Source organism: Apteryx mantelli, chromosome 2 (genome assembly GCF_036417845.1).
Source record: "Apteryx mantelli isolate bAptMan1 chromosome 2, bAptMan1.hap1, whole genome shotgun sequence".
Lineage (NCBI taxonomy): Eukaryota > Metazoa > Chordata > Aves > Apterygiformes > Apterygidae > Apteryx > Apteryx mantelli.
Window position 1 is genome coordinate 23,436,111 of NC_089979.1, and position 60,948 is coordinate 23,497,058.

General features: G+C 38.1%; 1 protein-coding gene across 1 annotated transcript; it reads left to right on the forward strand.

Annotated features, from left to right (window-relative positions):
- The first annotated feature begins 35,326 nt into the window (after positions 1 to 35,326).
- CIBAR1 (CBY1 interacting BAR domain containing 1) lies at positions 35,327 to 58,711 on the forward strand. Its single transcript, XM_067290290.1, has 9 exons — positions 35,327 to 35,390; positions 37,369 to 37,603; positions 38,960 to 39,028; positions 43,797 to 43,898; positions 46,301 to 46,306; positions 48,057 to 48,161; positions 49,257 to 49,370; positions 51,126 to 51,245; positions 57,860 to 58,711. Exons 1-9 carry the CDS (start codon positions 35,359 to 35,361, stop codon positions 57,965 to 57,967), a joined length of 891 nt encoding a protein of 296 aa, XP_067146391.1. The 5' UTR covers positions 35,327 to 35,358; the 3' UTR covers positions 57,968 to 58,711.
- Positions 58,712 to 60,948: the final 2,237 nt, after the last annotated feature.

Sequence of the window (60,948 nt, forward strand, 5' to 3'; positions counted from 1 at the left end):
CATATATTTTATTTAAATATGTGCTGGACCATGACTGCTTTGTCAGAGTATCTTTTTAACTGTGAACTATTACCTTTTCCTCTAAACTTCTTACAAGGGCATAAGTTTAGTCAGGTGCATCCTATATTCAGTGCTATACACCTACCAGCAACCAAATTAAACCCTGAAACTGTAAATTTGAAAGTACTTCCCTCTACCAAAACAAGGCCAGGGATGCTGTGAGGTTTACATTTTTTCTTGATCCCAGTCAGGTTCCATTTTTGTTTTTCTCCAAAACATAAACAAGTCAAATCCTCAGCCCTATTTATATCCCTTCCATGCATTTAAATTTGAAAAATTGAACAATTTTTCTAGTCTTCCTTACCCTTTTCACGTCTATGTAGTAGGGATGGCCTACTTGATATTTCTAAGAGATCCCATACTCTGAGGTCTCAGCATGTCTTTTTTCCTTATGCTCTCAGACTCCAATATTTCATTCTAGTGGGTACAACAAGAATGCTACTTTATCCATCTTTTGAACATTTGCTTCTAATGTATGCCTGACTACCTGGTGGTGTGTAGCTGACACTGTCTTTAGCATGCCCTGAGTCCATCTGTCTGTTGTACCATATGGTTGTAATTTATCTGGCAGATGCCCTCCTAATCGCAAGTGGAGCATCCTCAAGTCTCTTCCATTTCATGATTTGCAGCAGCTCCTCATCACAGCATTAGGATTATTGGGAGATTCTGATCTCAGGCTTTCCCTTGCTGGTTTATTAGTTCCTTCAAGGCAGTCTTCAACATTCAATAGTCATCTCTGGGGATGTCCAGCAATATGGAGCACTTGCATAAACCTTCATGCCAGGCGCAACCATTTAAAATTTCTCCTGTGACATGCAGGCCTGGGTCATAGTTAGCTTCTATCAGAATCCCTTCAGTGCCCCAGCAGCTGTGCTGGCTCTCTTGCTTTAAGTTGGAAATACTTCTATCCATTTGGTGAAACTATCATAAGATGATCCTTGTTTCCTCACACAGTTTAGGACAAGGGTCCCTTTCACTACCTGCTCCATAGTCTAGAAATCCTCTAGTGAACTTTTTATTATTTTTGTATCTGGACTGCTGGCCAAATAAGTTATATACTTCTTAACATACTTCTCTACCTCTTTTCTTATCTTAGGCCATCATGTATCACTCTGTAATCTTGTCAAGGCTTTGTCTATTCCTGAATTTCCCTGAGGACGAGCTCATTATACCAACTTGATCTGCCTTTTGTACAAATCTAGACTAGATACCCTACCACACTTTTCATCTCAAACTTTCTGATTCTTCCACTAAATCAAACAGGTTTGGGTCTTTTGCTTGCAATGCTAGCTTGTCTAAGCCCTCTGTTCTTCCTCCTTGCTGGATGCTGGAGTGGGCCATCCCTTAGGGAGTCTTTGGCCTTCCATATTGAAGCTAAAGGATGTTTACTCTCTGCTGACTGCATACCCTTTTCCTTCCAGATCAGCAGCCAGTCCAGTGTTGCCCTCACTACACAGTTTGAAACAGGATCCTGATTTTGGCTGATCCTGTGGCATGTCTTGTAATGCTGCCACTGCAACTTTTCCTTGACCATTTTGCTAGTACTCATGCCCCATGTGAGATGCTGCCTTTTCATAGTAATTGGCCCACACACAAATCAACCAATCTTGCTTGCCTTTGTCACTTTAACATGGACATCAAAAAAGAATGGTTTCTGTGGTTTGGTTTGGGAAGGAAGTGTTCATGGTCTTCCAGTTCTCTTTCTTCACCCATTACCTAATCAAAGACTAGTCAGATTGATTCTGAATTTCTACTATGACCCCTGTTCAGCAGAGCCAGTGTCCACTTAGTTAGCCTACGGTTTGATACACTGCCTTTATTAGCCTTTCCTGACAACAGGTACATCACCAGGTATGCCTCAGGCTCCTGGCATGCCCTAGCTGACCAGATGGGAGGGATATACATTTGAAGCATGAATTGCTCTATCTTCCAGTTATTTCCAACTTCTTTTATAATAATGTAAGAGGAGATCAACTGCTCCTATTTCAAGACAAAGTTATCTTAATACTGGCACCTTTCTTATACCCAGAGAGGGAAAATGCAATCCTTCAACCTTCTAGTCCCAAAAGGTTATCTCTCTCAGTTCACTCACCTTCAAGCCCACCCAGAAATGCCAAATTCATTGCCAAAGCGATAAATGTGGGTAGCGGGCAGTCGACAACTGAGATGAAGAAAGCCTGTCCTCTAACAGACAAGCTTTACTGGAACATACACAACTATGCAAAGCCAAGCAGTGATAAGTGATACACAGTCTCTGTTAATAAAATCTCACCAGTCTGTTGGCCAGATGTCCTGTGAGTCTTGAGAATCTGGAGATGGTCTACAGCAGAGATCATGTAGATTCAGCTCCTTTAAGTTCAAAGCATTCACAAGTTCAAAGCTTTCACTCAAGTTCTCTGTTCTGGTCACCTTTTATAATTTTTTTTCCAGTTCTTTGTTTGAAGCTGGTAATGCCTCCGCTTACCTCAGCAGTCCTTTTTCCTCCCTCAGCTGTTGCATTCCTTTCTTTATCTTTCCAAGGAGGCTTTTCTTGGCTTTCCTTATCTCCTTCTGTTCTGTTTAGGAGTCTTAGATAACACAATGGCAGCAGCTACTCTTCTTCATTAGGAGAGGGGGAGGAAGGTTCAATCATAAATTACTTATGCTAGCTGTTGCTCATGCCAGCTACAGGCTACTTGGCCTATATCCTACTGACTTAAAATAAATCATAATTTAAATATAGCTTTTAATTGTTTAAATCTAGTTATACTTGATTCAAGGCTAATAATTCTTTACTTCCTCAGTACTTCAATGAATATCAACAGCTTTTAAAATCTAAGCAAATTATGACCATCAATTCTATTTATCTGTTTTTCTGTTGAAGTATTTGAAGGATTCCTGCTTTACAGATGAAGATTTTCCTTTACATAAGCATTGTTCATATTCTGTCATATCATGTCATCTGGCTGTTTTATAACTATTTGTAATTAGCATTTCACCCAGTTCATCTAATGTAAGTTTTACTAACTTTCAAAGGATTGTCCTAAAATTTGCTACCATTCACACCCTTTGTTTGATGGTTTTAATCAGTGGCAGTTTTAATCAGAGACATATATCTGTGTTAGAAGCTCTAAGCAGTATCTTCATTATTGGGTGTCTTTGGAATTCTTGGATGTTCTGTCACACAGTCCAGGAATTTTTTTACCTCTTTTTTTGAAAAATTGGTCTCTGACATTATTCTGTCTTTATTACTTGACACGAGTAAGAGCAATGTAACAAACTCCCACACATCTTCCGAGGGGAGGACCTATGCAAAAAATTATTCAGTTTTTGGCAGCATGTTCATCTGTTATAACTGTTTGTTTAATTCCATGATAGTCAGGAAAGCCATCACTTCCTTTATTGGCCTTCTGTTCTTAATATATTTAAAGGTTTCTTGGTTTTTGTGCTAATGCCTCTGGATAGTGATTCACCATATTCCACCTATTTTGGAAAAAAATAATGGGCTGTAATTAGTATGTACTCCATATAACACAAGGAAACAATTCAAATATGTAAACACATATTGAAAAACATGAAGAACAAGAACATGATGGAACAGCCAGGCAGCATGGATTTACCAAGGGCAAATTCTGGCTGACTAACTTGATAGTTTTTTTATGATGAAATGACAGGCACAGTGGACAAGGAGAGAGTGGTGGATTTCTACATGTACACTTTAGCAAGATTTCTGTGATGGTCTGCTATGGTATTCTTATGGCCAAACTGGTGAAATATAGACTGGATAAATGGATGACAAGGAGAATGGAAACATGCCTGAACTGCCAGGCTCAAAGGGTTGTGAGCAGTGATACAAAGTCCAAACCAGCATCAGGTTACTAGTGGCATCCCCCAAGGATCAATACTGGGGCCAATACTGTTTGATGTGTTTATTAAAGACCTGGAAGATGGGATGGAGTCCACTCTCAGTAAATTCCCAGATGATACCAAACTGGGTGGAGTGGTCAATATGGTACAGGTAGAGCTGCTATGCAGAGAGACATTGACAGGCTGGAGAAAAGGGCTTATAGGAATCTCATGAAGTTCAGTGAAGGCAAATGCGGAATCCTGCAACTAAGATGTAATAATCCCATGCAACAGTACAAGGAGCACCAATTGGAAAAGAGGAGCTTTGCTGAAAAGAACGTAGGTGTCCTGGTTGGCAGCAAGTTGAACGTAATCAGCAGTATGCCCTTGTGGCAAAGAAGGCCAACACATGCTAGCCTGAATTAGCAGTACAAAACAGACATGGACGTACTGGAGCAAAGGGCCATGAAGATGGTTAGGGGCTGGAGCACAGGATGTACAAGGAGAGGCTAACAGAGCTGAGTTTGTTCAGTCTGGAGAAGAGAAGGCTCAGGGAGGATCTCACTGCTGTCTTCAGCTATCTAAAGGGAGGGTAGAGAGATGTGGCCTGACTCTTCTCAGAGGTGAACAGTGATGGGACAAGAGGCAACAGACACAAGCTGGAACAGGGGAAATTCCAGTTAAATATTAGGAAAACCTTTCTCACCCTGAGGCTGGTCAAACATTGGACCAGATTGCACAGAGAGGCTGTGGAATCCCATCTATGGAAGTGTTCAAAACTTGCCTGGAGGTGTTAAAAACTTGACTGTTTGCAGCCCTGGAAACCTGATGTAACTGGACCTGCTTTAAGCCTCCATGCCAGCCTCCATCTGTCAATATTATACATCCACACTGACAAACTCAAATATCCCAAGCTGTTTCCACTTTCTCTGAGATTTTCCTTTGCAGTCCAAAGTTCCTGAATGACTCCCATTCATCTAAAAGGAAATGCTTTGCAATGGCAATTGTGCTAGGAAGAAACTGGAAGGGATGAAATGCTGTGAATAATGTTCAGTAACTTCTGACAAGCAGGTAACTTTTCTGAGTCAGAAGCTGAGTGCTTCTTAGCAGATGTTATATATAGTGTATATATAAATATATATATATAATATATAATACCTAAATCAAAATTGGCTCAGATATATCTTCTCCACAGCAATCACATGTTCCAGCTGGTATTTATGTTTAGTCTGCATCCTCTCCCACCACTCATGATGGGGAGCAGGAGGGTAGTGGCTTAGTGATAGGATTTCAGGAGCAGTTCTCCGTCTCACAGTTCAAATCTCCTCTCGTCTTTTCAAATTCTCCTCTCAGACAACTCAGCTGATTCCTAAGTTGCTCTGAATTTCCACCCTGGTAACTGAGAACACCGACACTTGTGTTACAACCATTCTCCCTCTGTTTTTATGGTCACTTTTGAGAGGAGACAAAGGCACCAGGTAGCTCCTATTATTTACATATGTTTTTGGGGGGAGGGGTGTATTTTTTTTCCCCCCAGAACAAATTATACACATACAAACCTGCTAACTCAGCTAATTCTGTTTTGAAGGGAGAAAAGTAGATTTGCCACTCTTACATTGTCCATCAACAACAACAACAAAAAAGCCAGTCATAACAAAACTCTCCAATTCTTTAATAGGCTCTTTATTCTGGTAGGGTCCTTGCTCCACAGACAGTAACTGAAACTGCAGGAACTGGCATTAAAATTAGCAAATCAATTTTGTCCCCTGACATGAAGAAGGGACAAAAGTTACCCAAAGTAAGTAGGTCATTTTCTCAGCAGTGGAGCTAATGATCCCCTACTGATTTACACCTCAAGGGGGAAACCTTCTGTGTGGATTCTTTGATGCTGTATAAGGACAGCAGCTTTTCCTTTGGTGAGTAACCTAAGAAGGTTTCTTTCACCTAGCAGGACTTCTATTTTTTTATAAAAGGCATAAGAATACAATATCTCTAAGACCTATATCACTTTATTAAATTTAGTTGACAGTGTTCACTGGATTCAAAAATTAACTGCTCAGACAAGCATAAAGGCACATGTATTCATGTGCCTTCACACATACATAGACACAAAGGCACACACACACACATGCCTGTTGGCACATGCCATGTCACGTAAGTCTCATTTCCTTAAGCAAGCAAGATAAAAATACATTCACAGAAATACATTTAAAAAGTCCAATGAGTAATACATAATCGCTATGCTTTCATTAGAGAAGATGATTTTTAACAAAACAATAATTTAGTAGCAATTATTAGTATTTCATATGAGCGGACTACCCACTGCCTACTAACAGAGACTTCACACAACTGTGCTATAAAACTCCAGGAAACAAGAAGAAAAGCAAGGTAAATCACCTCCTTTTATTTTTGTTGTTCATACTCTTCCAGTTATGAAAAACCATTTAAGGGATGACGATCCCAGCAGGATTACAAAGTCTGTGTCAGCATTTCCAGCTGTTCCAGCCCTCCCCAACAAACACACACAGTAGCTGCTCTCAATTACTCAACATTCATTACAATCACCCCCACTTCCAACTCCCCACCTAGTACTCCCCACCTAGTTGGAGAGGACTCCACGCAGTAATAGCCTCTTCTGCTCCCATGACCTAGGACAATATGGGATCAGCCACTGCACCACTTGTACCTGCTATCAAACTCATACTTCTAGCTGCGCCCGTGAGGCAAGCATTAAAAACAGTTGGCAACACTGACAGCTCTAAGTCAGAATTTCATGGGAGGCTGTTTAAGGTTGCTTGGCTGTGTTTTTGCTCAGTAATTTCCAATCTTTTCCGTGCCTGTGCAAGGAAGCAGCCCAGCATGCCCAGCCACCACCAGACCTTCCGCACTGCCTTCTTGCTGCCCTGACCTTTCTGCTGCTGGTACTCTGGGACCATCCACCTCAGTCAATGGAAACCATGGGTGCAACATCTGTAAGAACCAGGCCTACTGTCAACAACAGGCTGAAAGGTTAACTTCAGTGTATAAAACGAAAAAAGCTGAAGGTCTTGAAGCACGTTACAGCAGTAAAACAAACTAATGCAAAAACGGATACAGACAAATTACTGTGATTGTGTATTGTGGACCTAGCTTGCATCCTTTTTGTTTGTACCAGTATCTATCAATCTGAATCAAATTTTAGTCAATATAAAAGGATGCCCATAAATAAATTTCCACAGATTTATCTAACAGTGTGACTTAAATTTGGCTTGATTAAACTCATGTAGGTTTTGTGTCTAGAACAAGCATAAATTGCTACAATGATCTTTCCCACTGCCAGAGTAGAAAAATTATATATTCTAAAAGAATACTAATCATCTAAAAGAATTCTAAAATTATTCTAAGTGAAAATTATCATCTCTTTGGGAGATGAAAGTTATAGAGGAAAGCCTCATTAAAATGCATAATTATGTACAGGAAATACAAAAGACTGGTCATAAAGCAGTACAAACTAAAGCCCTGAACTACTGAAGGTATTCCTGAAGGATTATCCCAGAGTCTTAAAAAGGTGATTTGGAGTTGATCAAGAGGTTTTAAACCAGTGAAGAAAATGAGTAAAATTTCAGCTGCATTTATGCCAACAGGAGCTTGGTAACTTAAGTGTTGTAAGAACTTTGTTTTACATTTAAAATGTATAGTGAAATTTGCACACTGGCATTCAGGATGAAAGCAGTACATACACAACTTCAAGTTATATTTATCCATTTTTCTATAATGTCACAGTAGGAAGGGTGTTTTTCCCCAACCTTCCATTCAGCAGCTCCATCCTATTCAAGTCAATATCAGAAGTTCAGTTCCATTATTTTGCCTTTGAGAAGTCTAGGGCAAGAGAGGTAATCAAAAAAAGCTACGCTGCTGTATTTGTACCTCAGTGCCTACCCATGTTGCCATGTTATTATCCTTCTTCTTCTTCTCTCGCATTCCCTGTTGTCTAACTTCAAGCATATGATGCATATTTGTGCCACTTTGAATGCAGCTCTCAGGACAAGGATATCTTCTTGTTTTGTATGGCACCTACCATATTCTCAATGCTTGCAAAATTATGAATAATAATATTTCAGCCACATATGGCCCCCTTATCTTAAATCTTTATCAGCAATGGCCAATAGTGTAAGTTAAAGGGGGAGCAGGGAGCTTAGTGAGTAGAAGGATAGATAATTAAAATAATTTTCATAAGTTTCTCACAGAAATGAATTAGTCCGACAAACAACATAACACTTCCTCTGCTGGCCAACTAAAATAAGTATAGTCATTAGTTAAGCTGCTTACAAAGCTGTAACTTCATCCTGTGTTCAGCTGAAAACATCTCTGACCATTAGGCTAAAACAGAGTCTGCTAAAGTTAGTTCAGATGAGAACAGTTCCAGAAGAGAGTTTGCAATTAAAGGTCCAGATAGCATTTCCCAGGGTAAATGAAATACCTATAAATATACGTGGGACAGGCTAGGATACAACTATTTATTATTAATAACAGATTAGCATTTATTTCCATCAGCAGCTTTTACCTACTAGAATAACAATGGTACAGATAAACAGAGCACAGCCTACAGACTTTTTAGCCAAACCTATAGAATTGTTCAGTGGTAATATCACTATTACATTTTGTAATTTTTAGAATAATTTTTATGAAAATGCTATTGACTAGTTTGACCTTACTCATTTCATCTCTTGGATTAACTTCTGCAGGAGATTTCAGTATGGAAAGGCTTCCTTTTAAACAGTTAATGGTAAAGTCATTGTTGTCTCTATCACAAAAGTAAAAGTCACTGCGTATCTCTTAAAGCTCCCAGTATTGCGGAGAGAGCAATGTGGGTCTACTCCTATCCCAGGCTGTCCACATAGTATTACTCCCTTGAAAGTCTGCAGTAGATACCCGGAGCATGGAGACTCTGCACACATCCACAGCAAGATCCCCCCCACTCAGGGAGGACTGTTCAATGCCCACAGGCTTTAAACTCTTTCCAGTACTGATGATCCAGAATCACAGCCTGCACCACATCAGGGCACTCCAAGGTAACTTTAAATTCTCCATAGAAAGGTCATAGAATTCCTTTGTGACCTACAGTCCGTTACCATGGGAAAAATGTAAAGCAGTAGCACAACAAAATGAAAGTAAGAGTGGAACTGACCAATAATGGCAACTGTGGGGAGTGACATGCCTCCCTGTAAGGCATCTAGACATCTCTCCCTCCAAACAGGATTCAAGGAGAAAGGACTCTGTACTTGGACCAAGTCTGGTTCACTCTGAGCAGAAACTTCATGAAGCTACTGCTGCCTTAAAGCCTCACTAAGCTCCAGAGATCCTCTGCTGGTAGAGGAAAGTTGAAGATAAAGAGATTTAGGCTGTTCATGTACATGGAAATCAATTCTATTTTTGCTGAAGTTAGAAGTTTAGAATTGGATGATTATGCCTTTTGTTTAAATTCTCTCTACAGGACTGTCCTGCAAGATTTCCACACTCATGCATCTCTATCAACTGAAAAGGAACTGACCTAAGCTTATCTTTTCTTTCGTTCTTTATAACATGCAACTCAAAGATATGTTCAGAATTCAAAGCGTGATCTTCTCTGTACCAACTCTATAATATGGCAGCTTTTTACTATCCAAGTGCTACATATACATATCCCACTCTAATGTAGGTTTCTTTAAATGGCATTGTGCTGTCAGCTTCTGACAGGCCCTCTTCCCCACATGTGTCCCAGCCGGGACCAAGATCACAACAAGGTAGGACTGGGACGGCATCACGTGGTCAGTGGCTCTGGCACGTGTGATATTTTCAAAAACGTTCCATTGTCTCTGCCACAGTGTGCAAACCCTCACAGAGCACATACACATCTGCGCTGAGCTCTGGCATCGCGCATGGAGATGTTACAAGAGTGTCTTGCCAGAGTGTATTACACTGGAAATACAGACATTGCATTTGATTTAAATATCTTTTTCCTGTATCCTCACCCAAAGGATGTTTACTCTCTCTTTTGTTCCATATTCTGTCTTAATTAGACTATTTCTATTTTTCACTAAAAGTGAGCAATTTCATCCTGGTGCAGAGTTCTCTTTTTCTGTTGCATACATATGTTAAGACTAATTTGCAAGTATATATAAAAATTCCTTGGGGATGAAAATCAGTTTTGTCTTAAACTACACAGTATACTTTATATATAATATTTTTCCATGAATCAATGGGTACTTCCCTACCCATCATTTATTAATAGGCTTACCATCTGTATTCAGCTTTAAATTCCACCAATTAATAGACTCAAGCCTGGCAACATTGTGAGTACAGCTTTCATAATGTGCAAAATCTGATAAGCAATTCATTTTACACTAAAGAATTTAACCCAATACCAAAGAGATTGTAAGAACAGATTTATTGCAAAGACTTAAAATAAATTGATTTAGTTAGATGAGACAACTTTCACAGGCATTCATTTAAACACTAAACTTCACTAGCTGCAGAGAGTTAACAACTGTGCTACAAAGCTCTTCAACTCCCACACAAGCTGACTCACACAAGATAACAAAACTATTAGTTCTTGAAAGAACTCTATATTTTCCTTTATTGTTCCAAAGACTTCTTCAGTTCTGAGGGGGCACAATTTCAGAAGAGTACAGTACAGAGAAAGTGATGTTTGGAAATGGATGGGTGACCAGCTTATAAATCAAGGAAAAGAGTTCTAGTGACAAGTGGTTAATGTCACCATCCCAGCTGCAAAATTCATCTGAAACTCAGTAATTTATCCAGCTGCATCCCTTATTTTTACAACTAGCTAGCAGCCCATTCCAAAACAAGCACAGTCATTGTTGTTCAGTTCCTTCTTTTCACTGCATCTCTCTCATGTCATCTTTCTCTTATTGCTGCTGTCATTTCAAAACTTGTGTTGCATGTCCTCGGTTAATTTGCTCACATTATTCATTTGTAGGTCCAAAAGTCATTTTCTATGACTCCTACTTTCTTCTAATACTTTTTATCTAAGTTGTTCTACAATGAAAGGCTTTTTTTTCAGTTGGATCAATACGGACCTGCCAAACACAAGTCTGAAGTTTATGATTTGTACATGTCAAAATTAGATCAAACATTTCTTTCACTGTTTTTTATTTTGATTTGTTTTTATTTTTGTTGGTGTTCTTTCCCAAAAAGATCATCTGAGTCCTAACACCAATGAGAGGTCATACAGTTCTTTCTAGGAACATTATTTCTGTGCTTTGTGTAATACACCTGAATGTATTGTTACTAAAAGCAGAGACTTACAAAGCAGGTGATGCAAATGAAGCCATGAATTTTTCTTCTATTTTGTCTGACTTGGACCCCAATAGGTATAAATAACAAATAATACAAAATAACAAAATCCAAGGGTACTCTGGCCTTTTAGACTAGGTCCAAGCTGGGGCACCTTGGAGCACTTCCAACCTCTTCAGGCTGGAATATGCACTTCAGAGCTTTAGACTTGGGCAAGATCAGGCACACAACAGTAATTCCTTCATCCTGACATCCTCTGTTTCCCCTGGAGTGAAAGCCAGAACACAAGTCAGATCTAAACCAGTGATCTGAACCTACAGGGGACTATGACTGCTGCTGTACCACATGCACCATTAGCTTATACATAGCATTAGGAAAATAATACAAATTATTGAGCCATATGGGATGGATTAAGGCTTGTACAGATAGCTCATAGAGATAGCCAGGAACACCAAATAGCAGGCCAGAATGAAAATGCGTATATGAGAAAGCCTGATGTTTTAGTGAAAGTAAGGACAAAGATTTGCAGTTCTCAAGCAGAGGTTTGTGGGAAAGCAACAGAGAGAAGACTGGGAAGGGGGCTCCACAAAGGAGTTGGGAATAGGTACCCAGATGCCACCTTAAGAGAGAAGCAAGTGCAGAAATTCCTTAGTGAGCCATCAGGTACAGAAAGAGCTCATGCTATGTCTGAAATGTGAAAAGAAGGAAGGAACTGAAGAAAGGGGGAGAAGATTGAGTTTGGTTTAACACTGAATTTGAATTGAGAATGTAATCTGAATTGCATAAATCTGGATGTGTTTATGGAGAAACTGCAGAAAGGGAAAGAGATTATGTAGCAGGTCTGATACCTTTCTGGATCCATCCTGTCATCAAGTATGGCAATTCTTGGATCAGTCCTGAAGAGGCCAAAGAAAAACAAACAAAACTCTGTGCTGATCTGTACATGGATATGTAGAAATAAGATTAACTGCAACTAGCACATGATCTATTGATTAGATGCCACCAGATGATGAACTGCGAGCTAATGGTAAGCTATTACCCAGTCCAGGCTAGGAGCAGTGGAATAAATCAATACATAGCAGATATCTGACTTTTTTTTTGCTGCTTTTTAGGGGAGGAAAACCTGCAAGTTGCAACATTCTTTTAAGTATGTACAATGCAGATATACAACTTAGGAACTACATTTTGCTCTTAGATGTATTGGGATGAGTGTTTTTTTTTTCTCAGCTGACTTTAGCGAGCACTGGACCTTCATTATGAGGGCCTTAATCCTAGAAGCATACACAGCTTCATTGTTCAAGCTACACAATGCATTTCTGCCTGAGAGGTAAAAAGAGGGGTGAGGATAATAACTGGAGCTTTTTTTATAGCTGCAACAGTCAGATCAAGTCAACTGTGGAAGTTTGTTTAAAATTCTGGAGAATGTAGCTTTCATCCTGTTCCTTATTCAGAGATTAGACCTTGTTGCCCTTTAAATTTAATGAGTTTTGACAATGTTTATGACATTATTTCTAGGAGGTGAAAGAAGAATATTGTTGTAATTGTCACTAAATATTTGGGGAGTTAGCTCTCTAAAGTTGAAATTCCAAATTGTAGAATCAGCATCAGTGGCCAGACGTCATATACTTCAGTGTTGGGAATAAGTAATATCTTATTGCCTCTACAGATTTAAAAATTTATTCAGATGGCAAATAAGAAAGACATCAGTTCAAAACACTGTGGCTTCAAATTAACATCTTTCATTGTAATAAACTATTTTTCACCATAGGCAGCTATTTGATTTTCCTGCTTTATTAATATGGTGAACTACATTTTTAAAGATTTAGGTTAGGTTATGAATGATCAATAGAAAATTTTCGAACTGTCATTCAGTGACCAACTTGACTATGAGACTAAAACATGTATTTTAATCTATAGCTTACTTCTCTTTCCTTTCTCACATTAATTAAGAATTAACCTAAAAAGAGATATCTATCTTCTTCACACAGTATCTTTTCAAGAATGAAATGAACTTGTGGCTTTGTCTTAGAATGCATAGAAGCTGGAACAAAATAAATCTATTATTTGAGGGAATTTCTTTGTGAGAAAGCATGATTTGCATGATCCTTTTTCAACATTGCATTATCAAGAGTATCCTAAATCCAGACAATTCTCTCTTTACAACCATTAAAAAGCATCTAGAGGATTGTGTCCCATAGGGGATCCGCAGTAGAAGAAAGACATGAACATACTGAATCAAGTCCAATGGAAGCCCACCAAGATGACTGGAGGCTGGAGCACAGGTCACATGAGAAGATGGGCTGAGAGAGCTGGGTCCATTCAGTCTGGAGAAGAGAAGGCTCAGGGGGATCTTACTGCTGTCTTCAGCTACCTAGTGGGAGGGTATAGAGAAGATGAGTCCGACTCTTCCTGGAGGTGAACAGTGATGGGACAAGAGGCAATAGCCACAAACTGGAACAGGGGAAATTCCAATTAAATATTAGGAAAACTTTTTCACCACAAGGGTGATGAAGCACTGGACCAAGTTGTCCAGAGAGGTTGTGGATCCTCTGTTTTTGGAGCTGTTCAAAACACGACTGGATGCAGCCCTGAGTAACCTGCTCTAACTGGCCCTGCTTGGAATATGTGGTTGGACTAGATGACCCCCAGAGGTCCCTTCCCACCTCTAAAGATTTTAGAAATTACAACCCTGTATTGTATTATCCAGATACCTTTGTAACCACCTGTAGAAGATACTTCCCTTTAAGATCCCCCTTATGGACCTGCTGTCCACAAATTTGTTCAGCCTTTTTTGAACCTGCTGATACTTTCTCCACAAACTTCTGTAGCAAGAAATTCCAAAAGTTCCCTGCTGTCTAAGTTAAATGGTACTGTGTTTAATCAGTTTTAAACCAGCCTCCTATTGGCTTCACCATATTCTCTCTATTTCTAGTACTGAGGAATTTGGTAAAGAGCAGTTCTGTATTCAGCTTATTCAACATCTCCACAAACTCCTAAAGATTAATCATAGCCCTACAGCTTTCTTGTCTCCAATTTGAAGAATCTCACCCTTTACAGTTTCTCCTCATATGGCAACTACTCCATCCTCTTAACCATTTCAGCAGTCTTCTCTGCACCTTCTCTAAGAGAGTGGACTCTGTCCTTGACATACAGAGACCATAACTGCATTCAGAACTCAAGATGTGGATGCTACAAGATTTTATATAGTGATAAAATAACATCCTCTGCCTTATTCTCAATACCCTTTCTGATGAGTACCAAGTTTTGGAACAGCTTGGAAGCTTCTTTTTGCTGCTGCACATTGATCCAACAAATAAATGAAGTTTCTTGTTTTATTTTAGTCATTAAACAAAAATTTATTTATCCCATTATGCTATTCATTAGCCTTTCTGAGCTATACTGTAAGGTTATTGATTTATCTCAGCTTCAGTCTTGATAGCATCAAGCTGTGTCATGTTTTAAATAAGCTTGCAAATTCCTCATGACAATAAACATCTTCTTTTTATTGTGAAGTGCCCATGATAATCCTGATCATCCTTCAGGACTGACATAGTAGGAATGAGAATGTATAATATGATGTGTAAATTACTGTACTTTGGAGCTAACTTTTGCTATCAGTTAGTTTACTAATATCAGAAGGAGAGAAAAAATTGAGTTCTTTAATTGATTATATGATTGATCCTAATCAAGTGTGTCAACCCTGGAGGTGATTTTGGTATGAAATATGATGCAATTTAGGATTGATCAGATGATGTAGAAAGAAGTATTTATTGGCACTACTGCCGATACTAAATCCTGATTAGGAATGCTATGCATTAGGTTGGTACTCATTTTCATGAAAACTAGAAAAGATACTGGGAAGGACTAAAAGAACAATCGGGAAAGAATATAAAAGAGTCAAAGAGCTTGGATTATTAATCCAGTAAAATGTAGGTTTCAGAGGAGATACAATTTCTTTGTAGGGATATAGAAGCAGGTAACATCAGGGTTGGAAAGAACTATTTACATCAAAAGAAAACACTAAGACCAACAACCATGAATAAATGTAGATCAGGTTGAAAGTTTCTAACCAGAAGGAAGGAGGCAAGAGGTTGCTACAGGAATGCAACCAACAGGAAGATTTGATGTGTAGTGACTTAATAAAGATTGTCCTCTCTTCAAAACTGTGCAGATTCATATGGACAGCTCCCAAGAGCAGCAGTTTGCCAGCCACCTTTCTCTCAGCTTGGGATAACCTAGCACATTGATTCATCTATTTGCCAGAACAAGTTTAACAACTATACAGAAGTTTCTGCTGGGAGTACTGGTCTCACAAAGAGGCCTCCACAAACACTAGACCTCTAAAATTCCAGAAACTAGACAGTAAGAAAAAACTCTCCCATGAAAGATTACAAGAAGGTACAAAAGATTCAAAACAAGATGGATATGTTTAGTTTAAGAACTATGGATTTTGTCAATTTGCCAGGTTACTGCTATCTATATCTGCCCTGAACCTGACCCTCTCTCTCTCTCTTTCTAAAAGGGATGCTGCAGTAGAGGAATTCTGTTCAGCAACACACCGGTTAGGTCTCAGCTGGAGAACTGTGTTTAAATGCATTCAAATAAATGTTGAGAAAGCTCAGAGAGAAAGCAGAAACACAAACCAAAAGATTAGTTTTGGAAAGTATCATCTTCTGAAAGGATAGGGGTGCTAAGCCTGCCCACACTGGGGAGAAAAGTTGTGTTCATTCACAAATACCAGCAACCAGGATGTCATAAAGGGAAAAGCTCTCAGACAGTGAAATGACTTAAGTACTTCCTTGGTAGTGGAAAATGAAATGGTGAACTGCAGAATGGGACTTCACAGGAAGATGAGAGATCATTTACAGAGGAAGAATCAAGGATTTGGTTCTAACAGCTATAAAACTAGGGTTCAATACATGCCAAAAATAAAGGTACAGTCATGTTTTCCCTTTAATTATTTTCAGATTGTCTGCAAAGTCCATTTTTCGCTCAGATTTTCCAGAGGTCAAATATGGAGAGGTACATAAAGTTTGCACTATCCCACTCCTCTCACTGCAGTGCCTACTCTGGAAACAAAGGAGAGCCTTTAAATATAAATTTTGCTCCTTACAGCTCCTGATGATGTTACAAGTAGTTTTTAGGTACTCTGGAGCTTCCAGGAGAAACTAGCAGTTTCAATTTAATTCAATCTGCTCTCCTATTTCAATGCCTCTCCTTCTTGTTAGAGGTCATTGCAACAAAATTATTTCCACTGCAAAATTATTTCATAATTTTCTCAGCCTTGTGCCTGGATTTATTAGAACATACAGCAGTTCTAAGAAAAATACAGGGAGGCAAATATTAGCCAAAAGTAACAGTTAAAACATATGATAAAACTCCTCCTGAAATCAGTGGGAACATAACTAGGTCAATCAACTGCTTTGGGAAGTCCCATCTTCAAATTTTGGTTTATTCCGCATTGTTCCTTCATTTTGATAAATAATTCCAGACAGTAGGTCAAATAATGATTACATATCAGCTAAGTGCTTAAATTGACTCTTTCCCCATGGCCTGAGGAGGAAATTATGATCATTGTACTATGAAATTTCATAAAAATCCTTCATTTCTTGAAAAATATAAAATTTGTATTGAGTATGTACACAGGAATGAGGCAATTTCACCTCTTGGCAACTTTTCAAAAGTTACCATCAGGCACAAAGTAAAAGTATTATGAACTGCATTCAGGCAAGTTTTCCAGGAAAAGAAGAGAAAAGCTTCAGAACATATGTACATGCCCTACAGGAAAGCTTTTAGATCAAGATCCATTCTGACTCATATCTGGTGTCAGGGCAGAGTAAGCTGATGATCCCTTTGATTTTTTCAAAAGAAGCCCAATTGATTACTAAGGCTTTGCATAGCATCTTACTAAGCACATAAGGGTTGTGGAGTTTCACTGTCAGGGCCTAATCCTGCCACAAGTAGCAACCAGGCTTACTGCTGTAACTGCATCTCATAAAAGCTGTGGGGCTTTCACGCAAACTTCAAAGTCTACTATACACACTGCATATTGCACAATCCAGGCCTGTCAGTACGATCACTGATCTTTCTGGGAGTCAAGCTCAAGTGTGGTCTCTCCAGTCATAACTTCCCACTGCTGCAAAACTGTGACTGACACTAGTCATACACCAGAAACTCAACAAAAAGCAAAATCTCAACTTTCAATTTCAAAGTTATCCCATGCTCTGTAGCCTTCAAAAGAATTCTCAGGAGTTGGATGTCTTTCTCTGACTGCTTTCAGCTATAATTCCAGCCATCAGCCTTCTTTTGTTATCCAGTATGCCTTGCCTACTATGTACTGTGCTCAGCTGATGCAACCGTCTGGCTGCCTGCTAGGTCTTGCCTTCAATTTGCGCCAGTGCAGACAACTCTTAACTAGTGAGGCAAATATTCACAAGCATGCCTGTCATCTGAAAAGACATGTATACACAAAGCCAATGCCAAGCAGGTGTAAAACTCTCAGTCTGAGGGACCCTGAAGAAAGCAAGCAGAGCTCACACAAGCTGCTGCAAGCAGTTCTCCCTTTGCTGGGGCTGCAACCTTTTGACTATCAGCCCTGAAAGGCAAAGGTCATGGAAAGCTTTTCAACTTATTTCCCAGGAATTTGATGACTGATTGGATCTGCTCAATAAAATCCTCAGAAATAAAAGAAAATCAGGTGACTCCTTGACAGCAGGGAAATTGGTGGAATCCCACCAGAAGTTTCCCAGCTTTGCAGGCATCCAGGGCCTTCCCTACCTGGCACAGAACAAGACCCACCAAGGAGCAAGATGCCTCCTGGGCCTGACTGATGCCTCCAGACTTCTACATCCAAGCAAGATTTTTAAACTTCTCTTCCTCACTCAAGACCTGTGCCTCTTTACAGCTAAACTCACCAGCACCTCATTGCACTTTCTCTGTAGTCATGGAAGTTGTTTTCTATCCACAAAGACAATTACGAATATCAGTAAGCAGTTATATAGCTGCAATTTGAAAAAAATATATAAAAAAACACAAATTAAGCATATCGATGAAACTGGCAGTTAGTGTAATTCAAAACCTAAGAGAAAATATCAATGTGCTCCAACTTAAGAGAAGAAAAAAGGATGCTGTCTAGTTATCATTTTCTCTAGAAGAAAGATAGAGCCAGTGCATCAAAGCATCATTTACTATCATTTAATTATTCAATGAAGTGTCCTCTCTGTTTTTTTGGTGTTACCCCAATAAAAAGTTCTTGAATTTTTAAAAAGGAAGATCAAGAACTGATGAGTTGAGATAGTCAAAAGAACCAGCAGTATCACCCAGTGGCATTAATCTGTTTCAGATGCAAAAAAACATGAATTTGAGGATAAGGATTTTCCTCAGATCAACACTTTCTTGTGTGCAAACAAAAAATAATCATTTTGAAAAAAGGAATGATGCTTCATTTTAAAGAACACTTTAGAAAAAATATGGTTTATTTTAGCACATCACACACTTTTCTGTTAAACACACCTTCCTGTTACTTTCAAATATAAGGTTCAATCACCACAAGCTTCAATTTATTATTGAAATGATACTTAACATTTGTAATATATTTCACTCTCTTTTAGTTTTCTAATCAATTTTTAAAACTTCTTACCAATACAACCAAAATTAACTCAATTGAAGTTCAACTTTAATAGAATCAATCTTTAGCAGATTTCTGTAAACTGTCCAAGACTAGTTCCACTAGGAATGTATCCTCCTACTGCTGCGAATGAGATAAAAATGGACTTACTGGCTCCTAAAACAAGCACACACACATAAATGAATTTCTCAGAACCCAATATTCCTTTATCTTCCATCTTTTTTTCAAGTCACTCTTCTCCAACAATGCTTATAATTTTCTAAAATATCAGCACTTTTTTCACAATCACTTTTCATTTTTTTTCTGTTTTGCCATGAAGTGTGCTTTACATAAGAATGGCTATGAACAAAATAGTCATAAACTCTTTGTTGTAACTTACCATTCAATTAATGAATTACGTCTGAAGCTTCAGCACATACAAGAACAAACTGCTTTAATTTTAAGTGTATCTGTAGAAATTGTTTAGCATATTTTGAAAGAAATATTAGTATCTTGTCACTGAAAGCATCTCTCCATTGCCCTTATTTTCATTTCTCTGAAAGAACATAAAATTGCAATTGAGCAGTCCTCAACTAACCATAATTTATATAAGCTACAAAACATTTTAAGCTTCTTGCAACTGCAGAATATAGAACTAACCACCTTGTGGGGACATACTTCATTATTTCCCCATCTTTGAGGCCGACAGAATTAAATCTCTCTTGTAATTCTTAAACTCTTTGACAGATGAAGTACACTATATGAAAACTTTAATTAGAAAACCTCAGGAAGAAATAATGACTTTGCTGTATTATGTAGTACATGAACTAAATAATCAGTTGAAAACAAATAATCTTTCAATTTTTCCATTAATCTGTAGGCACTTAACTTCAGTTTTATCTGTTACAAACAATACATTATCATGATGATACATTATCAAAGCTCAAAATTGGAGTATACCTCTTATAGTTGGAGATACTACTAATAGAATATTTCTAGTGTCTCGAAAATAATTAAGCACATGGTGGATGATTCTACTTTGAACTGTGTAGTTAAAAACACCTGTGGGAAACATTTTGATATTTCCATGATTTGAATCCAAAATTTAGTATTACTTCATTATCTGATGACAATGTATCAAGAAGTATTTGAAATGAAAGCTCATAGAATGTATATAACTAAGTTGTTTTCAATGCAATTGTGGCAAAAAGTCTCTACTTTTAATAAGTTTCCCATGTCTGTTTGAATCAGAAATAATTTTTAAAGATTGTGTGTGCCTGTCTGTGTGTGTGTGTGCGTGTGCATAAAATTCCATCAAAATTTACAACTGGACAGTTTGTACATCATTAACAAACTGGAATGAGTTTATCACAGTTCATGTTATTGTATAGCAAAATTGCATCCATATGTGCTTTGAGTGAGAAATTGGATGGATTTTTTAGCAAATTCAAAGCAGCAACAAACGCTAATTTCACTTACTTTACTCCTGTCAATCTCTGGAGGTTTTTATTGGCTTGTAAAGATGGCCAGTTTTATTAAAGTGGAAGCACTGACTTCTCACTTGTTTTCAATTTTGTGCAATAAAGTGGGAACTAATCATAATAATTTCTCTATAAAAAATGAAGATATCTCCTGTCCATAGAATGGAGCATCACACAGAGACTTCTAGGTGAGCTGACCTATGCACATTACATTGTGGTGCAGTGATGCCAGCTCAGATCTGCCAGCTATTTTATTCCTCATACAGTGCTAGCTCTCACAGAGTCAGAGCTGGTACTCTGCACCTCTTTGCATTGCACTTCTAGCTCCAAAGGTAGCATTCAGAAAGTTCTCTCTCCCACTTTTCTGCCCACAGTATAGCCATGCCCTTATACGCATAGCTTATAGCATAGCTATAAACTGAGAAGGTATTGGCATCTCTGAACTCAGTCTCAAGTTTTCCTTGGTGATTTTTGTCCATAACTTCCAGATTGCTTTGTGCATGAGCTTATGCCTGTCAAGCTGGCTTATTTACTTGTCTTCTCATGCATCAAAATTAAAGTAAGGCTAGTTAAAAAGGGCTGAAAACAAAGTCCTGTAAGCTGAACAAAACAAAACAGAATAAAAATCCCTCTACCCTAATACAGCCATATAGAAAATGCACTTTGTATCCTGAGAAAGAAAAAAGTGTTAGAAATTCTCAGATTTTTTAATTATTCTTATTGATTCATTTGTATTTCGTTGCTGAAATGAAAATAAAAGATTGAATTTGTTCACTGAGACCTATTTAAAACTTTATTGATAATGTAACAAATAATAATTGTACAAAAAACTCAGTTTGGAAGAACAAGGTATCCTTACAGGTAACATCTTACTAAAGGAAGAGGAAGAGCTGACAGAGTTGTCATACAGCAATATATTCACCCTTGAATTCACCACACACACTTTCTGCACTGAGGCTGAGGAGACAAGTAACACTGATGTCACATTTTCACACTGTCAAAGTCAATTTATATTAATTTCTTGTTTATATCCTGTCAGTGTATTATCAACTTAGTATTTCATTTGTGACTCCAAGGGTTATACTAGAGCTAGTTGGCCCTACTTGTGGACCTGAGTTTATGCAACTGATGCCTTACCAGAGAAAGGCCGTACCAGCATGGGCACCAATTGTGCCGGTTGTGCCCAGCTAACAGAAGGGGAGACAGTGACATTTACTTTTGTCACTAATCAGATATGATTCAAAGCACAGAGAACTTATTTGTTGAATTAGTTACTACTATCTTAAAATCATCACTTTTCAGAGTAAAACCACACTTTAAACATGGGAAATGTTATTTACTGTGTATGTAACACTTACTAAGCATAATTCAAGTTGAAAGCCACACAACCACACTCAATGCTACTGCAAGACTATAGAACATTTCTGTGGCCAACACAATAAAATGCCATATGCTGAAGACGTACACAGCCAAGAAGTAATATACTTAGTAGCCTAAACTACAACATGCTGTGGGCCAGTATCTGTGCAAATATTTCAGAAATGAGAAATGAATAATTATTCTGAGAAACAGTGATACAACTGCAAACATCATTGTTTTTAGATACGCAGATTGCCAAAAATTAAACACAAACCTTTGAGAAGAACAAAAACCATCTTCTTACAGGTGCAAAGTTCTACAGTATTTCCCTCTTTGGGAGATCTCAAAGATATCATATCTAGCATAAGTATTTCACCTCTTGACTTTTGTAGAAGGCTTGCTGCGATTTTTTCAGGCACTAAGTCACACAGAATATTCTATATTCCCTTTGTACACTTCAGAAGCAGATAATAAAAGATTTTTCCCCCTTACATTATGTTTTATTCATAACTGTTAAAAAGAAAAATTGAAACTATGGTGAGAGTCACTCTTTAGGCTTGTCTCTATTAGAAAATTGAATCAGAACTGGAAACGGTTTCAGATACAGACACCCAGGACTAGCACTGAAATCAGAATAAGAACTAACACAGACTTGAAAAAGGTGGTTTCATTACAAGTTTAGAAAATGTAATTGAAATGACATCTGATTTGCACCAGGGTTGCCACTGGAATCATATTCGCTGGTGAAACAGGTAAACAATATCTTTGAGACAAAGAAAACAGCTGTAGGCTTCATTAGACTCTGAAACAGCCATGGTATATAGTATGCTTCTTACTCCCCATGGTTGCTGTTCTGGACACAGAGCACTGTCAAAGGAAGGAATTTCTTCAGAAAAAAATAACAATAGCATTGACAAGGGGGCTATAAATATGATCCACAGTGGCTTTCCCTTAACCAGAGGCATCATACCTGATGCTTTGTGATGTTCCTGAGCTAAAAGAGAGTTCCTTAGTCTATATTTGAACAATCCCTTTTTTTGACCCCTATAGCTTTGAAATAATGACAGCCAGGGCCTGATTCTCACTTACACTGACTGTTCTTTCTCATATTTGGCTGCATTTGGAAAAAAATATATATGCATCCTAGGCCAGAGGATTTTTCAACAGATGTAAAACTCATGCAAAAAGTTCTATACAAGTGAAGAGGAATAGGAAGAGGAGTTTAGCTTAAGGTATTACAGTGGCTGGAAAGTAACTTCTAGCAAGCTAGACCATTGATCAAGAAAAATAAAATGGTCACACCTCTACAGGTTATGAGGTGTTTGAGTAATACATCACTATTTATAGTAGCACTATACATTTATACTAATGGCATATCTTACGTGAATGAGCCTTTTAATTCTGGGTCCCTTTCAACTAATTTTACATATGCACTATCCCCATCCTTTACTGCTTTTAGAATATAGTTGTCACGTTGTCCTAAAAAAATACTGTGGATAACATTTTCTGGACCATTAGCGAAATGGCTTCATACAGGCCAATGCAGTTCATTAGACTTTCTATTAATTTTTATTAAAAATGATTGCCAGATTTTCCTTTCCCTGCAAGAAACCCCAAACAACAAAAACTAAGGTCGTCTTTAAATCTATAACCCCGGCAGCAAAGAAATGAATAAACTTGCTCCTGAGAAAATCTTCATCTCTGAGACCATTTTTAAGAACAAGTACATCAGTGGTTAAACCATGGTATGGTGAGGAGGGCTATAGAAAAGCTTGTCCATAAATAAAAGTGAATTACATTTAAAATAGATCTTATCACTTTCTTTTCTTTTGAGTGCATTAAGCAATGCTTGCAAATTTATCAGTATTTATTTCCAAGAGAAGCACCCCTCCACTATTCTCATCCACCATGTGTGGGCAGAGCAGAAAATCATTCACATTCCTCTAAACGCCACAAAATAAAACAGATTTAAAAAACAGCAATGAGCTAATATTTAGATAAATACTATTACAATTATGTCATGCACTTTTTTGCTGTCAGCTGAATTGTGGCCTCAAAATGTTAATAAGAAACATAATGCTTGCATCCATAGTTCATTTCACTCCTTTTAAAAAAACAAGGTAAAGACTGATAACAGGAGCCCAATGTATTTTATGTACAGTACTTATCCATTTAAAAAGTAGTGGAATGACAGCAAGGAAAGCAATAGGGGCCCTATCCTGTTCCCCTCAAAGAAAATGAGAAGTTTGCCATTAACTACAAGATGCTGGATTGTGCCTTTGCTTTGCTTGGCAAAGCTATATGTCAGTTTGATATTTTCTCTTGTAGCTAAAAAGCAGTCATTTGCTGCCCTCTAGAAGCAGACTACTGCATAATCTTTGGTATTCTGCAATACAGTTCTGTTGCTAGCTTTAATTTTTTTAATGCATATAACAACAATGCAAAGCAATGTGGAAACATTTTATTATCTCTGCAAAAATAGTAAATATTACATAACAGTACATAAATATTAGAGATTAAGCTAATGATCATGAATTTCTACTCTATATTTCATTCAGTTAGTGCTATGATAATGGCTATTAAAAAGAAGGAATGGAGGGTGTGATGTACTATGAGGTACTGAGGATTTTGAAGTGTTTTCTGAATTCATAGTATTTTGATAACATGTCTGATTATTCTGGTGGAAGCCTGGAATGTTATCACATGTTTCTCCTAAGATTATCAAATAGAGTTTTCTTCTAAGAAGAAATGATCTCAAACTATTTTTTACCCCATTTAATAAAATTGAAAATTAGCAAGACAGGATCATGACTCATCTTTTTATGCATAACCCTCACCACATTGATAAGGTCACACAGAGGAAAGGCAGATTCATCAGGTCTTGTGAAATCATCACAAAATAACTCAGCAAGTTTAAATTGTATGTAATCTTTTAATAGTTTTTTCTCTCCCCCCAAAGTAGTAAGGAACTCACTTATTAATAAAAAGTATTTGCCTATTAAGTTTATAGAACTTTTAATTTAATTTTATTTTATTTTTATTCGCATAAAAAACTAACAGAGTGCTTGGAAGTATCTGGTTTCTGCCAACTCTTCACTGGCCTAGGAATGGCTAAAAAAATTTTCTTTAAACTTAAAAAAACAAAGACAACCTTCAAACCTTCCAGCCTCAGCTCCAAGCAGAAGTCAAATGAGAATTTAGGTGTAAAAGCAAGTAAGAGTAAGATTCAAATGTTATCTGTCATTCAATTATCATAGCATAAGGCAATTAGATAATGAGCATGCAGTTTTCTTAGGCAAAGAATTTCTTTTATCTCACTACCATCAGAAGTTGATTTTATGGGTGAAATATTCAAAAGTACACATATTGTTCTAGTACCATTCCACAAACTGACAGTTGTCATTTTTTTAGATCTTATACCATGCTCATTGCTATACTACGTTTCCCAAAGTGACCAGGCACAACAGTGTCTCTCTTTTTGTAGGCCAAATCTTAAACAGTTGAAAAGCTCTTGATTCTCCTGTCATCACACTAATACCAGCAGAAGAACTGCCCACATAAGGATATCTGCAATAAGGCACTAACAATCTGACTTATTCATATTTACCAGCCATTTAAAAAATCTTGTACCTTTTCACAGTACTTTGGCAAGAGATATAATGAGGATGGGTTTGCAACTTAGTATCTGCAGTGAGGTACTCATGAGAATTAAATGGAATAAAAAGGTTATGCCATGTATAACTTTAGGTCATCAAGGTTGACTCTGTAGTCTAGGGAGAGAGATAGTTACCTCTAAATGAGGTTTTGGTGGGTGAAGCATGTTTCTAATTCTGATGTCTCAATTAAATGCGAAAAGTTAGGCAAACTGATTTTGTAGCTGCTTACATACTGTCTCTTCATAAACCTCAACTTATTAGTAATGCAAATGTTACACACTTCCCAGAATGTGTCTGAATAGTTTTTCCTTTGGGAAGTGCAAATCAAAGTTCAAGAACTCATTTCAAGTACACTTTCTCCTCATAACCAGATCTATGCTATTTTGTTTCTAATTGACTAAAATTAATGCTTGTTTTAAAGTGAGATGCATGACAAGGTCAAGACCAAAGGGCCAAGAGTCTATCCAGGTTCTCTGTAAACAAAAGAGAGTTGCACAGTCTTCCAAAGAACAAGACAAAGACAGACATTAAAAGTTAATTACTTCACTTTGATTATTTGATTCAACTGCAATGTCAGCAAATGTTATGTACTCCCACAGTAAAATACAAGTAGGTGGGTCATGACATGTCAAGTCCTCAGCGTACCAATCAAGAATACTATAAGGTTAGCTATTTTAAATACTCATAAAGAATGTCAAGCCAGGAACTTACAAAGTTTTCTAAGCTTGCTGGCTGTAGAGTTTGCAGCTAAATAAAGTGTGGAGTGGATGCCACCAAGCGGTAGCTGTTATCACATAGCAGTATCTTTAGCATTATCTCACTTTCGGCTGCCACTTCAGCTGCAGAAAATATTCCTGGTATAGCAGTTTGTTGGAAACAGAATACTACTATTGTAGAAAGAGGAAAACAATTCCCTAAGGATAAAATTTGATTCTTATTGATAATGAAAAAATTGCCATTAACTTAAATGAAACAAGTATCAACTTATTTTTGAAGCCTTAGAAGATATTTACACATTGTCTTTTGATAGCAAATGCAAGGCTACCTGAAAGACCAGATCTGCAGTCCATGTAGACAACAAACCTGCAAAAGAGATGCTAGGTGCATATGGGAGACTTTTCTAAGCATAGAAGATTATTTGGGTATATCCACACCGCTAAATGAAATAGGGCCATGAGACGAAATCAATTATTGCTTAACTGTCTTGTCACTTCCTGATTCCAGACAATTCCAAACTGCTCTTTTTCCGACAAAGTATGGGCACAATTCTGGGAACTGTTTACTCTGAGAATGATCACAGAAGTCAGTATGGTTGAAATTGCATCAAGTTGGCTTCTTCCACTCTCCAGTTGATTCCCTCCATTCTCTACAATCCTTTAGCATTATTGTAGCAAATTTTGTCTCTCAGATATCCTAATAGGTTCTTAAAACACATCCCAGGACATGCATAGCCTCAGTTTCATGCTATAAGCAACACTCTGGAGGGCTGTTTCACGCCTTTGCATTATTTCAGCCACAACGGCACCACAAGAGGCCCGGAGGAGACATCCAGACGTGTACAAATGCAACCACTCTGCTGTAATACTAGTACTGAACTAGTAATTACACTGAGGACATAAGCCAACCCATGCCACTTGGCCTTGGGATTCCTGGAAGGCAGTCGCTTATACAGCAAGTAATTTAGGAACATGCCCTGTCTAGAGTCAAATCCTTCAAGTACTGTGTAGAGGTAGCTCAAGAATCCTGCCCCAAAGACCAGTTTGAGTCTGGTGCAGAAAAGATGAAGATGAAGAAACTTCAGTCAAAGGTATCGCACCTGATGTGTGTTACAGACATCCGGTCCATTCAGATAAGCTGCCTCCATCTCATTACTCTTCCAGCCTCACTCACTTCAATTTTAAACAATCTGTGATAAATTTCCTACCTGCTGAATGGGACAGGAAAGAACTTTCTACTCTCCAATCCGTTTCTCAGGCAGCAAAATGACTTGCCATCAGTTCTGTATTTTAATAAATAAGAAACTGAAAAGGCAGAATTCTGACTTTTTTTTGTTGACTCATATTCTTTTCAGTAATAAAATGTTTGGAAAATAACTATTTATTAGTTAAAATGGTGCACCATGTTAATAATACAAGTGTCTATTTAATTAATATGTGTATTAACACAGTTATCTGAAAGCAAAAGGCAGATTAGATTGCTGCTGGCACTAGCCTGAGGGGAATGGCAACACAGCCTGGCTTCACTGCCTGCTTTGCACGAGTCAGAGCCCTGGAAGCCAAGGGGGCTGCTTCTAGTGCTGCTGCCATTGAAGCAACCAGGGAAGATGTGGCAGAATGAGCATCACTCTCCAAGGCTTCTTTTCCTCACCATCTATATTCCAAATAAAAATAAATCTTTTGGTTTTTACTAACGATTCCCATGGAGAGATGCAATAATGAGTCTGCTTCCAAGCTTCCCCTCTTCCCTGTATTTCCAGCAACACAAGCAGATTGGTGTGGGCTCTTCATCTTGAGGCACCAACATTCAAAATGTGCTTACACTGCTCAGGAACACTGAGCAGGCTTTGATAAAGCACTTTGACTGTCTAATTTCTACAGTGCTACCACAATAACTGGAGAACCATTCACTGATAATAATGAGTAAGAATAGTCAGAATAATATTGACCACAGATCCAGGAGGCAGATGTTTTACAATGCCTTCTCTGACACATGAATCAGTCCTTACTATATGTAACCGAGATCACAGTCTGCATCACAACAAATGTATACTTTAAATAGTTAGCGTATCAAACATAGAACAGTGTCAACATAGAACATCTTCATCTATCAATATATGAGCAGTAGGTCTTAGGGATAAACCAGAAACCATGTGGATTAGCTAGACTGGGGGACCAACTCAAGGAAATACAGTCCTACTACAGAAAAGCAAATCTGAGAGAAACAAGCCTGAAAATGTATATGATATAAACAATAAGACTGAGTAAAAAAATTACTTTCTTACAGGCCACTGAAAACAAGAAACATCAAAAAGTTTGTATAGCAGCATGTTCCAGATGTATTTTGCATTTCACCTTTGAATGCACGGTTTGCATAAAGAAAAGCACAGAAGCAGAAATACATCCACAAAGGTAAGTAAGGAATCAAACAAAAGAACTCTTCTTAGCTTATAAAGAACATGAGAACATAAAAGCATACAAGTGTCTGCACTGAAACATCCTGCTAGCCCAGTATCCTAACTGACAGTGGCCAAAGCTCAATTAAAGCAGAACTAAGAACACAGCAAGCAAACGCATGAATCATCATGAGGCTTATATGCTCTAACCAATACTGACAAAATGGATGACAGAAGGTTATACCTGCCTACGGGTATTAGCCTGAGGAAATTATGTTTTACTTGTTTTTTAATTATGTTGTCAATTTTTTCCCTCTAACAAACTAACCGATTTTTAATTAAGATATCCTGAACTTGGTATTGGAGACTTGTGCAATGGGGAACAACTGCTCCCAGAAACTGTCTCTTAATCTTGAGAAAAAACAAGGATAGGAATAGGAGCAAGTCTAGTTCCTGGATTAAGTGAGGGAACTGCAGACTCAAAAAAAGTGAAATGACAGGAAGAGGGGAAATATTGGAATAAAAAAAAAAGTAGGAAAGTATTAAATCTCAAAGAACAATCGCCAATCCACTGTGAGCTAAACTCTTATGCCAAAATTAATATTGTTTGACATCCAAGGTCTACAGTGATTGCCTTTCTATACATTTATAATAGAGTGGGATAGCATAGGTGTAGGTGAAAACAGAGAATTATAACAAAGTTTAAAGATTATAAAAAATATTCTGTAAACTATGACTGAAACGGGAGCATTCTGAAGTTACAAAACATGCTAGGCCAAAAGAAGAGGTCACACTAACATATGTGCAACTGACCAATTATATACAGGGACTTAACTATGTAAGCTGTTCTGCAAAGATGAACCTCTTGACTTCTATGAATCAGTTTGCAATCACTACACTCTATATGCAATATATGTTAATTTTAAATGAAAGTGACTGATTATTCTGTTGGTATTTTACACATATATCTAGGATAAACTTACTGATGAAATGCCAAATTCCAACTCAGAAAAATGGCTCTACCTTACCAATGGCTGAAGTGATCCCTAAATATTACAGTATAAATTCTATACCAATATGTGTCCTTGAAGTTGCCACAGACTCAGGCATATCACTTTTTTTTTTACCCAGCAATGACAGACAATTCACTTCACAGCTGCTGAAAAGTGCTGGAGTATTATACTGTTGTTCAATATAACAGTGCTGAATTCACTCAAGTTCATTTAAGTCAGGAGGACGCTCTTTTTGGGTAAAGTCCCATTGAGATTTCTGGGTGTGACCATTTCTAAAACCAGTTTCACAAAATAAATAGACCTAATCGTGAACCCTGCTAGTTCCTTATGTTCTGGAAGAATATTGGAAAACACTGTCAATTGGATATTTCAGATCTTTCTTCTCTTCAGCCTCTGGAAAAGCTAGAAGTATCTTTTATAGGATGTCATTGGCAGAAGTTGTCACTTGTGAGATGTCATCATCTTTAGTATGTTTTTCTGGAGCTTGCTTAGAGGTAAGATGGGGGAAGGGGAGAGTTACAGTGCCAGGGTAGCTGGCAAAAGACAGCTCAGGTCAGGATGCCTCCAGCAGGTGAATGCAGCCAGGGAAGTGCGCATGGGATGTGGCTATGGAGGATCCTCTTGTACCCCTCCTGGGAAACCTGCATGCTCGATCACCTCCCTGAAATGCCTGTACACCAATGCACGCAGCTTGGGGAACAAACAGGAAGAACTAGAGATCTGTGTGCGGTCGCAGGGCCATGATCTCATTGCCATTACAGAGACATGGTGGGATAGCTCGCATGACTGGAGTGCTGTCATGGATGGCTACGTGCTTTTTAGGAAAGACAGGCCAGGAAAGCGAGGTGGTGGAGTTGCTCTTTATGTGAGAGAGCAACTGGAATGTATTGAGCTGTGCCTAGGGGTGGATGAAGAGCGAGTCGAAAGCTTATGGGTAAGGATTAAAAGGCAGGCTAGCATGGGTGACACTCTTGTGGGTGTTTACTACAGGCCACCTGATCAGGAAGAGGAAGTCAATGAGGCCTTCTACAGACAACTGGAAGTAGCCTCACGATCCCAGGCCCTGGTTCTCATGGGGGACTTCAACCACCCCGATATCTGCTGGAAAGACAACACAGCTAGGCACAAACAGTCCCGGAGGTTCCTGCAGAGCATTGGTGACAACTTCTTGACACAGGTGGTGGAGGAGCCAACAGGGAGAGGTGCGCTGCTGGACCTCGTACTAACAAACAAAGGACTGGTGGAAGATGTGAAGGTCGGGGGCAGCCTTGGCTGCAGGGACCATGAGATGGTGGAGTTCAGGATCCTGCAAGGAGGCAGCAGGGCACTAAGTAGGATCGCAACCCTGGACTTCAGGAGAGCAAACTTTGGCCTCTTCAGGGACATACTTGGAGGAATCCCATGGGTGAGGGCCCTAGAAGGAAGAGGCGTTCAAGAGAGCTGGTTAATATTCAAACATCACCTCCTCCAGGCTCAAGAGCAGTGCATCCCTATGAGTAGGAAGTCAAGCAAAGGAGGCAGGAGACCTGCATGGATGAGCAAGGAGCTCCTGGCAAAACTCAACCAGAAGAAGGAAGTCTACAGAAAGTGGAAAGGGGGACAGGCCACTTGGGAGGAATATAGGAACGTTGTTAGAGTATGCAGAAATGTGAGGAGGAAGGCTAAGGCCCGTTAGGAATTAAATCTGGCTAGATATGTCAAGGACAGCAAGAAGGGCTTCTTCAAATACATCAGTAGCAAGAGGAAGACTAGGGAAAATGTGGGGCCTTTGCTGAATGGGGTGGGTGCCCTGGTGACAAAGGATGCAGAGAAGGCAGAGTTACTGAATGCCTTCTTTGCTTCAGTCTTTACTGCTCAGGCCAGCCCTCAGGAACCCCAGACCCTGGAGACAAGAGAGAAAGTCTGGAGAAAGGAAGACTTTCCCTTGGTCGAGGAGGATTGGGTTAGAGATCATTTAAGCAAACCTGACACCCACAGATCCATGGGCCCTGATGGGATGCACCCACGAGTGCTGAGGGAGCTGGCGGATGTCATTGCTAAGCCACTCTCCATCATCTTTGAAAGGTCATGGAGGACAGGAGAGGTGCCCGAGGACTGGAAGAAAGCCAATGTCACCCCAGTCTTCAAAAAGGGCAAGAAGGAGGACCCAGGGAACTACAGGCCAGTCAGCCTCACCTGCATCCCTGGAAAGGTGATGGAGCAGCTCATCCTGGAGGCCATCTCCAAGCATGGGGAGGAAAAGAAGGTGATCAGGAGTAGTCAGCATGGCTTCACCAAGGGGAAATCATGCTTAACCAATCTGATAGCCTTCTATGATGGAATGACTGGCTGGGTAGATGAGGGGAGAGCAGTGGATGTTGTCTACCTAGACTTCAGCAAGGCTTTTGACACTGTCTCCCATAACGTCCTCATAGACAAGCTCAGGAAGTGTGGGCTAGATGAGTGGACAGTGAGGTGGATTGAGAACTGGCTGAATGGCAGAGCTCAGAGGGTTGTGATCAGCGGCGCAGAGTCTAGTTGGAGGCCTGTAGCTAGCGGTGTCCCCCAGGGGTCAGTACTGGGCCCAGTCTTGTTCAGCTTCTTCATCAGTGACCTGGATGAAGGGACAGAGCGCACCCTCAGCAAGTTTGCTCACGATACAAAACTGGGAGGAGTGGCTGATACCCCAGAGGGCTGTGCTGCCATTCAGAGAGACCTGGACAGGCTGGAGAGGTGGGCGGAGAGGAACCTCATGAAGTTCAACAAAGGCAAGTGCAGGGTCCTGCACCTAGGGAGGAATGACCCCATGCACCAGTACAGGTTGGGGGTTGACCTGCTGGAAAGCAGCTCTGCAGAGAAGGACCTGGGAGTGCTGGTGGACAAGAAGTTAAGCATGAGCCAGCAATGTGCCCTTGTGGCCAAGAAGGCCAATGGTATGCTGGGGTGCATCAGGAAGAGTGTTGCCAGCAGGTCGAGGGAGGTGATCCTCCCCCTCTACTCAGCCCTGGTGAGGCCACAGCTGGATTACTGTGTCCAGTGCTGGGCTCTCCAGTACAAGAGGGATGTGGCACTACTGGAGCAAGTCCAGCGAAGGGCTACAAAGATGATTAGGGGACTGGAGCATCTCTCTTATGAGGAAAGGCTGAGAGAGCTGGGCCTGTTTAGCTTGGAGAAGGCTGAGAGATCTTATCAACGTGTACAAGTATCTGAAGGGAGGGTGTCGAGAGGATGGGACCAGACTCTTTTCAGTGGTGCCCAGCAACAGGACGCGAGGCAACGGGCACAAACTGAAACACAGACACTTCCATCTGAACATGAGGAAATACTTTTTCACTGTGAGGGTGACAGAGCACTGGAACAGGTTGCCCAGAGAGGTTGTGGAGTCTCCTTCTCTGGAGATATTCAAAAACCGCCTGGATGCAATCCTGTGCAACGTGCCCTAGGTGACCCTGCTTGAGCAGGGGGGTTGGACTAGATGATCTCCAGAGGTCCCTTCCAACCTCAGCGATTCTGTGTGATTCTGTAATGAGCAGGAAATTTGGCATTACTTTCAACATAATTCTCCATAATTATTTCTAAATCATAGTATAAAAATATTTTTCCACTCCATGATTTCTGCAGCCTGTGCTCTTATGCATTCTGCAATGACTCAAAATTTCAGCAGGCCTTCATGACATTATAATAATTCTTTTCGACTTTTTATGCGCAGTTGACGCTTGCGGGTCATTCATTCCAGGACTATCTGTTGTATCATATTAAGAACTATTAAGTCAAATCATACGTGAAATCAGCATATATAAGTTAAGTTTTCTAAATGCCTGTGCAAAGGTTTTCAGGACTGAAGTAGATTCAGTTTGTAATAGCTGAAGATTAGCTGTCATTCCTCTCTTGTGTCTTGTTCCAGTGACATCTCCCTTTTTGATTTCATTCACAAGTAACTTTTTCTTATTTTCAAAGTATTTTACCCTCTCATTAAGTGTCAAGGCATCAGTCTTTGTCCCTCATTGGCTCATAATTTGAAGCAAATAACTTTTTACTTCTTCTTACAATATGTATACAGCACCTCATACAACAGCACTTTACTCTGTAAGAACTTCTCGGTGTTCTAACACTTGTTTGCTTTAGTTTTCCTGGGTGAGCGTGTTTCAGCACACTCCTAGTAGAACAGATGCTTTCTACTTTGGAGGCTCCTGATACAGAACCAGGTTAGAATCTGTGAACAAGAGGTGCTGCTGGGGTACCAGGCCTCATAAGACAGGACCTTTGCAGAAAACCAGGAGATTGACCAAAATAACATGTCAAAGCCATTGATTTGTAATTAAGCACTTAAGACCAGGATGCTGTGTGAGCACAAAAACAGAGTGGCAAAAACATGTAACAGGATGAGCCTTGCTCTGATAAGTGGACTGTTTGCACGTAGGTTAAAGCGCTTAAACTTAATTGGAACCAGGTAAAGGAACCAAGGCTAAAGTAGAATGATACATCTCAGAGACAGAGCTGCAAGATAAACAATCTGTATCCAGTATGAACCAGACAACTGAAGGGAAATTTGGGGGACTTTGGGGGGAACAGAACCCTGTGAGACCACCAGTACATAGCTAATCATATCAGTAGTAAAGCCAAAATTGCCCTGCTAACAGTATCAAACCCACCAAATTTGGGTACAGATGTAGCAAAATCAAGAAATGAGGGAAAAATAATGAGGGGCAGGTTATTTATTTGGGAGGAGATTTGGCAGAAAAAGGGAAGCATAAGCACGGTGAAAAAGAATGTCGAGTGACAGAAAAAAATGGAGAATAAACTACAAAATTAGTCAATAAATGACAGAGGATTGCTCTTCCAACAGTAGGAGTGCAGATACCTAGGGACTGTCGCAAAGCTGACCTGCAGATCCAAGCCCACTGGGATGCTGGAGGGAATCCCCTTGAGCAACCCACAGGACTTGCCGTCAGGTCGATGTCCAAAACACTTGGTGTGAGAGGAGAGAGTGAAGACGGATTGAATTGCACCCTAATAATAAGCAGCGTGAGATGGTAGAGAAAGGTGATAGAACTAATTCAGCAGTAGCTGTGTATAACTAGTAAGCCTTAAGAGTGATAAACCGTAACATAGTAATTACAGCAGTGTGAAGAATGATAAAATTGTAAATTAATAATAGCAATGTGATTATTAGTTCATTGGTCATTTAGCTGATTTATTAGATTATTAATAGTGTGTTGATTGATCAATAAACCTTAGAGTTTCTCATCTCAAGCCTGTAAGTGAAAGGAGGAAAGTAGGACTTAGGTAACAGTTGACATCTCACCCATGGGTCCTCTGAAGGATATTGTAAGATTACATTTATTACTCTCTCTACATTATTACCTTAATGTTGCAAACCTTGAGGTGAGTTTTACCATTGATTTCATAAGCTTCACTCAGAGAAAAATGACAGCATTTTTTTAGCTTAGCTGATGCAAACAACTGTTTAGATCCTCGTTATTTAAAAGAGAGTTTGCTTTAGCTTAATTAAAACTTCAGCCTGACTTGGCTTATAAAGCCACTCTTAACAGCAGTAAATTGATACAAAAAAGCTAAGTTAAAAAACTAATCCTAAACAAATTGGTTTAAATTCACGTTTTCCTGAGGGGGCTGTTTTGAGGGGCGGTCGCGGCCCTTCGCGCTCCTGAGCGGGGTCAGGGCCAGGCCGCGGCCACGGGCTCCCGGGCACAGCGAGGCCGGGAGAGGCACCCAACGCCCGGCCTGCTCCGCCCCGGCGGGGGGGCTCAAGGCCTGGCCGCCCTGCGGCGGGGCTGCCCGCGGGGCTGCTGGGGGGCTGGGGACCGCCGTCCCCGTCCCCGGGCGCCGCCGCCGCCCGCCCCGCGCCGCCGGGGGGGGGGCGGTGCCGCCGCTCCCCGCGCACCCCTCAGGGCCGGGGCGGTGCTTGGTGCCCATGGCAACGGGGCGCGCGCCGCGCCGCGCAGCCTCCTCCCCGCTGGCGGCCGCCGCCGCCATGATGATGCTGGGCCGCGGGCTGGACGCCAGGTAACGGCGGCCGCGGCGCGGCGGGACGAGGCAGTGCGGCGCGGCCGGCGGTCCGTGTCCCCGGGGGGGTGGCTGCTGCCCTGCCGGGGGCGCCGAGAAGAGGAAGGGTCGGGGCCCCTGCGGCGGGGGTGCCCGTGGCGGGCCTGCCGCGGAGCCCCGGGCGGCGCGCGGGGCCCTGCCGGCGGCCGCGGCGGCGGGGAGAGGCCGCGTCCCGCCGCGCCGCCCGGGTCGCGGAGCCCGGCGGGCCGCCGACCTCCGGCCGCTGGGGGAGGCCGCTCCCGCCGCCCGGTTTTAGCGCGCTGCGTAGCGTGGGGGTCGCTGGTGTAACGGTAGCAAAACTTTTCCAGGCTCGGAGAGCTAAGTGGGGACTTGCGGAGATGCTCAGGCTTTCCGCTGGTAATTTTTTCGATCGTCTTTAAGCGGTCTTTAAGGACAAATAATTAGGAAGGAGGAAAAAAAAATTTTCACACCCTCATTTGGGCAATGTAGCGTTTCATGTTCCATTACTGAAAGTTACTTCCATGAGAGGACTGGGGGGGGGGGGGGGGTGTTAAAATTGCAAAGTGCGTGTGCAAACCTAGTTCGGACTCCCTCCTGGGAGTGGAAGGGGTATTTTTTTAACGTGAGGACCTGCGCCAGCCACTAACATAGGAAAGGAGACAGACCTTTTACTGGAGACTTTATAAGATGTTGTTAATGTCGAAAAATTACTTTAATACTTTGAGGCTTTCTTTCCTATTTCTGTTGTGGTATCTGTCCTGCTCAAATGGTTTGAGAGTCAAGCATGTCCTGGAGAGCTGAATAACTTAACTCAGAGATTTTTTTTTTCTTTAAAATAATAAAAACTGTTATGAGTCGTCTCCTTGCACTGCTTTTATGAGGCAGCATAACTGCTTTGTCCATAGTAGAACTTTTTCCTGAAATATTTTAACAGAATGTTCATCTTTATTCATCTGAATTGACTGCATCATTACTCAGTTTTAAAGTACTAAAGTTCTTCCAGTACTTCTGATTTTCATGTGTTATGATATTAAGTCAATATTTAAATATTTGTCAGTACTTAGATCTGGGATAATTTCAGAATATTAAGGGCAACTTCATAAAGATGGAGGAAATTTTCATTTCTGTACCTTGCCATGAGAGAATTAGGAGTAAATTCTTTTGCTAAAAATTCAAGCACTTTGCTTGAATCACTTCATTCAGACCATGAGGACTTCTTAGGACCCAGTATACGGCATTTACTGTTTGCTAATTGGTTCTGTAGTGCTTCAGCTGGAATAGTTGATTGAATTCACTGACACTGTGATCTGTTCTATGCTTCATCGCTGAAGCATAACCTTAAGCAAGACACTCAAATTAAGAATGGTGGGTGTGATAGGCATCCTTCTTTCTACTTTTTCTTGTTTTTAGAGTTGTAACCCCTGTATGTTTGTGTCTGTTCACTTTTCTTATCTCTATTTCCCAGGCATCTTCACCCTCAGTAGTGCTAAATCAGTGCAATTAGGTACCTGTTCCTAACTTGAAGAAACTTTAATACCTTTACAGATTTGCCCTCTACTGCCTAATTTTAATTTTTTTCAACCACTGACTTGTCTGTTTAGATTGGGTCGTATAGCTTCCTTTCCCCAGTTGGCAATCTTGTTTGAGACCTGTAGGTGTTACCACTCTGTTAGTAATTAATGCTAACAGTAATAATGAGCTATTGCTTAACCCCAATAGGAAAATTTCTCAGGTAATTTTTGTGATTTGGGTTTTCCACTATTGAATCTTTATTTTTTAGCTAAATATAAATGCTACTTTTTTTTAAGTTCATTACTAAGCACAAATTACGTCAGACTTTGTATCTTTTTAAGAGTAGATTTCTGATTTACACTGAAATGAAATGTCCCAAATCACTTACAAATTTTCCGTGGTATGATCATAGAGTTCTGTACATGTTCCCCATCTTAATTTTCATTTATTTTTCTTTGGTATCTAGAGACAATCAGACTAGACAAATACGAGATGCTGTTTCAAATGTGGAAAAACATTTTGGTGAATTGTGCCAAATATTTGCTGGATATGTACGTAAAACTGCCAGACTACGAGACAAAGCAGATCTTCTAGTAAATGAAATATATGCATATGCTGCTACGGAGACACCAAACTTAAAAGTTGGACTGAAAAACTTTGCAGATGAATTTTCCAGACTTCAGGATTATCGCCAGGCAGAGGTACAAGATTAAAGCTGTACATGTTGTGTTTGCCAGCTGAACTTTTCAGTTACTCATCTGTGATTAAAAGGGTGATTAAAGTTTTATATACTCTTTATATAAGAGTATATAAAAATATACTCTTCAATCTTAAGAGGACCAGTGAGAAAGCACTTTTAAATGTATTAGTGGCACACCACGATAGGCTCCCAAAGCATTCATAGTTTACTCTGCTAAAATCTTTAGTGAAAACTGCCTGTCATTAGTACTATTGAATTCAGTGAAGCTATCCATGTGAATGCTGACAGAATTTGAGACAGCAAGCCTTTTGCAGAGCAAAAAAAAGAGAACTCTTAGATTTTTGGATTATGATTTATGATTAATAAAACTTTTCTCATTTTGTGATTTGAGTTGTCTAGCGGTAACTGAGGTAAAATCAGTCATTTTGTTGAATCTGTTACCAGAAACAGCATGGAAGAGAATACTGACTGGAATCCCTCACTGGGTTCTTTGATAGCCAGTCTGTGGTGCTGTCAGGGACCACTGTAGGCTTCTGTAAGGCTGCATTTCAACATTTATTAATCTACGTCACTTCAAAGTACATACTTGATTTGGACTGGGTGTGAAAGTATAGTCTCATTTCTGCTAGATTAGTGAGAGCACAAACACAGGTGTTTATGCCAGCTATAGATCTGTATGTGGGTCCATTCAAATTGTAACTTATGATCCCACTGAGCCACACACAGATCATTGTTTCTATTGATATAATAGCAATTTATCTGTATATTAATAGAGTAAATTTATATTATGCCATAAGATACACGTGAAATCATACTGCATGATATCTTGGTCATTTTTCACCTTTAAACTATGAATCTGTAATTTCAAGAAAACTGAAACAAAAATTCAGAGGTACTCATTCATGAGAGCATTCATGTGTTTTGCGCAACTTGTTGTAGGTATTTGTAATATTTTCAGTACCTACAGTGCTGTTTCCGTTAGCCTTAAGAACAAAAGGGTTACATTTCTTACAGCATATTTGACAGCAAAGATGTTTCAGACTATAATGTATCAAAAAGTTTAAAGCAAAAACATTTATTTTTAACTTTTTAGGATAGAAAACTGTAGACACTTGAGATGCACTGTTGATTTTATTTAGTACTCAGTTGTTAGAATTCCCACGTTTTATTTATCTTTGTGTATTGCCACTGAAATAAGAGGGAATTCTTCCAGAAATCAGTTCTAGGTCCTCAAAATACAAAAGACTTACTGATTCTGTTTTTTGGCAGTACTTCTTAAACCTCCATTCCCACTGTTTTCTGTTTATATGTACCAGAGGTGCAGATGACTTTAGTGACCTTGTGATTTCTTTTGTAGGTTGAAAGGCTTGAAGCCAAAGTTGTCGAACCTCTGAAAAGTTACGGGACAATAGTAAAACTTAAAAGAGTAAGTTAAATGTGTATTTTCTCACAAAGTATATTGTGGTGTTCTGACCACTCAGTTAAAAATTTCTATTTTGTGGGCAAATTGGTTGTGATTTTTCTTATTGCCATAATAAATGTAACTAAAAAATTTATATAAAAATACATCTGAACTGGAGCTATATATGTGTTGGAGGAAGTAGTTTTGATGTGAAGATAAGGATATTCAGACTCTAGAGCACAACCAAATGCTTTAAAAAAGTGACTTGTGGACAGTGTAAATGTACTTTCTGGATAGTACAAATTCAGGTGAAGGATGTTTTCTTTATGAATAGTGTCAGTGTTTGTCTGTTTTGGTTTTTTATTATTATTATTATTTAGAGTTCCAAAAGGTGAATGTACATGTAATGGTTTTGTTTTTCAGTCATCTATACACTGCCTTTAATGATAGCATTTCAAATGTAGAATTGCAAAGTGAAGCTCAGTTTCTACATTGTAGTTCATAATGTAGAAAACCTGTTTTGAAACTGGTAAATGGATAGTGGTCTGAATGAACTGAAAAGTCATAAGGATGGCCTGAAGATACACAACTACTCTTCTTCCACTATATTCTGGAAACAGTATGTATAGGGGTTTGAAATGCTCCCACAAAAATACCTGTAAATTTTTTTCCTTCAGGAGGAATAGCTAATTTTCCTTGAGCAAGTAAATTTTATTAAACAGATCTTAGTTTATAGGATGAAGATAAGCTCTTTGTAATACTTAAATATTGCATATATTATGTAGAGATTACTTTCATCTGGTAAACTCAATCTGTAATTGACATATCTGTATCATAACCTATATAATGATCGGTAAAATGATTGGTATTTGATAGTATTTTACATACAAAATCTGACACTGCATTCATCGTGGTTATATCTGAGCACTTCTTGGCATTGCACCTCAAAAACTAGTATTTTTCATATATTTTTATTCATGCATCATTTCAGCATGGTAAGGAAGCAAGTAAAATGCTTGGAAATTAATGTACAGCTATCCCACTTGGTTGTAAGAGAAAACATGAGGAAGGAAATACATCTTGTACTTGACTGGTAGTCCTTAGCTTGTATAAGGGATCATTCTTCTGTTATCTTGGACTGTATCATAAGAAAGTTGTGTCCTGCACAAATGAGCTTCATTCTTACTATTGAATGCCTTGTTGTGTCCTGAAAGCAAAGTTGTAGACTACAGTCTCTATCTTAGAATATAGGATTTTAATAGTGACTCTGAAACCCAGTTGGTGAGACCTTGAACTTGACTGGGTATTCTATAGGATGTAAATATTGAGGGTGGAAGACAAGTGTAATGTGTTTGTGGCCGTAGTGTGGCGGAGCAGATGCACACAGTACTGCAGTTGTGCTTGGGGCTTCCAAAACTCTGAAGGTACTGTCTTGAGATGTGCTGTATTGCCACTGAGAGCCAGTAAGTGCTGAGGACAGAAGTAACTGAGGCCAGGTCATCGTTTGCAAGAATGAATGACATCTCCTGTTGTCTATGCCATTTAGAATTCTAGAAACCATTACATGTTATTTTTCCTAGCTATAGTGAGGGGTTCTGGAGTGTTCCTAAGCTGTAGACAGGATTAACTATTTCAGCAACGTACCTTCATTTATCATCTCCAAACACTGGGCCATGTTCAGTGAAAATAGCTTTTCACAAGGAGACACAACTTCCTAGCACAGGGCTCTAGCTGTAGGACCACTTTAACTAGTAACAACATCAACTGTATTAAGTAAAATCGGACAGAATCTGTCCCTATGGCCCTTTTTATAAAGGAGATGTACTTACTACTTAGTTTCTGTACGTCCTGGAACAGGTGCACTATTGTAGTGCTGTATTTAAAAAGAACTTGCTCTTTCCTTCAAGTAAAAGATCAATGTCCTATGATACTAAATGTTTTAAAGAGGCCCAGGTCAATAAGAATGATTGTTTGCCTTTTATCTGCTAATGCAATAAAAATGTTTTCGAGTCGCATGTCCTGGTTTGATCAGAGCAGGACTGATTAGATGGTTTACCATGCTGGATAGCTCCTTGGGGCAGGAATTCACAGCCTCAGTGGAAGCTAGTATGGTATTCTTGTCCTGTAATGCAGCTTCAGTATAGCATTTTAGGATTTCTTCCTGTTTCATTTTTCTGTACATCAGCTTCCATTTTCTGCTTTTGGCAACTCTGTTTCTGCTTTCTTTTCTTCATATAGAACAGGACATCATAAAACTAAGGTGATTCACATGTAGAGGAAAGGATTGGTTTGGGTTAATGTTTCAGTCTTTAAAGCAGATAACAGTACAGTGATGAGGATTTACCAGCTCCTTGTCTGGTGGACAGACACTAGCTGTACTTCTGAACACTTTGGAATTAGATGGTTGAACAAAGTTCTTATATGTGACTCTAAGAAATTTGTAGCTTAAAGTAAGAGGGACTACAAGCAATTTAGTATTCTCCATACATGTCCTGTATATCTCACAGGCTGTTGCATTCCATCCAATTACTCCTTGGATTTAAATCATATTTTCCAAAAATGCATCCAATCTTGGTTGAAGACACTGGAAGAGAACATAGAATTGTTTGTGGTGGTTTGTTCTAGTGGTTAGGTGATCTCAGTGGTGTTGCTTGTGTTGTTGGTTTTAAATGAAAGATTTATAATCTGAATCTGTCTAGCTTCAGTGCCTAATCTCTGGTTCTTGTTATGTACTTCCACTGTGAGATTAGAGAGATGTATGATCTCATACCTTCTCTTGGCAAAGGTATTTAGATGTTAGTCAAAATACTTCTCATTCTTTTCAGTGTAGACTTAATTCTTTCTTGGTGATGGTGTTTTCCCCAGCTATTAAATTTTTTTTATGGCTCTTTCTACACAGTTTTCATTTTTTCAACATTCTGGATAGAATACATATGTCTTCTCTGTACCCTGTCTTTGTATATCCAAAACTTGTATATAGCTCTATCACTATAACCACAGCAGCACCAAAACTTTTTGTCAGGCTTTAGCTGACGCAGAAAACTGTTTGATGGCTGTTGTTGCTACAGAGAACAGAAGTAGAGATTTCCAAAGCCACCATGTGCTGGAAAAAATACTGTATTTTATTATGGTAACTTTTTAATGGTGTCTTCAGCATTCTTAAGTATTCTCTGGTTGGAGATCAGAACCCTTTGAGCCACAGTGTTAATTCTGATCAGCTGTTTCAAATGAGCCTAGAAAGTTAGTGCTGTTAATGAGGCCCCATCATTTTATAACACTGAACATTCAGCTGTGACCATTATGTACAAAACTGTGTTGTTCTATGGGGGGGAAAAAATCTATTTTTGCCTTTTCCCTTTCTGTACCTTTAATTAAAAATTCAAAATATAAAGCATTAAAAAAGCTTGGGTTTTTTTATTATTCCTCTTCTTGTACTTGCACAGCTTTCATAGAGGAGAAAACCTTCTTCCAGCAGTCTTTTAGATGGCAGTAAAGATAGTGTAACTTTTCTTTTGGAAGAAAAGATGCAATGCAATATTAGTTCTGATAGCCTAAAAATATAGTTGCTTTCATTATTAGAAACCAGTTCTGTGTCTCTAAAGACAAAGTGCAATGACAGCCACATACACAAGGGCATATAAACAATAAGGATAGAAACAAAAACTTCCTATTTTGATGCTGACCTCATTTACAAACTCATTATTGAAGAAACACCCAGCACTTTGAAACTTGGCAGGCTTGTGTTTGTGTCATTGGCTTGTGATGTGGTCATGGGATCCTAGACCTTTGGAAGAGACACTCTTGATTTCATGTCTTTCTGGACCAAGTGAAGGAGACCTAAAACTATGTTAAAATTCTGAGGTCCGGGGAAGGAGCATTGGCAATTGTTGAGATGATAGTTTTTAATATCTTTAATCCACTTGTCTTTCTAGAGTGTTAGATAAACGGGAACTGTTATTTTTTAGAGGAAATGATGGTTTGAAATGTATGCTCAATTCCTGCCTCAGTTAAGTTTGGTTAGACTTATTCCTTTGGGTTTTATTTATACTTGCCTTAAAGTACTGCCCCTTTAAATAGGAGCCATCAAAATTAATGACATCTCACATACCAGGAGCAATGGAGCGATATCTGACAGCAAATTTAAGATCTTGGGTACTCCAAAGTATTTACAAAATGCAGTTTTATAGTATGAACAAGAATTTGTGAGTTGTATGTAAACAGATTCATCTTCTCCAACTACATCATTATTAGGATGTGCCTTTTTCCAAATCTATTTAAGCTCTTTATTATCTATAACCCTTTCACTTCTGGATTTTCTCTAATGTCTTAAGATTTGTGTACCAGTTTTCTGTTCTTTATAACTTCTATTTTGTACCGACTGCTGGATTTTTTTTTTTTAACTGATTTGTTACATGTTGCTGTCTAGTTCTAAATGCCACCTTTATTCCATTGCTAAGCCAGAATGGGGCTGTCCAGTTACCAGTTTTGGAATCTCAGCTTTTGACCATCTACTGTGCTTTTCTTGAAAAGCTGTTAATTTCTTTTTCTTTTCTTTTTTTTTCACATTTTAAAATACAGTGTGTGATACAGAGAGCTGTGCAAAGCTCTAAACTCTATCAGTCCCCATTGACTTCTCTTTCAGGAGATCATTTAACAGGATAAGTTCAGTAAAATCTGGTTTTGTTTAAAGTAGAAGTTTTGTTTGTTTTCTAGGTAATCCATATATGAAGAAAAGCACATTTCATATTATCCTAGATCGATTTCAAATATGTCCAAAATATTTTATTTCCAGGATGATCTTAAAGCAACCTTAACGGCAAAGAATCGAGAAGCCAAGCAATTATCTCAACTGGAAAAGACACGTCAGCGGAATCCATCAGATCGACACATTATCGTATCCTCTATTTCTAGTGACTATAAAAAAATTTTTTTAAATTCCCAGGAATTAAAAGCATGGTGTTTAGGAAGTAATATGAAAGGAATATTCTTCTCAGGGCTCTTTTCTATGTTGATTTTGCATCTAAGTATATTACACTCTCTCAGGGTTTGTAATTATGAGTTATAGCTTATAATAGCTGCTTTATTACCTACTCCTGTTTTGACTGAAAAGAAACTATGAAGTATCTGATATGTATATGAAAGAGAGGTAGGTATACCTCACATCAAGAATATCAGAGGGTTTTGAAAACAAGTCTAATCAGACACCTCCTTTTTTATTTCTGCAGAATTTTTGTTTTGTTGTTTTTCCCTCTGTCACTTTGGTAGTTATCATTCTTCCTTTTACCTAGATGTGGTATGAATTTCCTCCAACTATGAGATGAAGTGTGACAGGAAAAGTTGGAAGTCTGTTAGCAGAATACTCCACCAGACTACTCTTCCTCCCAACAGACCAGTGGCCTTCTGTAGTATGCTATTCTGTATCACAGGGAAAAATTAACCACCACAGAATTTCCATTAAAATCACATAAAAGTTTCAAATTCTGAAACAATCAGAATCTAGGAAATGTCAGATTAAAGGTCATCAAGGCAGTCTTAGTTTAGTCCCTTTGCACCCATATATTATGATATGGCAGTTAAGTTAATGATCGTGTACTGTTTGTTTTTTCTTGCATTCTAGAGTTGGACTCAGGACTGTGTAGTGAAGCAACTCAGTTTGCAGTATCTCATCAACTTTATTTCAGAAATGAGAAGCAATATAGCGATTGGGGCATGGGACTTCACAAAGAGACAGAATGGCTATGACGATGAAATGTCACCCAGAGAATTACATTCTATTTTTGTCTCTGCCAAAGAATTCCTATGTAATACTAATCAAATCAGTTAAATCAAGGAATGACTAATTAGTGTTCCTCGTGCAATGAAGACACACGGATATCAGCCTTAGGGTTGGAACTTGAGCTGTGATGCAGAGTTCTCCTTCATTAGAATTAAAGGAGTAAATAATAACACTGAGCTATTCTCCCTAAAGGGAGACTGTGCCCTTCCCTCCGCTCCCTTCCCCTCCCATCCTCCAGTAATTCCCAGTTGATTTCACAGAAATATTGCTGACACCTAGCTTGTTTTTTCTTGTCTCTTTGCTAAGCTACTCCCAAATATCCTTCCGTAGTGTAGTTTCTTACAACACCTGTGTGTTCTGTCTGAAGACTTTGCCTGAAAAGTTAGTACATCTCAGTAGAGTCTACTTTTGCATATGCCCAAAGGCACCAAATGCTATACGCTTGTATTTTAAAGTGATCAAAACAAAGTGCAAAAATAGTATGGAAGCAGGAACCCATTGTGTAACTTCGTTAGGCTTCCCTGGGCCAGGAAGAGATTAAGCACTATAAACACCCTTTGCATTGGTATAGAAAGGAATGCCTCAGTAGAGTAGCTTATATGGCAGACCTTGTGGTAAAGAAATGCTGCTGGGAGGTGGGAACAATGCATCTGAGCATTTGTAGGCTGAAAAGAGGTCACATTTCTTTTGAGGTATAGCCTCTTGTCCCCATCTTCTTTACTGATGCCCTGCACAGTGTCCACTGTCTAGCCTTTACTTTATGGCACTTCAGTCAGCTTCTCTTCCACGCTGCCTGGGTCCCAGCTAAAGTTACATTCAGAACAGAAGTTAGGTGCAAGATAATAGATGCAAGCTTAGTTCCTATACCTGACCCCATTTCCAGAGATGGCACATTTAATTTATCTGAGCTGGGCTGGAATTTGTTCTTTTGCTTTTGGAGGATGTACGTGGGTAAGCTTTTTAGGTCTGAGAGAGGCTTGACCACGTTCATTGATGATAGCATAGCTGTTGGGCTCCGGCCTTGGTTCGGTTGTTCATGTGCAATTGTGATATATCAGCAATTAACAACTCTGGCCGTATTTAGCAAAAGATCTGTACTCATTCCCAGATTTCAAGTCCATATGACAAGAAGCAGGGGTGGTAAAGCTTTGCAAAGAAAACCTTATCAGATTTTTTTTTTATGAAAATGCATTTTTTTAATCAAAGTTCATGTTTGAAATGGCCTACCTAGGTTGTCTGAATTAAAAAAATAAGCAAACTCTCAGACAACTCTCAGGCACATGTCATGAAATATTTTAGCCTGAATGCTCAAATTCTGACAAAGTTATAATAAATTGTAAATAACATCCTATAACAGGAAGTTTCGGACACCTTAATAATAGTAGCCTCTAAATATACAGAAATTTTCAAGTATCTGAAGTAAATGCTTCACAATATATTAAAAATGGATGTGGAAATAGCTATTTTGATAATGAAGGTTGATTGTTATTTTGCCATTTTTCCTTTACGTATATTTCCAGTCACAGGTGGGTATTCCAGAGGAGAAAACATCAGAATAAAATCTTTAATTTCAAACTGCTTTTCTGCAGACTGTGCAAGTTCTGCAAGTTTAAACATTTCACTCTACAGCAAACAAAATTCTTTTCCCAAAGCATCAGCATGCAAAATCTGCCCAGTCTATTTAAGATGGATCAAGAAGATACATTTCATTATCACAGAAATAACATACAGTATTTGCATGTGTAATGACTGCTTATGCATAACAGCTGCTTTCATTTAAAAACAGCAAATGATTGTTATAATTGAGAATATACAAAACGTCTTGTGTTAGTCTGTTTCCCTCCTGTCTTTGGGGAAAAATCAAAGGGAAATGAACACAATCAAATTCAATACTTAAGATCACTACCAGTTTTGTTTAGCCAGTAATGGCAGAATTGTCTATGCAAACTTTAAACTTTTTTTGTAAGGAGGTTAGGTTTCAAGTTGATAATCCTGTAATAGAAGGTTAACAGATTTTAATCAAAGGAAAAGAAGCAACAGCGTACACGTTATGCATTAGGTTCCAAGAGACGACACTGAAAAGTAGGTCATGGGAACTGGGCCCATGGTGTCTGCTTCCCTGCCATAGCTCTTGTAAAGAAGTTCCTCTCTAAGCTGCAGTGTTGGAGAAGCAGGAAGAATCCAGCATCTTGGTCATAGGATACAATTGCTTGATGCATTACACCATTTTCAAATTCCAGGACAGAACTGATTCCTGAAGATACTGGCTAACAGAGACTGTAAGTAAAGACTGTCTTGGCTAATCCATGATGTTTCACTGGTATTTTATGGAAAATACTTAAGACCCAAATGTTGCAGTCTTCAAGGGCAAACTCTTACACTTTGTAAGAGTACACAGTTCTTAATGAAAATGGCTTCAAGATCTTTATTTAAATGGTACTGTGCATTTTTTATAGTCAATAGCTGTATCAAAATACATGTCTAAAATGCTTTTTATAGTAACAAAATAAGAAAAAGTGTGTCAGCATTTATGTATTAGGGATTGGTTGGTGTGTCTTTTTCCCAGTGTCCTGTTGAAGATATTCCATTTTTTATAAAATAAATGTTTTAAAATGTTTTTATAAAATAGCCAAAACATTTTTGGATCTGAAAATGATTTTGACTCTCTAATCTATTGATACTTACCAGCAAAGTGCATTAGTTCCAACTGCTGCTCCACTGACTGTTTAAATAGTCTACAAAAACTTAGTAAGACCAAGTTCAGCACTAGAAAAGATTTGTTCTACAATGAGTTAATCTATCCTCAGAAAGAGAGGGTGGTCTTGGTCTCTCATCCGCCACTCTGGCCTGTGCATTCCTGCCCTCTCCTTTATAACAGCTCTAAAAAACTATTAACTTTTTTGAAGGGTTAACTATTAACTTTTGAAGGGAACCCATCTGCATGGCTAATTCCCTGAAGCCAGTCACTGTGTAATCAGATAAGTGTCAGGGATGGCTTAGGGGAATTAGCCGATGAGCATTACAGAAAATGGATTGGGGCAGCGGGACCTTCCCCATTGGCTGGAGCTAGTCACTTTTCCTGCTTCATGTTGAAGACATGACAGTATAGAAGGCATTTTTATTTGTTTATTAAGCTATAACCAAATCTACAGATACAGTAACCCAGATGCGTAATATTTTGAAAATCCATATTTAAAGGTTTTCATAGTAATTGTAGCAAATAACTTCATATGTATCAAATACAGGACTGATTTCACCTTTGTATTATTTTATTAGGCTGAAAGTGAATTGCAGAGAGCTTCACTGGATGCAACTCGAACAACTCGGCAATTAGAGGAAACCATTGATAATTTTGAGAAACAGAAAATAAAGGACATAAAAGTATGTGTGCTCATATTTCAGTATATGACATCACATTTCATCTTGCATCTTAAAATTACTATAGTTACTCTTTGGCAAGATTAGCATAACTTAGCATTTAGTTAAGTCTATGTAAATATAAATCGTGATATTCACAAGTATTTCACGATCAAAAAATCATGAAATTGCATGCAATTACAAAATGAATTAATTATTCTTCCAATTTCATCAGCTTCAAGATTTTCCTGGATTAGATTGTTTAGCACCTGCAGTGTCCAACAGTTGCTGTGTACTACTTTGCTAGTAGCTGCGTTTGTTAGTGGAATGATGTGTGCATTAAATCAGTAAAATGAACAGTAATAATAAGTAAACAATATAACTATCTATGATGGAATTTGGTTAGGTTACTGGAGTTAAGTCTTACTGATGCAGAAAGTATCAAATGTTTAGTGACTGCTTACATCCCAAGACTATAGTAATCGAGAAAGATTTGATTTATGTGATATTATATTTAACTATAAAATTGCTGAAGTGAAATACTTTTTATTTTAAAAAAAAAGGAAAATAAATATGAAAGAATTAAAATGAGTTAAAAAACAAACAAACCCACCAGTATTTGATGCAACAAGAGTAAGATTGTGTGAGTTTAGGCAATACCATTGTAAAGGGAAGGATTTTTTTAATATATATGAAAATTATTATTATATTTTATATAATTATTTCTAAATTATATATATGTTTAAAGCTTACAGATAATTTGTTCCAAACCAGTTAAAGGTTGCTATCAGTAAAGCAAAAGGCAGTGAATAGTTTTTGCAAATAGATTTTGTGACCTCCTTTATTTACTCCTATGAGTGTCCTCTTTGCTTTTCAAGTGTTTACTTAAAATTTAGTATGAATTGACAACTGGATAAGTGACAGCCCAACCAGCATTTTATTTAATTTCTAAAATTTAAATTCTAAAATTCTAAACTTCTTACTACAAAAAATACTAGGTTTTATGCGGTCATTTGTATCATAAAAATATCAAACACACACAATTCAGTAAGTTCTTGTATTTGAAGTAGAAATGTACTTTACTGCATTAAGAAAACCTTTGTTTTCATTTGCTTTTAGAACATATTTTCTGAATTTATAACCATTGAAATGTTATTCCATGGGAAAGCTTTAGAGATTTATACTGCTGCCTACCAAAATATCCAGAATATTGACGAAAATGAAGATTTAGAGGTGAGAGTAATTAAAATTTACTTTTCAATTTACTTACTATATAAAGTCATTTTTCCCACACACTTGAGCTACACATGTTCCAGGCAAAAAATGAGGTGAGCAGAACAAACTATCATTTTACATTAAGCCCTTTTTGCACCATTCCAACAAGGAGTTTACAGACCATACAGGTTTATAAACTCAGAGATTTTAAAAGTAGGTGAGAACAGCAGTGACTATCTAATCTTTTGTACAAAATACAAATGAGAGACTTTTCCTAAATTAATTATCACTCCAAGCCGAATTCAATTACAGTTATTAAAGGACACCTTCTAGGATTACCTCTGCAGTGAATCTTGCTGTAAAGATGCACAGTAAGAGAGAATCTTATCATTACTCTGATAAGATGTTCTGAAGACTAATTACTCCATTAAAAATCTGTATTTTCTTTCTGTTCTGAATTTTGCTTTTCTCATCCTTTGGATATTGTTTATTATGTTGTTGCTAGAGTGAAGAGATGTTTGTTACCAATTTTTTTGACATGTGATGGTTACAGCTTGCCTTCAAGTCATCTTTACTCTTGAGTTACAATTCTTCCGGATATTGGACCTTAAAACTTACTACTATTTAAATGGATGCTGTGTGCATGTATTCAGTTTGTCAAGGAAACTGGATCATTCCAATATTTTTGTTTTTTGTAAATCTTACCAGTATTAATTTTATTTTTTCCATGATATTGTATAGGACTAAAGATGGCAGTATTCAGTCATTGAAACATATGTAAAATTGTGATTCTTCAGTGATGCTCACATTTGAGACCCAATAGTGTTTTGGGTTTTTTTTTTTAACTTCATTTAAACTGTGCCATGTCAATATTACATTACTCTAGTTTCAGTGATACATGATATTTTAATTATGAATCAAAAAAAAAAACCTCTAAGTCAGTATTTTATCTTTTGCAACCAAATTTCTAATCTCACTTAACCCCTGTTAATTTGACAGCATTTACTTCCCATAAAAATATTGACTGCCCATAATTCTACCATCTTCCTTCAGTTTATTAGAAAATTCTTGCATCAATAGTTTTACTGTTTTCAGTATCAGGCTGCTAGGCCTATAATTCACTGCTTGAATAAAGGAAAGAACTAGTAAATACTAGTGAAGTATTTCACTAGTAATGAAGACTATATTTTCCCCTGTAGTCTAAGGCTTTTCCCAAATTATTCTTGAGCTGCACATGTCTCTTGAGCATTTCAGGTGAAATTCTTGTGATGTAACTATGAATGGCAGCAAGGATTTGCAGGTGAAAGGGTAGAGCAGTTCACCTCCCCCAAAAATGGAGAGCCTGCCAGGGGATTATTGTCTCTAGCTGGGGTTGATATCTCTAGCTCGGCCTGAAACTCAGCTGCACATCTAGGCTAGGCCTGCCTCATACCACACACAATGTGTGCCAAGACCCCAGGGAACCATTGCAGATTCCCACCTGTAAATCACTCCTAGAATTCTGCATCCCGTCAGATCTCTGAAGAATGTGTAACCGCACCATGTAAAGGTGTTGGTAAGTGTGGCCTGTGTCTCAGGGTGAGCAGGGATGTTATTTCTGCTAAAAGTGATCCTAAGTGATCCATCCAAACTACAGTTGATACATATTTCTACAGCAGGGTTTTATTATAATTGTCCAATGCTGCATTTCTGTTAGAGACCTTTAGTCTTGTAGACTGTTAGCTTGCAAGCTGTATCATTGCACCAAAATCACAGTTTTCATCATCTGAACAGGTTTTTCGGAGCTCACTCTATCCACCTGACTATCAATCTCGCTTAGATATAGTTCGTGCAAATTCAAAGTCACCCTTGCAAAGAACTGGTTCCTCAAAATCTTCGTTGAGGATGCTACAGGTAAGAAAGAAAAATTAAATGCTAGATCACAGTAGGAAAAGAATGTCTTAAGCAGAGCCTTAGCTAATATAAATGTATGCAAGCCCACTATCTTTAGTCAGTTTAGGACAGATAAAAGAGGTAAAGGGACTTCCAAGCCTACAGAGATCCAATTAAGCTTTTAATAATGCAGTCCAATATTAGCTTTCCAAGCAGCGCTGTTTAGTTTTGAAGACTGCCATTTCCAGTGATGTAATTTCCTTCAGTAACAAACTATGGGTTCTTGCAGAGCAGGTGAACACTAGGAGCTTCTTAGAAACTGAAATGACGTTCCTTAACCTTTACATAGTCTTAGTCATAAGGAACCACCAACTGCGCAGCCCAGACTAGCAATACTTTCTAGCAAAACAGTGACCTATACCCTTCCCTTTATGCTCCACAAATTCAGAGCAGGCGAGGAAAAGGAGAAAGATAAGAAGTGAAACAGCTGGAGCAAGTGCCACTTACTTTTGAACCAGCTGCCTTGCAAAAGTCTTTGACTCCTTTGCAGCAGTAAACTTGCAGATATTATCTCAAAATTGCTAAACTATTTTTCTTTATTATAGTCTTAATCCAGTAAGTAAGATGATTCTTACTAGTATATCAGGTAAAGACAAAGATGCCCAAATTTAAAATGTAGGCATCCCACCTTTCTGCTTTTGATGCAGTCACACATTGTTTGCTATACTAAAAAGTTAGTTTTCTTGACTTTGCACACAGCATTACCCCTTCTCTGCTCACAAGTCATAGTGGATCATTACAGTTGAATTATTCTGTTGCTGAAAGCATGATTCATTCAATTTCAAAAGATGAAAGAATCCAGTGTTTAAGTGCGTGAAGATGAACCTTGACTTTGAATAAGCTGCCTATCCTCACAGACAAGTAAATTTCAGGTTCAAGTACTGGCTTCCTTGACTGTAACTAATCAAGAAAGTGCTAGTTACTAAAAATCTGGAAATACCCAATTTCAGTTAAATACCACCAAAGTTATTTTTGGTGAAAGAACAAATACCATAAATAAACAAAAGGCTGATAAACCCCCCATAACATGAAGATCCATGCACTGAGGTGTTCAAATCTATAGAATCTTGTTCTATGAAGTCATAGTAAATGGCAGTATTGAGGTCCAAAGCCAAATTATGAAACTGTAGCGCGCCACAAATTCAAAGCCAGATCGTTCATTCTCAGAACACTATCAAAATTCTGATAACGCATGCAAGCCTTTCTCGGAAAGGTTTAGTTGGATTCACTATGTATCAAAATGGCAGGACACTATTATTCAGGACTGGGTATCTATCTCTTGAAGTACTGAGTGCAGTATTCCTTTAGATTAAAAAGGAAGTCCTTAAAGCCACACCTGTTTCATTTATGACTCATTTTTCATATATGAGATCCCTACTGGTTGTCTTTTAGGCTTTTTATTTAAGCCAGCCAGTGAAACTATCATCATAAAAGTAAAATTTGGCTACCTGAAAGGTATTCAAGAGACAGTTTCCTTTACTTCAGATGCATTGCCTGAAGACAATCTAGGACAGCTACTGTGAAGTGTCCAATTTCTTCCCTCTAAAATATGTTGCAATTCTACAAATTCATAAAGAGCTCAGCTGTTTCGATAGTCCCTTTGGTAAACAGGTACATGCCTACTTCACAATCTAGGAATAAGATGACAAGTCAATCTTAGGTAGACTTGTGGTTTATTTAAAAGGGGAAAAAAAAAAAAGGCATTGAGACAGGCTACCTCTGAAAAAGCAGCTTTATTAGGTTCTGTCATTCAAAGAACTGAGATTAATGACACTTCACCTGTTCAGGCTGATGGAAGTAATAGACTACATGGAAAGAGGGTGGGTTTTTTTTTTTTCTGCCTCACTGTGCACTAGGGTCATGATCTGCTGGGTAATAGTATACAATATTGCTGTTACCTACTTGAGGAAATGTTTATCAATTCATTTTTGAACACCAGAGAAAGGTGGTTATTACCTGCTTTGAGAACGCCCTGTAGCGCTGTAAAACAGTATCAAGGGTAGTAGTATCTGTAAGTTACTGTGAGGCACCACAGGTAGCTATATTTTTTGGACTCTGTAAAAAACAGGAATCTGAATGTATGACACTGAGATTTCTCCCAGAGGTGGCAGAGAATTCCATTTTGGCTAATTTACAAGTTTATTGTACTTTTCTCCTAGGCCTCTCTTTCAGCTATACGTTTTGGATGTTAATGTTCTCTTAACCTCGAATTTGAATGCGTGAGAGTAAAGGGAGTCATCTAGACCTGGAGGGAAAGCACCACACATTTCAAGATAGATGTCACCTTAATCTGCTATGCTGCATGTCTGCAGAAGAGAATCACAGGGCAGGAGGAAAGAGATGGAATACCCTCCTTACTGCAGTCAGTAGAGGGCAATAAAGAAGATGCAGGCATCCCCTTCAGCACACCCCCCACATAGCCCTTTTTAATTCAGCAAATAGTATATTGTGGCTAACTGCATCAGTATCAGCACCTTGAAACTAGGGGCTACAATCTCTAGAACCAACCAAATGTCTTGTTAGCAAAAAATACTGAGCAAAACCTTCAGGTGACTTGTCTCACATCTTATGTGGATCTTTCGCTTCCAGAATTTTCACATCAGTCTGGTTTCATGCTACATAATAATCTCCTACTGGCCATAATGCAGTATTGAATTTTCAGTTTAAAGCAGTTAGAGCTGGAATGTGCAAAGACCACTTAAAGACAAGAAAATTACATACTTCTGATATTTTTAACTTTGGTCTTCAAACACTTTTGTTCCACAACTCTTCTCCCCCTTGACTTTCATAGTTGTTTAGTTTTCAGCTTCCACTCAGAGTAGCTGAAGAAATTGAGATGCCAGTTCCTCCATTGTACCTGCCAGACCTCATTTACCAGACAGTACTATAAAACCACAAGGAAAAGAGCAATGGGCAGTCCTGCTAGAAAGGATTTATGTCCCAAGCTGCACTGACAGTACAACTGTAAGACCTATATTTTTTCACTTCTATGCAATTAAAATGATCAGGAGAGAAAACATTAATGTCCAAGAAACAATATCAAGCTGTTATTCATAGGATGGCTCCCCATTATGAGAAAACCTTTTTCTGGGTTTGGGGATTTTGTTTTTTAAACATGAAACATACAGATATTTAATTTTACACAAATGCTGAAAATCTATGCAAGTTTTCATGATAATCCTTAGCAAATTCCTGCATTTTTCCTTTTACTGACTTGGCAATTTCTTTGGTGTTTCATTTTACTGATTCAGATTGGTATGCTGTATTTAGCAAATAGAACTACAGCAGGGAAAAACTGCATTTTCCAAACTTTTCCAGGTATTTTAGATCAAGGTAAACAAAATTTTTATCTACATGCATTTCATATAGCCAGCTGTTTTGCACTTGCCCTTCTAGGACAGGAAAGTCCTAGAACATCATGGCTGAAACTGTGCAGCCAGGTATTCCAGCACTGCCCACTGCATAAGACAGGAGGAGAGCATGGCTTAAGAGAGACGGACTTCCTGCAGATTCCTCCACCTGACTGAAATACCCAGATTGCCATCCTTTCTGTAGGACATGCAGCGAAATATGCAGCTAAACAGTCTAAGCAAGGACAGTCATGCAAAGCTTAGAGAATTCATTTTCACATAAAATTGCTTATGATATGAAGCAACAAATTATCAGATGGTACTATCTTTTTAAGACCAAATTATTTTTCAGCATTAAGTAATGTAAGTAAAGTATTGGTATACTTTAGCTTTATGGCAAAGTTAGAGGTATTTCAATGCCTAATTTCCTTTATCACTTTCCTTATTTTGATCCAGTTTAGTTCTTAGGTTAGTCATTTTACAGCAACCTCACTTCCACCAGTGATAGTATTTATTTAATCTACAGCTTGGTCAAAGGTACTTGACTAGTGAGCAGAAAAAGCCTTAAACCCCAAATAGCACCTCTTATTCCAGAAAAGAGAAAGAGGAATCTTTTATTCAGAAATGTGATTGAAGCTCTTCTTAAGAACTTCAGATGCTCTTAAATGGAAAACACTTGGAAAATTAGCCTGTCAATTGAAGTGAAGCTACCTTAACAGGCTCAATCTGCAGCACTCCCATTTCTCCAATTATAAATAAGTGTTGCTGTCTTTTTTTCTTTCACAGAAGAATAAAGGATTGCTTTTTTAGGCACTTAGCCCAAAGTTAACCCAGTTTCATCCAATGATTAACTTCATTTTCTGTTATGTTTAGAGATTTGTAACTAAGTTAGTATTTGCACCAAGCTCGATTATCTGCGTTGCCTGAGATCAAATTGCCTTTAAATATGACAGCATCAACAACTCCAAGGATTTTTCTAGTTCCATTTTTTTCAATGATTACAATTTGCTTTATGTACACACAAAAAAACTGTGTTACTGTTCTACATAACTGGTGCTCAGCTATATACTCCATGTAATTATGAAATCTCAGAGTTTAATAACCAGCTTCTAAGGACTTTTAAAATAGGGGATTATAAAAAAGGCAAATTTTGTCTTCAGCACTGAAGTCTACAGATATAAGCATATGTGAGAAAACTCAGGAATCATAACTGAAAATTTAGCAATTTCCTGAGCACACTGTAAATGAGAACATTTGCAAACATGGTAGGTAATGCATACATAATCATTAGACTAATCTGTGATGCATTTCCTCTTTAAGTACTGTTCCAAAGTGTCATATTCATACCTGTGTAAAAAGAACTAAGTTCTTTAAATGATGGAAAGTATGAGACAGCTTTTTTTTTTTAAGGCACAAAGAAATCCTTTCATTATTGGCAGCCAAAGAAAATACTATTCTGCAAGGCTGGGTTACAGCATTTTAGTCGAATGTTGCACTACATAAGTACCTTAAATGATATGTGTGATGCCTTCTCAAATGATGTGTGTGTAGCATCAAATCCACTACTGGCCCTACTCACACATGGAATAAATGAATATTTGCTGCAGTGGCCATATGATAATGATAATGTAGGATACGATAAAGATAATGATAGACTAAATATGATAATGTGTTTGTGAAGATAAGCCATACAGAGAAAGTTCTTTGAATTTAGGATTATTGGGGAACTTCTCAATAGAATATCACCTGAAAGAGTCTTCGTTATGCAGCAAGGAAATTGAATTTCATTAAACAATATGTTATTTCTTGTTACTTTCCTATAACAGTTCTTTGTATTAGTAGAGCTTCTAATAACCACCATAAGTGGCAGACAGTCACTTTATTTGGATTGATGGAAAATCAGCCTTGAACTGAAAAGGCTTTAAAAAGAAAAATAACCCAAAAACCAAATCCAAGCCTTAGAATGATAATTGTGTTATGTTTTGTATCTGTATCTATAGATATTGCTTTTGTATCTTTCTCTTTTGCTTTTTATATTTACAAATGAAAGTTTTATTTCAGTGGAAAACTAAAGAAGCTTTGCTTAATTAACAATCAATCATATTCCCCTTTAATGGATACTCTGTAAATATAAAGAAAGAAAAATTACTTTAATTAAACAGTATTGACGCAAGAACAAATGGACCAGTTGGCCATAAGTAAGTGCAGAGAATCACAAAATTATGACCAGCATGGAAGCTAGTTTCAAGAAGTGTTAATTAAATGGTGCATGATTGCTTGCAACAGAATGAGATGGGAGCTGTTCACATACAACCTTTCTGTGAACAAAAAAGTCCTGTGAAATATGCTCCCCCTCTCCCCCTAAAAACTAATACAAAAATAGCCTTGTTTTGGTCACTGTGGCTCACAAAGAATACACTTCATTACACTGCACTGTGCTATACACTAGAATAATTTTAAGCTATAGTTAAATAAACAAATGGGAAATTAGTTTGATGTTTATGAGATAAATAAGAGTTGCAGATGCCTTCAGAGAACTGCTGAACCTAAAATCATTTTTTAAAAGCATTCCAAATGACTTAGATCTCTATTTTTGTAGAGTTTGATGTTTCTTTTCAGAAAAGACAGCCCTATATTCTAAGTTCTAAATGTTCCGGCTTCCATGAAGAATACATCTTCAATAGGAATTAGATGGACCCCTCATTAGAAAAAAGGAAGTATAGATGGCTGAATCTGTCAGATGAGGTGAAAGCCTGGCAGCAGTCACTTCTTGTGTATAACATTTGATGAACTGAAATGGACTAAGGTATCATTTTGAAGGGCAGGCACTGATGGGCAGGGAAAGTTCATACATAAATCAAGAATCTGCTAGTAAAGTTTGTCTCAAAAACAGCTTAGAGTAGCACAGTGTTGGATTTTTCATTTAACTGGAAAAGTTTGGTGTCTTCAGGGTTATTCCCTGACACTCATCTTCAGCCTGTTATCTGAACTGCCAACCCACAAAGTACCTGGCTTAGGCAATGTTGATTCTTAACATTAACTCAATCAGTACACAGTTTTCCTTTTATATAATAGCTCTCAGAACTATGTTTCCCCTCCCCCCCCCCCAAAAAAAGAAAATACAGGAACAACCTACAAGCGCTTAGATTTTGAATGCTCACAGAAAAGTTTTCCTTACAGGAAAACAAGCATACCTGATTTATATTTTTTGGATTGTGGTTTTAGCAGATTTCCAGCAGTCAACTAAGAAAAGATGAAGAAGAAGATGAGGAGGAAGATGAAGAAGAGGAAGATGAGGAGGAGGAATTAGATGCTACTAAGGAAGAGAGATAACAAAACAGTTTTAAGTCAGGGGATTTTTAATTGATAGGAAAAAAAAAAAAAACTTCCCTTTACCTAACAGCTTGTATGTATTAATGAAAATTTTCACTGAGGTTGTATTTTTAAAATTCCAACAGGTGCAGTAACTTAGTACTAATAGTACGCTGTGTTCTACAGATTACAAATGATTGGTTTTGAAGAATGGAAATAAATCTGCTGAAAATGGACAACTTCAGTAGACAGAAATGAAACATTTAAATAGAATTCTATGTTAGATTTGCATAGATGTTATACTGCAGTCACGTTTACATAAACTTTCATGATGAACAGTGTCCAGAACCTGCACTAAGCTGACAAGCAGTTATGAATGTGGGAGTTTGCTTGTCACTTTGCCAATATATTACCTTATTCTCTAGACACACACACCTCTTGGGTTGCCTGCTAGCTATACCTGCCATACTGGTTGTTCTACATCTTAAAGTAACTGTAATACTCAAGAAATCGATTACAGCAGCAATCCTGCTACATTTCCTTATCTACCCCAGCTGACAGAAGGCAGAGGGATACATATTGTTTTCTCATTTTTATTTTCCTTGGGCTTGACCAACCTGATTTTTAATTGATTCCTTTACATGTACAGAATGAAGCATTAACAAAAATATATGGGTCTGGCCCAACATCTGCTTTTCATACTGCTTTGCTTTTAAATAAAAGTGCCTTCATAATAAAATTAATTTTACTAATTGACATTTTAAACACAGTTGAAGTTTACATGTTTGACTAAATTGGTTGAATCAGTTACCAGTTCTATCAAGCACATAAGAAATTACACATTTTGAGTATAAGTTTTTATCCTGTTTGGAAATGATGCTTGCTCTTGTTTATTTTTGAATAGCATGCAATTGTCTGCCAGAAAGCTGCTGCCATATTGTTTATCTCCAACTTTAGCATTTACTAAATGTAGAAAGAGATATTCATAAATTCTAAGAAAAATAAACATTTTAAAACCATTGTTAAAAAACTAGAATTTAAACTCATAATTAGGAGAATGATCTTAATTTATAACCAAAATATAGGTTCAGTTAAGGAAATAAAGCAGGAAATACATTTTTAATATTGATGTTACTTTTGTCCATTGATACAAAGTATGCCACACAAGCTTGTTTTGACAGGTGAAATAAACAGGTTTTGCCAGAAGTTAATGTGATGAAAATACAAATGAAAAATGTCACAATAGAGGGTTCTGTTTTAAAACCATAAAATAGTTTTGCAGTATTGCCTAGCAGAATTACATAATATGCTCACAGAAGTACTGTTGACAGGGAGTAAAATACCAATGACTAAATCCTAAAAAGTACCTAGGTAACTAATTCCCATCTAGTTCAGTGAGAGGGGCACTCAGATTTTCATGTCAGAACATCAGAATTATGATGATCACCACTTTACCATTTCATATTCAGTGAAATCATGTAATCCATCTCCTAAGTAGATGGTTAGCTTGAGGACTATCCCAGCGTCTGGTATAGTCCAGATATAATAGGAAATTACAGGAATTATTTCTGAACTCCTTCAGAAAGGAGTTCTGAATAAAGGAGGTAGTGTTTAGATTAGTTCCCACTACAAGATTAGTAGCCAGGGCACAGAAAGGGAATTTTTTTAGTGAGCAGCTTCAAATTCCTTCCCCTGGTCTACTTCACTGAGAGTCCACTTTGAGAATTACAGAACTTAGAGAAAAAGAGAAATATGGTGTTGGGCTGCTTTTTTTCCTGCATAAATGTTTTAAGTTTGCATGTTGGACAGATATGTGACCTAGAAACTATTGACAAAAAGGAGATTAATGCATTTTAAAGATGGAAAAGGAATTTAGAATGTAATTACGGAATTACTCAAACTCCTAGTGACAAATATATTCAGTCATCCCATCAAAGAAATAGAAAAATCATATATTAAGTTTTCAAAGCAAAGTCTTATTTTACTCTTGAAATGTAGAGAAGAAAAATTTTACACACACCTCCCTGCCCCCCTAGTACTTTCTCACAACTCACCTTTACAATTGACCATAAATCAAGGTCAAAACTAAAATAGCTGGACATCTCTGAAGCACCAACTCTTCACACACAATTTATGCAACAGTAATGTGGAAATGCTTATTCTGAAGCAATATTTTGAGATAAGATTTTGTTTTTGAAAAAGCCGGTCTCAAATTCAGAAATACAAGCATTCTATATATACACATGAGATCTCTCAGCTAAGAGTTAAAAAAATGCTAATTAAATACAAAAAAAACTAAAAAATCTTGAGAAAAGTCTAAAACAGATATTTTTAAAAGTTTCAGGTCTGAAATATTTCAGACTTCTACTTTAGAATTTTCCTCTATATTCTTCTGAGATTTTCTACAGATGACTTCTCTCATGTACTAAGAAAACCTGAACATGTAAGATACCTCTACACACCTACTCTCAGACTATATATTGAATAAGCCAATATTCCTTAAGTTTTGTTACCCCTGCACACCTCTCCACAAAAAAACAAAAAACCCCACACTTCTGTATCAAAGGATGACTTAAGAAAATGGAAGATATTAAATACTGGCTAAAAATACTTCTTCATAGAATATTCCCATGGGCTTAATTGCTTAGTGCAAGACTTAACATGACTCTGTTAGTTCATATATATTTCTGACTGCTGAGGTCTAGATGATGCAGGCTTTTATCAGTTCCTGTATTTTGCTGCTCCACTGAAAATGCTGGACCATCCATTTGGGATTAGAATCACCCTGTTGTCCTCTTCAGATTAGCAGATGTTAAGGATCTCCTGAACGCCTCAAGCTGCTTTCATAAATGATCGCTCTTACTAGTTTTTAAAGAAGAAAGGTCTCTAGCATCGAATCAGAACTTTTGGACAATTGTAGCAAAAGCAACCTCAAATTTAACATACCTAAAGAAGCTAGATATATTGAAGATTAACAGCACAAATCGCATTATTTCTTTTGT

What these genes read in the sequence shown, in the direction of transcription:
- CIBAR1 (XM_067290290.1), top strand. Translation starts at nt 35,359, where the DNA reads ATGATGATGCTGGGCCGCGGGCTGGACGCCAG. An exon ending in CAATAGTAAAACTTAAAAGA is followed by an intron (nt 39,029 to 43,796) that starts GTAAGTTAAATG and finishes TTTTATTTCCAG; the next exon opens with GATGATCTTAAAGCAACCTT. An exon ending in ACGAAAATGAAGATTTAGAG is followed by an intron (nt 49,371 to 51,125) that starts GTGAGAGTAATT and finishes TCATCTGAACAG; the next exon opens with GTTTTTCGGAGCTCACTCTA.